Source organism: Hyperolius riggenbachi, chromosome 6 (assembly GCF_040937935.1).
Source record: "Hyperolius riggenbachi isolate aHypRig1 chromosome 6, aHypRig1.pri, whole genome shotgun sequence".
Classification (NCBI taxonomy): domain Eukaryota; kingdom Metazoa; phylum Chordata; class Amphibia; order Anura; family Hyperoliidae; genus Hyperolius; species Hyperolius riggenbachi.
The window spans coordinates 10,061,964-10,127,504 of NC_090651.1; the positions used below are offsets into that span (position 1 = coordinate 10,061,964).

The window sequence follows — 65,541 nt, forward strand, 5'->3', positions numbered from 1 at the left end:
TAGGCTGTGTTTAACCTATTGGGTTCCTGCTTTTGAGATATCTATGCGCTGGGTGTGAAAATCACAAAGCCTGGCATATGTAAAGTTTCTTGAAGTTCTTCTAAGCTGTGTCAATTAGATTGTTTAGAAAGACTAATAGACAGATACAGAGCAGATTCAGGGCAAGCAGAGGCAGTATAACTAAACATGAACATCTAAAGGGAAGCTGGGGATGCCTCTTTTAATTGTAATGCTGTCTCTGCACGGAGAAATGTAATGACTCAGGCAGACTCTTCTCATGTTACCACCAGCTTACTTCTGTAAATCTCCGCACTTCTAAAGATTTTTATGAATTAGCACACATAAGTCTAAAATACCTAATGCAGTATTTTCCTGAGACCAGACTTTTTTTTACCGAACACACTTTTATGAATGATAGTCTATGTGTGCAAAGTATTTCAGCTTCAGCAGTGCTCCTTCCAGTGAATGATCAGGGTTCATCATTTGTTTAGCCAGCTGGGCGGTATGGACGAGCTCAGCTCGTCCATCACCGCTGGAGGCTGCCGCTCCGGCTCAGGCCCTGCTGGGCCGATTTACATGGAATAAAAAGCAGCACACGCAGCCGGCACTTTGCCAGCCGCGTGTGCTGCCTGATAGCCGCCGCGAGCAGCGGCGAAAGAGGGTCCCCCCAGCCGCCTGAGCCCAGCGTAGCCGGAACAAACAGTTCCGGACAGCGCTAAGGGCTGGATCGGAGGCGGCTGACGTCAGGACGTCGGCTGACGTCCATGACGTCACTCCGCTCGTCGCCATGGCGACGAGGTAAGCGAAACAAGGAAGGCTGCTCATTGCAGCCTTCCTTGTTACTTCTGGTCGCCGGAGGCGATCAGAAGAACGCATCCGGAGCGCCCTCTAGTGGGCTTTCATGCAGCCAACTTTCAGTTGGCTGCATGAAATAGTTTTTTTTTAATAAAAAAAAAACCCTCCCGCAGCCTCCCTGGCGATCTTAATAGAACGCCAGGGTGGTTAAAGTGGGATTGTCAGCCATAAAATCAAATTCCATCCCACTGCTCTGTGTTTATTATGCAGTCTACATCCCGACCCTGCATTGCAAGCCTTCCAATTTAAGTCAGCCGGGCTCTATTCTGGTACATTGCCAGGGAGAGGGAAGCTTGTTATCTCTCCTCCCACATTCCTGCTCCTCACTGATGGGCTGAGGGCAGTTCAACGTGACAGGAGACTGAGAAGGGAAATACACCCCACCCCTCTGCAGAAGCTGTTGAAATATGATCTATGCTGTGCTCACACGTGTTTACAGAGCAAGCTGACTGTGAGAAAACGCGGAAAAGCCGCCGCGGGTGCTCAGAGCAAGGCGGCTGATTCCGCGTCCAACGCGGCAGGTTGCACGCATGGGCCTGCATCTGCTGGCATGACTGAACGCAGAGAAACCGCCGCATGTCCTGAGAACAAGGCGGCGGATTCCGCGTCCGACACGGCAGTTTGCACGCATAGGCCTACATCTGACAATATGGCTGAACGCGGGGGAACCGCCGCATGCTCTAATAGCGGTGCGGCTGGTTCCGCGCCCAGCACAGCGGATGGTTTACAGCACAGGTCTGGTGTGGCTGGGACTGATAGTCCACACAGGTTCAGAAGGACGCGCGCGCGCGCTAAGAGGCAGAGCTTTTATGACAGCCAGAAGAGAGTCAGCTGACCAAGTTAATACAACAAGAAAAACCTTACTAAGTGCGCTCCTCAAATTCTTAACAATTTCCTCTAACTGGCCTGGATCGCTCCTGTATTGAGTGTGTGTATCACTCTATCAGTAAATATATGAGGTGTAAACAGGGCGCTCTACAGTTTGAATAATAATAGTGAAATATCGGTACAAATAACACTTATACACTCTGAAAAATTCAGCATATCATATGCTATTAAAAACAAGCAAAAAGTCCCATATATCTTCCTCCAAGTTTTATCAAGGACGACACTTTGCACCTTTCTTGCCACAAGCAGTTATATATACGCTCACCAGAAATGCCAGCTGTCCCTCTCAGGATCAGCCCACAACACTTTTGGCCCAGCCAGTCACTCCTCGATAATCAGGATGTCTTTCACCTAGTCGCTCCGATCATAAGAAGAGAGAAACTCCAATAGTGTGATACTGTATAATGAGGGTATATCACTCCACCAGTGCACCCTATTCACACAGCGGCACCCAGTGCTCCTCCACCAGAGATCAATAAAGCCTCTCACCGTATTGCCTGGCTGACCCAGCACAGACCAGCAGTAATCACTTTGTTGATGACATCAAACTTTCTCCATACAGTAATACTGCCCTAGGACTCAAAGAGGGCCAGAAATAGTGTAAAACCTTCTTTATTTAAAAAGCATAAAAGTAGTGCACTTACAAACAGGTAGATTCAAATGCGCATATCAATAAGTATCCATCGAGCTCTTGTCAGCGTTCCTCGCTCCTTAGGCCACGCCCAACTAGTTTCGTCCTATGACTCATCAGGGGCTTGGGCCAATAGGAGCGAGGGAACGCTTTAATCTCCCTCCCCTACATCACATGACCCGTTACGCACGGGGATTTTGCAAAGTTCATTCGCCGCTTCCTAGATCAGCTTCATTGGCTGATAGTCGCCCTGTCATTGCCGGTTGCGGCCAATAAGAAAGCTTTTCTCTTTTTCCCATAGCGCAAGTTCGCCAGCAAACTACTCTGGTAATCCCTCCCCGAACTACATTACCCACAGTTCCTTTGTTGCTGGCAACACATCGCCAGCCTCCCATCAAGTTGCTAGCAAATATACGGCACGGTTAACGCCGCTTAGGGTTCTTGTGCCTCTCCCCCAGAAACTTAATTAAAACTTGTATATACAACTTATATAATAAAACATACATAAAAGACCCTCCTCCCAGCAACAATACTGTATACAGATCGGGCTACAATTCCCAGAGGTCCCAGTCTATCTTCCTACAAATCCTACGGATACTAAACAGGGCCACAAAATAATAAGGTTATAACCAGAAACAAAACACAGGTGCTCCATATATTGGGCCAAAGACTTTTAATTTGCAAATAAGGTATAATAAACCATTAGCCCCGCCTAATGGACTGCAAACCTACTAATATAATCGCCACCTGGATAAGGAATTAACGGGGGGTCAGCAGTACATACTGCCACCAAGGTTCATCTTTATTATTTATTTTTTTATTTTAGTTTAACAGCTGCTCATAAACTTTGCATGGCCCCCTTACATTGTTAACATAGTATGCATATCCCTCCCCTACTTGCAACATCCCTTCCATAGATGTTATTGTTATGCAACTTCTGTGAATCATTCGCCCCATTATCAGCTTCCTCATGTCAATGCCTGTATAGTCATACTTAATGGTTATGCCCCCTAGTAACCATCCCAACACACATTGCGGACAGTCCGCAGGCAGAACCATAGCATGTGCAGTCATTGAACTACCATCCTAATCATCAGCGATAAAACAGTTGACATCCAGTTCCACATTCAACCCCCTCGGTACCAACGTTTGCAGATCATATATCCACCTGGTTTCCATTTGCGAAATTTCTCTGATTTTATGGCAGCCTCTCCATTTAGTTGTTAGTTTTTGAATTCCACAGAAACTCAACATTCCAGGGTTTCGGTCATGCTTTTCCAGAAAATGCTTCGAGACACTATGTCCCTTGAACCCTCTACTGATGTTGGCAATGTGTTCACCCACACGTTTTTTCAGGGTTCTCTTGGTCCGACCCACGTACTGCAGCCCACATGGGCACCATAAAAGGTATACCACATGTGTGCTGCAGCAGTGAATAAACTCATTAATTTTAAAATTCCTTCCTGTCTGATTGGAGACTACTTCTTTCCGCCTTACACCCAATGCCAACTCACATGTAGTACATTGCTGACAGCGTGAGCGTGAGCGTGCTTGAGCGTGAAACAGATGAAACAGTTCACCACCATTTTTTAGGGGACAGGAGAGGAGAGCTGGATCAGTGGCAACAATTAGAATATCAGATACGGAATACAAGAAAAAGAGAAATAGAAGAGGACACAGAGGGGGCGGATCTGAAAAGAAGGAAGTAAAGAACACAGGTATTTTTAATATCAGTGGGGTCGAGGTGACCCCAGCTGAGTTAAGGATCCTAGATAAAGGCTTGAAATATGCCCCAAAACAAGGGGTAAACAAGTTCAATGTTTATATTGACACTCATAAATTTATCAGAAAAATGAATATAAAAAAATATTTTCTGTCGAAAGAGGGCCCTTCAAACAGAGCCAATATAGGGGGAGCAATACAGCAATATGTCCATACCAACTTAAGGAATCGTTCCACATTCAACCCACCGGATCCAATGAAAGATAGCACTATTAAAAGTTTTAAGAATATGGTATTGAAGGACCTAGAAGCGGTGAGAATTAATACTAATAGAACTGAACTTAAGCAGATCAATGAACTGAGTAGAAGGAAGGAGATTCTCATAAGACCGGCAGATAAAGGTGGGGGGGTGGTTATTATGCACCAATCACAGTATAAGCAAGAGGTATACAACATTCTTGGGGATACTGTTACTTATAAGCAGTTGAGAAGTGACCCAACAGGTGAGTACAAAGAGAAAATGAGGAAAATCCTGAGGGGAGGGCTTGATAAAGGTATATTGAATGATGCCGAGTTCAAATATTTAATGATTGATGCACCACGGATACCAGTGATGTATATCAACCCAAAAATCCATAAAAATCAAACACAACCCCCTGGCAGGCCCATTATAAGTGGGATAGGAGGATTGAATCAAAGATTAGGGGAATATGTGGATCAGTTTCTACAGCCGGTTGTGGGGGCTCTTCCACATTTGTTGAAAGACACGAAACATTTTCTGCAAACTATTAACGGCATTCAGGTTGATGAGAGAAGCATATTGGTCACTGCAGATGTAACGGCCCTTTATACTATAATACCGCATGAGAAGGCACTGGAGGCTGTCGAGAGAGCACTGGGGGAACAGAAATTATTGGACACGGAGCAGATCAAGTTTATTTTGGAGTTATTACAATTTTCGTTGTCACATAATTATTTTTGGTTTGATGGGAAATATTATTTACAGGTGGTTGGCTGTGCAATGGGGGCAAAATATGCCCCCAGCGTTGCCAATATTTTCATGGATCAGTGGGAAAGAGAAGTTTTGGGTATGGCACAGAGTGGAAAGGTTAGGAACTGGCAACGTTTCATAGATGATTTATTTTGGATATGGGAGGGGGATGAACAACAGTTAAGCCAATTTGTACAGTGGCTCAATGATAACCCATTGGGGATTAACCTCACCATGAAATGTAGCAATGAGGAAATTGATTTTCTTGATATTGTGGTTTTGAAAAGGGATGGCACCCTGGGAACCAAAACCTTTTTTAAAAAAACTGATAGGAATTCTTATATCCCCACGCGAAGTTGTCATCATCCAAATTGGATGTCCAACATCCCCAAAGGGCAACTCAGTAGGATTAGGAGGAATTGCTCGAATATAAGTGACTATATCATACAAGCAGAAATGTTAATAGAAAGGTTTGTTGAAAAAGGATACAGTAGACAGTATTTAGAAGCAATATCAGAAGAAGTGATACAGGGGGGAAGGGATAAGCTTTTACAGGTTTCTAGGAACACTAGCACAAAGAATCAGGGCAGAGCCAACCCCTTTGAACATGCGGTATTATTGCAATTCAATTCACAATATAGGGAGGTGGAAAAAATATATAAAAAGCATTGGGGGCTGTTAAGAAATGACCCCATTTTGGGGAGAGTGCTCCCACAGCAACCCAGATTCATTTATAGACGAGCGCAGAATTTGCAACAAAAACTAGTCAAAACTTATGTGGATGGGCCCCGGGTCAACAACAAAACGGATGTTTGGGGTAATGTGGGATTTTATCCCTGTCAGCAATGTACTACATGTGAGTTGGCATTGGGTGTAAGGCGGAAAGAAGTAGTCTCCAATCAGACAGGAAGGAATTTTAAAATTAATGAGTTTATTCACTGCTGCAGCACACATGTGGTATACCTTTTATGGTGCCCATGTGGGCTGCAGTACGTGGGTCGGACCAAGAGAACCCTGAAAAAACGTGTGGGTGAACACATTGCCAACATCAGTAGAGGGTTCAAGGGACATAGTGTCTCGAAGCATTTTCTGGAAAAGCATGACCGAAACCCTGGAATGTTGAGTTTCTGTGGAATTCAAAAACTAACAACTAAATGGAGAGGCTGCCATAAAATCAGAGAAATTTCGCAAATGGAAACCAGGTGGATATATGATCTGCAAACGTTGGTACCGAGGGGGTTGAATGTGGAACTGGATGTCAACTGTTTTATCGCTGATGATTAGGATGGTAGTTCAATGACTGCACATGCTATGGTTCTGCCTGCGGACTGTCCGCAATGTGTGTTGGGATGGTTACTAGGGGGCATAACCATTAAGTATGACTATACAGGCATTGACATGAGGAAGCTGATAATGGGGCGAATGATTCACAGAAGTTGCATAACAATAACATCTATGGAAGGGATGTTGCAAGTAGGGGAGGGATATGCATACTATGTTAACAATGTAAGGGGGCCATGCAAAGTTTATGAGCAGCTGTTAAACTAAAATAAAAAAATAAATAATAAAGATGAACCTTGGTGGCAGTATGTACTGCTGACCCCCGTTAATTCCTTATCCAGGTGGCGATTATATTAGTAGGTTTGCAGTCCATTAGGCGGGGCTAATGGTTTATTATACCTTATTTGCAAATTAAAAGTCTTTGGCCCAATATATGGAGCACCTGTGTTTTGTTTCTGGTTATAACCTTATTATTTTGTGGCCCTGTTTAGTATCCGTAGGATTTGTAGGAAGATAGACTGGGACCTCTGGGAATTGTAGCCCGATCTGTATACAGTATTGTTGCTGGGAGGAGGGTCTTTTATGTATGTTTTATTATATAAGTTGTATATACAAGTTTTAATTAAGTTTCTGGGGGAGAGGCACAAGAACCCTAAGCGGCGTTAACCGTGCCGTATATTTGCTAGCAACTTGATGGGAGGCTGGCGATGTGTTGCCAGCAACAAAGGAACTGTGGGTAATGTAGTTCGGGGAGGGATTACCAGAGTAGTTTGCTGGCGAACTTGCGCTATGGGAAAAAGAGAAAAGCTTTCTTATTGGCCGCAACCGGCAATGACAGGGCGACTATCAGCCAATGAAGCTGATCTAGGAAGCGGCGAATGAACTTTGCAAAATCCCCGTGCGTAACGGGTCATGTGATGTAGGGGAGGGAGATTAAAGCGTTCCCTCGCTCCTATTGGCCCAAGCCCCTGATGAGTCATAGGACGAAACTAGTTGGGCGTGGCCTAAGGAGCGAGGAACGCTGACAAGAGCTCGATGGATACTTATTGATATGCGCATTTGAATCTACCTGTTTGTAAGTGCACTACTTTTATGCTTTTTAAATAAAGATGGTTTTACACTATTTCTGGCCCTCTTTGAGTCCTAGGGCAGTATTACTGTATGGAGAAAGTTTGATGTCATCAACAAAGTGATTACTGCTGGTCTGTGCTGGGTCAGCCAGGCAATACGGTGAGAGGCTTTATTGATCTCTGGTGGAGGAGCACTGGGTGCCGCTGTGTGAATAGGGTGCACTGGTGGAGTGATATACCCTCATTATACAGTATCACACTATTGGAGTTTCTCTCTTCTTATGATCGGAGCGACTAGGTGAAAGACATCCTGATTATCGAGGAGTGACTGGCTGGGCCAAAAGTGTTGTGGGCTGATCCTGAGAGGGACAGCTGGCATTTCTGGTGAACGTATATATAACTGCTTGTGGCAAGAAAGGTGCAAAGTGTCGTCCTTGATAAAACTTGGAGGAAGATATATGGGACTTTTTGCTTGTTTTTAATAGCATATGATATGCTGAATTTTTCAGAGTGTATAAGTGTTATTTGTACCGATATTTCACTATTATTATTCAAACTGTAGAGCGCCCTGTTTACACCTCATATATTCAGCTGACCAAGTTGGTCAGCTGACAATCCAACCAGTTTCCATTGGTCCAGCACTTAGGGGAGGCGCTGGAGAGCGCTGTACTATATATACTGGGTGCTGGTCATTCTCTGGTTGTCTGCCGTTGCGATCACTACGTGGAAGCACTCAGACCTTTTTGTCAGAATTTGTGTTATTCTCTAGACCAGTTCCAGGGTGTTGATGATCACGGACCTCACACCCCAGATTAGGAATATTGTATATTATCTGTGTTATTCTTCAGACTAGTTCCAGGGTGTTGATGACCAAGGAGCTCACACCCCAGATTAGGAATATTGTATATTATCTGTGTTATTTTTCAGACTAGTTCCAGGGTGTTGATGACCAAGGAGCTCACACCCAAGACTAGGAATTAGCTTTACCATCCTGTTATAACTTCAGACTAGTTCCAGGGTGTTGATGATCAAGGAGCTCACACCTTTAGACTAGACAATTGTTGATTATTTGTTATGACCTTCTGCTTTCCTGACCTCTCTTCTGATCTCTGATTTGGTACCACGCTATATCTGATACTCCGTTGCCAAACCTTGCTTGCCTTAGGATTGTGAATCTGTCTCCTTCCTCTGTATCTGATCTGTCTGTCTGTTGCCGACCTAGCTTGTCCGACCTCGAGAGCTATCTCCTCTGTTTAGAGATAGTTCACAGATCTGTCAGTGACACTCCACCATTGGTGTCACTCACACTCTGGTCCTTCCCACTCTCAGCCTGGCTCCTCCCCTAGGGGAGCCTCAGGCCTTTGGAAGGAGCCTGCTCTTTGGGCAGTATCTCTTACTGCCTTGCACCCTCTATACGGGTGCTCTCCTCAAAGTATTACTGTTGCACCAAACACTCATATTACTCAGGTGTCCAGAGGTTAGCAATATATCTGTATTATCTGTGATACTGCAGATCATCAATAATCAGGTATATTCTGTATTCTCGGTGATACTGCAGATCACTGGTAATCAGATCCTCTCTGTGTTACACCGATCGTTACACTGACACTGCAGTTTTTAGTACACAGCTCAGTGGGGAGGAGGGCTGACAATGCATACACCACTGCAGGAGGGAGAAAAAAAGAGTAAGGGAGGAAATGGCATCAGGATGGCTTCACTCAGAGGCAGTATAGATGGAAAATGCCTGGAACTGCACACCTGATCAAGCACTAGCAACCGAGATTTTCCAGCATGCCCGATTAATCCTTTCGACCGATTTCTGCCCTAAATTGATCAAAACATTGGTCCGGTGGACTTTTTGCAGCACAGATTCTCCTTCTGATTCGATTAAATTATGGATTCGGGAGGTCGATCGGCCCACAAGATTGCCTGATGTATGGCCACCTGTACAGCACAGCTCGTGGGTAAGGAGTAGACAATCAGGTTACTAAAACTTTTGACACAAGTTGTTGCCTATTCAGGTAAGGGCACAACAGCGTACAGTACCTCAAGCCAGTGCTGTGTGTCCACCAGGTACACCAAGCCTGCCAGCAACACTACAACGATGGATGAACACCTGAGGAAACATGACATGGGTGAAACCCTGCATGCTCCAAATACAAAGCTTACTGCAGAAGACTTTTAAAGGGAACCTGAAGAGAGAGTGATATGGAAGCTGCCATATTTATTTCCTTTTAAAGTGGATCCGAGGTGAACTTTTACTCTTTGCTTAATTGTGTTCCTTCCCTATTGTTTATAGGGCATTCCTCAAGCCAAATACTTTTTTGTTTTTGTTTTAATACTCGAATTCCCTATAAACTAAACAAGCCACGCCCACAGCTTCTCCAGAGAGCCTTGGCACTTTCAGACAGTAGCAAGGGCTCATGGGAGCTCAGTCTGGGCAGGAGGAGGGGGAGGTGTTACTAGCCAGAGATTTCAGAGGCAGAGGGGAGGAGGGAGGGATTAGGCTGAGTGCTGAAGATGCAGATAAGCTTTTGCTTCTGTGTAATGTTTACAAACAACATGGCTGCTGTCATTGTATCACAGGAATAAATAATCATATTCTATTAAAGCTGTTTGCAGCTAGATTTGCTGTGTAAACTATCTAAACTTTAGATAAGATATATAGACAAGTTACTTGTTATAGTTAGTTTTTAATCTCGGATCCGCTTTAAGCAATACTAATTGCCTGGCAGTCCTGCTGCTCCTCTGCCTCTAATACTTTTAGCCACAGCCCCTGAACAAGCATGCAGCAGATCAGGTGTTTCTGACATCATTGTCAAATCAGACAAGATTAGCTGCATGCTTGTTTCAGGTGTGTTATTAAAGTGGACCTGAACTCTTGCACATGACAGAAGGAAAACAGAGAGAAATGCATCCTGTATGTATTTATAGAGTTTAGCCTGTTTAATCCCCCCTCATTTGTGTCTAATCACAAGTGGTAATTTGATCTCCTCCCTGGTTCACATGACTGCCATGTCAGATAAGGCAGATAACCTCATTTGAAAGCACAGGAGGCATTACAGCTGCCAAATAGACCAGCAGGGCTGCCAGGCAACTGGTATTGTTTAACAGGAAATAAATATGGTAGCCTCCATATTCCTCTAAGTCAGGTTTATTTTAAAGAGACAGTGAAGCAAAAAATAAAAAAGATTATATAATGATTTGTATGTGTAGTACAGCTATAATATTGTTTCCAGTACAGGAAGAGTTAAAAAACTCCAGTTGTTATCTATGCAAAAAAGCCATTGAGCTCCACGACTTTCAAAGTCGCAGAGAGCTCTGTCTTCTGAAGCTTATTATCTTAACTGTCAGTCACTGTATTTTCTTTTTCTTTCCAGAGGACAGTTCAAAAGTTAACTGGCCTGCTCTGTAAAATCATTTAGAATGCTGAGTAGTGTGTAAACTGCAAATATTAGAGAATGATGCAATGTTATAAAAAAAACTATATAAATGAAAATAAAAATATGAGAATATTTTCTTTGCTACTAATGTTCTAGTAATTATCCGTACTACACAACCAATTCATTATATCATATATATTTTTTCACTTCAGGTTCCCTTTAAGGCATGTAATTATTCATTCTTGTTTGGACAGAGACATTAAAACACTTTGAAGCTTGATCCAGATAGTCCCGTCGTTCATCTATCACAAGAAGACCGGAAATAATATTGACTTCAATGCTCTGTTACAGAAATAGAATTACATTCTTAAGAAATGAAATAAAGATGACATTAGAAGATGACAATGCCTGTTAATGAATTAATTTCCTTTGTACAGATGGAGTATAGGAAGCGATTGGATACGGCTTTGATCTCTGTAGCTTAGCAGATAATAATTGCATGATGCTATAACGTCTGGTGTGTCTGCAGCTGCAAGATAAAGAAAGGCCGGCGACAACGCAGGGATCGCATGGGGGAAGGGAACTGACAAAGGCCGCAACTCATTCATCGGGGAGAGGGGGATATTCTGCGCTGTTCTAGAATATCTAGACCAAAACCTACTTATTACAGACGTGGGGGGAGGCCATGGCAATGGTAATGTCCTCGGGAAAGGAATATTCAATAGAATATTAATAACAATCACATATACAGGTCCTTCTAAAAAAATTAGCATATTGTGATAAAGTTCATTATTTTCTGTAATGTACTACAACAACAACAACAACAACAAATAACATTTGTAAAGCGCTTTTCTCCCGTGGGACTCAAAGCGCATAAGCATGGCTCCGACCATCGTGGTACAGAGGAAGAATTTTATAAATCTGGAAATGCCAGGCTAAACAGGTGGCTTTTCAGTCTGGATATGAATAGCTCCAGGGATGGTGCTGTCTTTACTGGGTGTGGTAGGGAGTTCCAAAGAGTAGGGGCAGCATGACAGAAGGCTCTGTCTCCAGATTTTTTGAGGTGCACTCTGGGAGTGACCAAGTTTATAGAACTTGCTGATCTGAGGTTGTGAGAGGTGTGGTGCAGCTTCAGCAAGTCCTTCATGTATCCAGGGCCCAGATTGTGCAGGGATTTGAATGTCAGCAGTCCAATCTTGAAGAGTATTCTCCATTCTACTGGTAGCCAGTGCAGTGAGCGAAGGATCGGTGTAATGTGACAGTGGCGAGGCTGGTTTGTTAGCAATCTGGCAGCAGCATTCTGCACTAATTGCAGGCGACGCAGGTCTTTTTTGGGGAGGCCAGCATAAAGGGCATTGCAGTAGTCCAGCCGTGATGTGATGAAGGCGTGGACTAGGGTTTGAAGATCCTCTGGGGGAATCAGATGTTTAATCTTTGCAATGTTCTTCAGATGAAAGAAGGAAGATTTAACTACAGATGAAATTTGGTTTCTGATAAACATTAGACTTTCATATGTTTTAGATTCATTACACACAACTGAAGTAGCTAAAGCCTTTTTATTGTTTTAATATTGATGATTTTGGCATACAGCTCATGAAAACCTAAAATTCCTATCTCAAAAAATTAGCATATCATGAAAAGGTTCTCTAAAGGAGCTATTAACCTAATCATCTAAATCAACTAATTAACTCTAAACACCTGCAAAAGATTCCTGAGGCTTTTAAAAACTCCCAGCCTGGTTCATTACTCAAAACCGCAATCATGGGTAAGACTGCCGCCCTGACTGCTGTCCAGAAGGCCATCATTTGGGGGGGGGGGGGGGGGGGGAGCAAATCTAGGGACACATATGGGTATAATAGGGGAACTTTTATCCGGCGTTACTGTCTCTCTATACTGGGGGTTGGTACATACAAGGGAAATATCTGACTATACTGGGGGTGCTGATATTGGGGTCACATCTGGCTATACTGGGAAGTTTGGGCTGATACTCGGGACATATCTGACTATATTAGGGGGGACATAAAACTGGTGGAATGTTTTTTATCACTGTGGCACATTTTATTTTTAAACTGGAATTGTTAAAAACTGAGAAATGATGCATTTTTTTATTTTTGTTCCTTTTTTTCCATTAAAATGCCTAGAAAACAAAACTGTTCTTAGGACTAAATACCCCCATTGAAAGCCTGCTTTGTCTTGAAAAACAACGATATATAGATCATTTAGGTGTAGTGAGTAGGGATAAAGTTTTTGCTGATTGAATAGGGACATACAGTGGGTTGCAAAAGTATTCAGCCCCCTTGAAGTTTTCCACATTTTGTCACATTACTGCCACAAACATGAATCAATTTTATTGGAATTATACGTGAAAGACCAACACAAAGTGGTGTACACGTGAGAAGTGAAATGAAAATCATACATCATTCCAAACATTTTTTACAAATAAATAACTGCAAAGTGGGGTGTGCATAATTATTCGGCCCCCTTTGATCTGAGTGCAGTCAGTTGCCTATAGACATTGCCTGATGAGTGCTAATGACTAAATAGAGTGCACCTGTGTGTAATCTAATATCAGTACAAATACAGCTGCTCTGTGAGGGCCTCAGAGGTTGTCTAAGAGAATATTGGGAGCAACAACACCATGAAGTCCAAAGAACACACAAGACAGGTCAGGGATCAAGTTATTGAGAAATTTAAAGCAGGCTTAGGCTACAAAAAGATTTCCAAAGCCTTGAACATCCCACGGAGCACTGTTCAAGCGATCATTCAGAAATGGAAGGAGTATGGCACATCTGTAAACCTACCAAGACAAGGCCATCCACCTAAACTCACAGGCCGAACAAGGAGAGCGCTGATCAGAAATGCAGTCAAGAGGCCCATGGTGACTCTGGACGAGCTGCAGAGATCTACAGCTCAGGTGGGAGACTCTGTCCATAGGACAACTATTAGTCATGCACTGTACAAAGTTGGCCTTAATGGAAGAGTGGCAAGAAGAAAGCCATTGTTAACAGAAAGCATAAGAAGTCCCGTTTACAGTTTGCCACAAGCCATGTGGGGGACACAGCAACCATGTGGAAGAAGGTGCTCTGGTCAGATGAGACCAAAATGGAACTTTTTGGCCAAAATGCAAAACGCTATGTGTGGCGGAAAACTAACACTGCACATCACTCTGAACACACCATCCCCACTGTCAAATATGGTGGTGGCAGCATCATGCTCTGGGGGTGCTTCTCTTCAGCAGGGACAGGGAAGCTGGTCAGAGTTGATGGGAAGATGGATGGAGCCAAATACAGGGCAAACTTGGAAGAAAACCTCTTGGAGACTGCAAAAGACTTGAGACTGGGTCGGAGGTTTACCTTCCAGCAGGACAATGACCCTAAACATAAAGCCAGGGCAACAATTGAATGGTTTAAAACAAAACATATCTATGTGTTAGAATGGCCCAGTCAAAGTCCAGATCTAAATCCAATTGAGAATCTGTGGCAAGATCTGAAAACTGCTGTTCATAAACGCTGTCCATCTAATCTGACTGAGCTGGAGCTGTTTTGCAAAGAAGAATGGGCAAGGATTTCAGTCTCTAGATGTGCAAAGCTGGTAGAGACATACCCTAAAAGACTGGCAGCTGTAATTGCAGCAAAAGGTGGTTCTACAAAGTATTGACTCAGGGGGCTGAATAATTACGCACACCCCACTTTGCAGTTATTTATTTGTAAAAAATGTTTGGAATGATGTATGATTTTCGATCCACTTCTCACATGTACACCACTTTGTATTGGTCTTTTACGTGGAATTCCAATAAAATTGATGCATGTTTGTGGCAGTAATGTGACAAAATGTGGAAAACTTCAAGGGGGCCGAATACTTTTGCAACCCACTGTAGCTAAAACGTCAAAACTGCTCTGGTCCATAAGGGGAAAACAAGGTCTGGATGTGAAGTAATTTAAAAGTTCTAATTCGCTATTAACTAATGAATGAAAATGTGTTTTTTGCGATAATTTGCATTTTCGTACCTACTGTACTGTCCTATATTCCTTTTCAGTGACCAATATATTTTTAAAATCAAAAACAGAATTTTTGTTTGCGAAAATTACTTTGCCGAATATTTCATTTTGAAATTGATCTGGAATTGGCCTTGTGACGCCGCATTTGCAATGTGTGTCCCCCCAATGCCTAGCGCACTAAACATGGGGCAAGTGTATGGACGGAGGACGGCGCCTGGAGCCAGCCCATAGGCCCATAGGCAGTGGTGGGCGCTGACAGGTTATGTATAGAGCACTGGTACTGGGAGGGCACATAGAACATTGGGGAGGACATCTTCGGGGATTTCACTCGCTGTTACCGCCGTGCACCAGACCGACCACAACAGCCCGACATGTTGCAGCATGTCTGACCGATTCCTGCAACCAATTTCGGCCCGAATTTGGTCACTTTGTTGATCGGCCATGCATTTGGAGGCAACAATTTTCTTCTGATTCGATCATAAAAATCAAATTGGTCGATCGGTCGCCAAGTCACCTGACGTATGACCACCTTTATGCCTGGTACACACAATGCAAATCCCTGTCGGATCAATGGGTTGAATCGATAATTTATAGCATGCCCATCCTGCTCCTGATTGAGAATAGGATTGATCTTCAGATCAGTAATGCACAAGATTGTTCTCAATGACTAGCAGATTGGACATGCCGGAAGTGAACAATATCTGCTTCCATGAAAGCAGGAAGTAGACACACTGTAGATTTATTGCAGGATTTGTATCAGCTGTAACAAAGAAATGTTTTTCTTTAAATGTTATGCTGCTGTGTATCTTTTAGAGCAGAGAGCAAGTTCTGAGTTCAGGTCCGCTTGAAAGAGGGACAAATGGGGAAGAAAGAGGGACCAGAGGGATTCGGTTCCCAAAGAGGGACTGTCCCTCTCAGGCCTGGAACCCACTACAAATCGCTAGCGTTTTTAATGATTGTTTTGTTATCGATTTCTTGAGCATTTTCTGGCGGTTTTAAAAAGTGAAAGCTTTTTGCCAGCGATTGTGTTGCGATTTTAATTCTGATTGGTCCTTTCAATTTATTTTACAGTTTTCAGTCATTTAAAATCACACTCAAATTGCTATGTGTAGCAATTCATGAGCGATTACGCCAGTGTTTATACACTTTATATTGCAGAAACACAAATGCCACCAAAATGCTGCATGTCCTGCGATAGCGATTTTGCTAATCGCAATCGCTCCAGTGGAATTTGGCCCATCCATTAACATTAGCTGAGCGTTTAGGGAAATAGCGACCGTTTTGAATCACTCCCTAAGGGCTCATTCACACCTCAAATTGCTAAACGCTAGAGATTTGCGTTAGCGGTTTCCGCGGATGAGTTTTTCGCGATTTAACACAGAAAAATCACTGGACTAATTTGCGGTTTTTGGGGTGATTGCGATTAGTGATTCTATATATGCTAATGGCGATCGCTCCAGAATCCCCTGAAATCTGCTGCAGATAACGCGTTTGCAATAATAGCGAAAAACCCGCGATTGTCGCTAATCCCGGCAGTGAGGACACTGCCATAGGCTAGAATAGCACTAGCGGTTTTTAAAAACGCTACTAGCAAGAATCGCATGTTTCCTGCTTAAAGAGAAACTCCGACAAAGAATTGAACTTTATCCCAATCAGTAGCTGATATCCCCTTTTTCATGAGAAATCTATTCCTTTTCACAAACGGATCATCAGGGGGCGCTGTATGGCTGATATTGTGGTGAAACCCCTCCCACAAGAAACTCTGAGGACCGTGGTACTCCTGGCAGTTTCCTGTCTGTGAACCTTGTTGCATTGTGGGAAATAGCTGTTTACAATTTTTATTGTTGGCAGGTGATGTAGCTGCTGCATGCAGCTACATCACCTGCCAACAGTAAAAATTTCACCATGTAATATATGTCAGAATGTAAATCGGGGATTTAAAGGGAAACTGAAGAGAGAGGTATATGGAGGCTGCCATGTTTATTTCCTTTTAAACAATACCAGTTGCCTGGCAGCCCTGCTGGTCTATTTGGCTGCAGTAGTGTCTGAAAAAACACCAGAAAGAAGCATGCAGCTAATCGTGTCAGATCTGACTTTAAAGAGAACCCGAGGTGGGATTTAATTATGTTATTGGGGCACAGAGGCTGGTTGTGCACACTAACACCAGCCTCTGTTGCCCCATGGTGTGCCTCCATGTCCCCCCTGCGCCGCTATACCCCCCGCAGTGCTGGCGACACGCAGTGTTTACCTAAGCGCTGTATGTTAGCGCCGCTTCCCCGTCTCCTCCGCATCGGCGCTGCCCGCCCGCGTCCCTTCCCTCCCGCTGATTGGAGGGAAGTGACGTGGTGGGGTAGCGCCGATACGGAGGAGGCGGGGGAGCGGCGCTAACAGACAGGCGAGAGGTAAACATTGTGCTGGTGACACGCTGCGTGTCGCCAGCACTGCGGGGGGTATAGCGGCGCACAGGGGGGTCTTGGAGGCACACCATGGGGCAACAGAGGCTGGTGATAGTGTGCACAACCAGCCTCTGTGCCCCACTAACATAATTAAATCCCACCTCGGGTTCTCTTTAAAGTCTGAAACACCTGATCTGCTGCATGCTTGTTCAGGGGCTATGGCTAATAGTATTAGAGGAAGAGGATCAACAGGGATGCCAGGCAACTGGTATTGTTTAAAAGGAAATAAACATGGCAGCCTCCATATACCTCTCTTCAGTTCCCCTTTAAAAGATTTTACATTGGGCAAACACTGACTAAATCATTTATACATAATTATTGTAAAAATGAAGCACTTGTTTATGACATTATTTTCACTGCAGTTCCTCTTTAAGTGTGAATGGGCCCTAAACGCTCAAAAAATCGCTTTAGTGCGTTCCAGCCCTGAAAAGAGGACAGTTGGTAGCTATGGAAACTGCTGTGGCTGCAGTGTTACGAAATTGCGCGCCTGTGTTGTTCTGCAGAAAAAAACCGGGAAACTGAATTACAAGAAACCACGTGACCGGCCGCCTCCTCAGAGCCACTATTCTACCTAGCAACTAAGACCCTGTGCGCGGAGCTCTGCTGTGATTGGCTGCCACTTCGCGGGCTGAGGTAACGCAAGACCTCGGCAGCCAATCAGCCTCCACCTGGCGCCAGCCGGTCGCCATTTTACTTGAGGGCAAATCCTGCTTTCGGCGCCCTGTCATTCAGGAGGTCAGGCCGCCACGCCTTCAGCAAGCATCTCCATCCCCCTCTCCCCATTCAGAAGTGACCTGCTGACGTCAGCACGGCCGAGTCACGTGACTGCGGACAACCTCATGTCACCCGCCCGCCCTGCCTGTTCCGCAGGGAAACCCCGCGCTCTGGGCATGGAGCTGTGTGTGAGATGGCGGCCGGGGTCCTCCTCTCCCTCCCTCCTCCCCCTGGTGAGGGCGTGGCGACCCTCTGCGGATGCTGGAATCTTCCAGAAGCGCCGGGCGCCCCGCGTCACGTGACTGCCTGGCGGCCACGCTGATTGGTCGGGTGGGCGGGGAAAGGCGCGGCGCTCCGCGCTGATTGGTCGGGTGGGCGGGGAAAGGCGTGCAGCGACTTCACGTTGTTCTGGAAGCTTCTCCGGCAGTATAAGAAGGTGCCGGCTCCATTCCTCCTCCTCATTGTAGCGGACTCGCAGCTCGGAGACGGCGAGCAGCTCGTACAGAAACAGGTGAGGGGGATCATGGGACTCGGCTATAGGGTGTGATTGTGCAATCAGATCTGATAGTGTGTGTGGGTGCCTGTGTTATAATTAGCGCCTGTCCATTGTTCAGCAGTAATATCTGTACAATCAGATCTGATAGTGTGTGTGGGTGCCTGTGTTATAATTAGCGCCTGTCCATTGTTCAGCAGTAATATCTGTACAATCAGATCTGATAGTGTGTGGGGGTGCCTGTGTTATAAATAGCGCCTGTCCCTTTGTTCAGCAGTAATATCTGTACAATCAGATCTGATGTGTGGGGAGAAGACTTGTCCTATAAATAGCTCCTGTCCTTTGTTTAGTAGTCTGTACAATCAGATCTGATAGTGTGTGTGGGGGCTGAGCTCTGCTGGGAAGACAATTATAGGATTGGAGGTTATGCTTGTTCAGCAGTAATGCTGGCTGCACTTTCACTAGGAGACAAGATTGTACAATCTGATCTGATGGTGTAGGGAGACTTATCCTATGACTAGCTCATGTCCTTTGTTCAGTAGTCTGTACAATCAGATCTGATAGTGTGTGTGGGGGCTGAGCTCTGCTGGGAAGACAATTATAGGATTGAAGGTTATGCTTGTTCAGCAGTAATGCTGGCTGCACTTTCACTAGGAGACAAGATTGTACGATCTGATGGTGTAGGGAGACTTATCCTATGACTAGCTCATGTCCTTTGTTCAGTAGTCTGTACAATCAGATCTGATAGTGTGTGTGGGGGCTGATCTCTGCTGGGAGGCTTTATTACATTGGCTCGCGTGCTTTGTTCTGTAGTGCAGTATTTCTGGTTCTACAATCGGATCTTATGGGTGTGTGGGCTGATCACTGCTGGGGAGACCATCAATATAGGTTGGTGGTTATGCTTGTTCAGCAGTAATGCTGGCTGCAAAATTGTACTGATCTGATTGTGTAGGGAGACTTATTACGTAAGTGGTTTATTTGCTTTGTTTAGCAGTACAGTAATTCAGATATCTGAGTGTGTATTTCTGCTGTGGGAGGAATCGGATTGGTGGATGTGCTTGTTCAGCAGTGATGCTAGCTGTACAATTGGGTCTGCTGGTGTGTGGGTGACTTCTGCTGGGGGAGGAATCATCTAGGATTGGTGGATGTGCTTGTTCAGCAGTGATGCCGGCTGTACAATTGGGTCTGCTGGTGTGTGGGTGACTTCTGCTGGGGGAGGAATCATCTAGGATTGGTGGATGTGCTTGCTCAGCAGTGATGCCAGCTGTACAGTCAGATGATGGGAGACTCCCCACATGAATGACTCATTTGCTTTGTTCAGCATTAATACCTGCTGCACAATCTGCCATGATGTAAGATTGCCCAATGGGGGGGGGGTCAAAGCTGAGGGAGGCCATTGTTACAGGAATGGTGGATCTGCTTGTTTGGCTGCACCATTTGTCCGTTAAGGTGGGATTGTACAATCAGATCTTATGGTGTAGGGATACTTGTATAAATGGCTCTTATCTTTTGTTCAGTAGTAATGCTGGCTGAAGGTGCTTCAGTCATTGAGACAATCTTGTACAATCAGATCTGATGGTGTAGGGAGAATAGAGAGATCTATCATGCTTTGTTCAGTAGTGATGCTGGCTGCATACTCCAGTCAGTTCTGATGGCTGCTGGGCTGATCACTGCCCTTGGTTTGCTGGAACTTGTAGTTCTGTGGCTGTAGACTAATCATTGGCTGAGCAGTGCTTATGGGGCAGGACTGGCAGTTTGATGAGCCGGATTGCATGTGGTCTCAGATCGCTGGATAGTGCATGCAATCTGCAGGACACATGGAGGATGTATGCGGTTTTTAATTAAATAGCCCAGCTGGTCACCGGATGGCGGTTTCTTGTTGTAGCGCCCCATAAGCTGTAATGGTGGGTGGCTGATTGTTGCAGATGGCTGCAGTATAAGCAGCAGCATCTGTCTGCAGTGTGAGTTAATGGACTGCCTGTTATACTGCAGCATTGTGTAACATCGGGGGAGAGGAAGGAGCTACAGAAAGTATGGTGGCCTCATCGCTAAAATATCATCTTTAGAAATGTGGTTGATACCCACTGCTATCTTGTTTGCTGCTCTAGAATAGCGGCCTTTACATGACTTTTAGGGGATTTTTTTTGCCTCCAGCATGTTCACCATTTAATACCGTTGTAGCCCCTGGCTGACTGCTTGGTAGACCCTGTTCATGGAGGAGGTCCTTCTGGGTTCCCCCTCCCATTTCAGTAGGATGTTCTCTGCAGTAATTCTATGAGGCAGACTTGTCAGTGTGACGATTAGGGTTTTTTTATGCTATTGACTGATCACACAATCGTATGTGCTTCCGGTCTGAGTGATTTTGATAGTGAGTTTTAAGGGAATTTCTTGTTTCATGTCTCACTGTGTATATGTAACCGAGTGATGCCTTATGCTGGGAAAATAATCCTGTTTGACCTCTGGTTGGGAGTCGATAGGAATGATTAAGCGGTTGGCCACATGTATGGCCATGTGCTGTGACTTGTAGTTCCATAGATCTTGTTCACGTTCCCAGATCTGTCCTTGTGTTCCATGGTTGGTTTCCCGTTGGGAGCAGAAGTGGGGGTCAAAGCTTGCTTATGGGCTGTGTTCCCTGGCATGGCCTTGTGAGAGATCACTTCTTGGTGTCCCAGTCTCCTCCCTCATCTCTGCCCCTCCATAAGGTAGTCCTGGTGTGAGGTGGGACTGGAAATCTAGGTGGCCTTGGACAGTGGTGGGTGTAGAGCTTAAAGTGAACCAGAGACGAAGCACCCTTATGTATTTTACCATAGAAATCAGTGGGAACATTAGAGAAAACATTTACCATGCTCTCTGTTCCATCCTCACTGCTAAAAGTGTCTGTTATCTAGCTGAGATAAGAATCCCGGACTGAGCATTGATTCTGGCTTTGCTATAATGACTCAGCTATAATGATTCCTGAGCAAAGCCAGCAGCGGGCAGGCTTGGACTTGAAGACAGCAAAGAACACAGTCTCAGCTATAATTATTCTGTAGCAAAGCCAGACCGACTGGATTCTTATCTTAGAGGTGATAACAGGCAAATTAAACAGAGAACAATGTAACAAAGAGCAGATTAGGTGTTTACTGTCATGTTCCCACTGATTTATAAGGTAAAATACATGAGGTTGCTTCATCTCTGGTTCTCTTTAAATCTCCGGCTTTTCCGGAGAGCCCTGCTGCTGCCGCTCATTGCATTTGGGTGTGGATTCTGAGGGAGTGTTCTGTACTCTCCATTCCAGTACACCACCTCCGCACCCCTTAATTTGTGACTCACCACATGAAACTTCTAAAGATTTTTTTAGGTATGAGAGGAAAGTTGTAGTTTCCTTTTCTGCCCTGGGGGCGGGGAAGGGATGTTGGTCAGAAGTCACATGGCTGCACGATAGTAAAATGTCTGCCAAGTATAAAATGGCCACTCACGTCAGATAATAGCAAGCTTTACTGATACTTTGGCTATGTAATGGGATGTGGATATCGTAATTTAAAATCTGCAAATTTAACTTTAGTTACTATTTATTACTACTGTATGGCCCTTTATAATTATGGCTGTAGTTTCCTTTTCAGACAGAAGCTGGAACACTGTGCTCTTGGTTAAGCCCCATCTACACGATACGATTCTTTGTACGATCCGATTAAATCCGACATGTCCGATCAGGATTCAATTCGTTTTGCTATTGCAAAACAATGGCAAATCAAATTGCATTGAATCGAATCCTAATCGGGCATGTCGGATTTAATCGGATCGTAAATAGAATCGTAATTGTATCGTGTAGATGGGGCTTAATGCTTTGTTCTCAGCAGGCTGCTTGGTATATTGATTAGTCAGCTGTATGTAGAGGGCATCCTGTGCCAGATGGTTTGCCAGCATTTCCTGCACTGAAATGATTGGTCTGCCAGCACTTACTGAAAACTCATAGACAATCAAGTCCTTAGGCATTGGCAACAGTATGCTAATGATTCTGAGTTGATGCAAAGTTATGCAGCTTGGCATAGACAATTTCTGAGATTAAATAATTTTGCATTTACTTCTAACTGGTGTATCATTGACTTTTAATAAGCATCTTGGCACTTGATCTGTTTCCACAAATGTGAGATTCTTGCAGTCTCCTGCTTCCCCAAGCACATGGCACCCGGACTATGCTCTCATAGCCCTACTCCATAGAGCCAAATTAATCCATGCCATGCACTGATGAGGATCAAACAATCCGAAACAGTCTGTATGCATGTTGGATTATTATGGCTCTGTACAATTTAACAAGCTGACACATCATTGCATTCCAGCGGTTCTGGAGGTGTGTTTAGCTTCTAAGGGTACAATGGTTAATTTGCATATATTCAGCAGTGGTGCTCTGGGAGACATCTCGAGCTCACTCCAACCTGAATTATCGCAAATTCTTTCTGTTTTAGGAAAGCAATTTTTTGTTTTTCATAGGAGGAATAAAGGGGAGTGTTGAGTGGGAGGTGGCATGACCCGCAAACCAATACAACCCCTGACTACAGTATATTGTTCAGCGCTGTGTAATATGTTATATATCTAAATAATGCTGTACATTTTTAAGAGTTGGGATTTTACTCATAATGGTAATGTTTGTGCCTTGCAGTAACCATGTCTAAGGGACCAGCAGTCGGTATTGATCTTGGCACCACCTACTCTTGTGTGGGAGTCTTCCAGCATGGAAAGGTGGAAATCATTGCCAATGACCAGGGCAACCGAACAACGCCCAGCTACGTGGCCTTCACAGATACCGAAAGGTTAATCGGAGATGCTGCCAAGAACCAAGTAGCCATGAATCCAACCAACACAGTCTTTGGTAAGTTGGTGGTTTTTGTATCTGGTTTGTGCTGAAAATGCCTTAATCTGCTAAGAAGTCTAAAACAAAAGAATGCTCTGGGTTTCCTACAGAACCTTCCTGTTCCTCAGTCCCCACATTCCCATTGCATGTGCGAGGATGTGTGCTCGCGCATGCACAATATGGAGCGGCCACCTTAAGCAGCACTCTTATCTCCTGAGACAGAGGAGCCATCATGGAGACTGAGGAACAGGAAGGTTCTATACAAATCAAAGCCTTCCCTTCAGGTGACTATAATGCAAGCCCTCTGTTAAATGGCTGCCTCTTCTTCCAGATGCCAAGCGTCTGATTGGGCGCAGGTTTGAAGACGCCGTTGTACAGTCTGACATGAAGCATTGGCCCTTTACTGTCATCAGTGATGGAGGAAGACCAAAAGTCCAAGTAGAGTACAAAGGAGAAACAAAGTCCTTCTATCCAGAGGAAATCTCATCCATGGTTCTGACCAAGATGAAGGAAATCGCAGAAGCTTATCTTGGCAAGGTAACTAGACGTCTTCTCTGAATTGCTCCCTGACCACCACAAAACCAATCCTGTTCAAGTAAATTCGCTACACCTAGATTTATTATAAAGCTGCTGCATGGTGGTCAGGCTGTTACATGTTCCCTGGAGAAGTATAGATGGCAGGTGCCTGACCTGCAACTCTTATGCAGTGGATGGGAGGTGAGGGTCAGGTGGTTAGTACCCTTGTGTGGCATTTGTTTTCATCCTATAGACTGCTGAAGAATAAAGTACAGGTAGTGTTCTGCTTGGAGCTGATCCTGGGATCCCCCATGTGACTCTACCCTCAGTGAAGTAGACTTGTAGCTTCTGAGGCCCACTGGTAGTGCTTTTTGGAATTTGCAAAACATTCACAATTTCTGAATTGCAGAAGTCCTGCAATCTTCCCAGAGCGATCGTGATATTGCTCAGCAGCAATTGAATGAAATGGATCCTGAAATGCTGCATGCAGGGATTTGTGATCTCTCTATAACTGCAGCATTGTAAGTGCTACCATCTCTAGAGTTCCAAAAAGTGCTGTCAGCAGGCCTTGCTCTGAATGTATACTTATTTAAAGCTTGTGTAAAACAGTTGCCTATGAGCCCACATAATGTCCTATGCAAATAGATTACATTGATTTATATGGTACTCAGAAGTGTAATTAATAACAATATTATTCAGCTACTATGAGATTTGAGCACAGGGTAAAACTATAAAAAGGCTCACCCTGCTCCTGCGTAAGTTCTGGCAGCATTAATTACTATTCCCCCTCCAGGCCATGATGGAGGGGGGAGGGGGGGGGAATTATGTAGTTTGTGCTCCTTCTTTTGACTGCGCCTTAATTACTTAGTGCTGCTATAGCCATAGTCGTGGCTGTAATATAACAGATGACCTTTTTTTAGTACTGATGTATATTCTGATGGTTTTATTGCTTTTCTAGACTGTCACCAACGCAGTGATCACTGTCCCCGCCTACTTCAATGACTCCCAGCGACAGGCCACAAAGGATGCCGGAACCATCTCTGGTCTCAACGTATTGCGTATCATCAATGAGCCAACTGCTGCAGCCATTGCCTATGGATTGGACAAGAAGGTATTTATCAAGGAGTTTCCTTGCTGCCAAGCTAGATCGCGATGATGATCATGGTTCCAAAGCCATTCGTAGTTTCCACCAGACCAGAGTCGCAAGGCTCATGATGGCTAAACCTTCCTTGGATGTCTGAGCGATCTTGGCCTAAATTACCTGGGGGTAGCCTAACAGAATGTATCTGGGAGAAGTGCACTGTTGTAGACTAAGTTGCAGACTGTTAATTGTTTTTGTTTTGTGCATGGAAATAAAGGGATTAATCTTTTAATGTAGCTTAAATTGCAATCAAACGACACTAGCATAAGTCCATTTTTCTTCCACACCCTACCTGGAGAATATGGCCCATTATCAGATCTCCTGGCTGTAAAGTCATCTGATGGCTGCAAATAAGGCAGGTCCACACAAGTCTCTATTTCAGTGTCTGGCAACTATTCCCCAGTTGCAGAAAGCTTGTGCTAGATTAATTCTGCCTTAACTACTTACCAACCGCTCCACACGGCATTGGCATGAACATAGCAGCTCCCCCCCACCCCGTACTGCTCAATGACATTGGTGTGAAGTCCTGGGGCGTGTTCTGCAAGAGAACCTGCCATCTATTTACATTGTACATTACTGCGATCTAAGGCAGCGCTGTACTGGGGACAGCTGTCACTCAGCTCTCCCTTACAGAGAGGACCAGGAGTGATTGGCTGTCCTAGGCTTATGTCTATGACAGCTGGTCATTGGCTGACAGAGGAGAAAAAAATAGGTTTTTTTTTTTTGTTAAAAAAAATGGGAGTGATTAGAGCCCACCAACACAAACAAATCTCTGGTGAGCAGAAAGGGGGGGGGGGGGTGTTGGGGGAGGAGGGAATAACTTGTGTGCTCAAAAGCGAGTTTGCTAAAACTGGGTGGAGGGCCTGGGGTGTCGTGAGGTTGCTGCTTCTCTGGACTCTCTTCCATGCATGGGTTTCATAATCTTCCCCAGGAACTGCTGGTATCACTCTTTTTTTTTTTGTGCCTACAGCAGTGCATCCTGGGAGAAGTAGTGAGTGTAGGTCCAAAGATGTTCTTAAAGCGAGGGTCCACGGAGTTGTAAAGGGGTGGGTGGGACTAATCCACTTGGGTCCTCCTCCAGCCCATGGCAGAAGGTGCCCTCGACGCCACTCCGGAGGCTCCCGGTCTTCTCCGGTGACTCATCCGACCTGGCCAGGCTCTTGTGTAGTCACGCGGTTGCACTGATGTGGTCAGACGTCCTACAGACTGTACTGCCCTCACAGTACAGTCTGTAGGACGTCTGATGACAGCGTGACCGCATGAGATGCTCGTTGGAGTGCAAGGAGAAGCCAGGTCGGATGAGTCACCGGAAAAGACCGGGAGGCTCTGGAGCGGCTTCGAGGGCACCTTCTGCCACGGGCTGGAGGAGGCCCCAGGTAAGTGCATTTCTCTCTCCCTCCTCCTCCCTTTAAATCCAAACTACATGTCTTGCAATGCATTGCATCAGGCTTGTAACTTCATGTAGAATATATGGGGGGGGGGAGGGGTTCTTTATGATGTACTTGAGTTTTGAATTTCTCTAGATTAGATGTGAAGACTGTTAGTATAGTATCTCCTTTCCCAATAGTATCTCCTTTCCCAGTAATATTCATCTGGGCTTCTCTCTTCAGGTTGGAGCAGAAAGGAACGTCTTGATCTTCGATCTTGGTGGTGGTACATTCGATGTGTCCATCTTGACCATTGAGGATGGCATCTTTGAAGTAAAGTCTACAGCTGGTGATACTCATTTGGGTGGAGAGGACTTTGACAACAGAATGGTGAACCACTTTGTGGCAGAGTTCAAGAGAAAGCACAAAAAGGACATCATTGACAATAAGAGAGCTGTTCGCCGTCTCCGCACCGCCTGCGAGCGTGCAAAGCGTACGCTTTCTTCCAGCACGCAGGCAAGCATTGAAATCGACTCCCTCTATGAAGGAATCGACTTCTATACCTCAATCACCAGAGCCCGCTTTGAAGAACTGAACGCCGATCTCTTCAGAGGCACCCTGGATCCAGTAGAGAAGGCCCTCCGTGACGCTAAGCTCGACAAGTCCCAGATCCATGACATCGTCTTGGTCGGAGGGTCCACACGTATCCCCAAAATCCAGAAGCTGCTTCAAGATTTCTTTAACGGCAAGGAACTCAACAAGAGCATCAACCCAGACGAGGCTGTAGCCTATGGTGCAGGTATGTCCAGACTTCTTGTCATAAATCAGGATGTCATACAACATAGAGAATTTAACCTGCCCTGCAAAAAATGAAAGCAAGCCAGTAGTTAAAGGGAACCAGAGAGGAAGCACCCTTGTGTATTTTACCATGTATATCAGTAAGAACATTAGAGAAAACACTTACCATGCTCTCTGTTTCACCCTCACTGCTAAAAGTGTCTTATCAGCAGTCACAAGAATCCCAGACTGAGCAATTAACTCTGGCTTTGCTGGGAATGATTATTGCTGAGTCATTATAGCAAAGCCACAAGGGGGCAGGCTTGGGCTTGAAATAACACCACAGAAGACAGACTTAAGGTCCGTACACACGCCGGACTTTAGGCAACGACGGGTCCGTCGTTGCCTCCCACTGGGTGGGCGTGCCAGCGACAGTCCGGCGTGTGTACGCTCTGTCGTCAGACTGATACGGCTGTTTCTGAGCGATCCGCCGGGCGGATCGCTCAGAAACAGCCGTATCAGTCTGACGACAGAGCGTACACACGCCGGACTGTCGCTGGCACGCCCACCCAGCGGGAGGCAACGACGGACCCGTCGTTGCCTAAAGTCCGGCGTGTGTACGGACCTTTAGCTATAATCTTTCTGTAGCAAAGCTAGACGGAGCAGCCTGACTTCTCAGTCAGGGATTCTTATCAGGGGTGATAACAGTCAGATTACACAGAGAACAATGAAACAAAGGGCAGATTAGGTGTTTACTGTCATGTTCCCACTGATTTATAAGGTAAAATACAAGAGGGTGCTTCATCTCTGGTTCTCTTTAAATGTCATGATGGTTCCCTGCCTCTAATGCTGGGAAAAACGCTGAGATTTTCTGTCAGATCAATTGTTTTCAACAGGCATATCTGATTCATATCGTTCTGATCTTTTCATAGATATTCGCTTGGACCTGTTGGAAAACAATCTGACCGTAAATCTCATGTATTCCCTGCATAACACAGAAGGGTAACTGGTGCTTTAAACCAGAACTCCAATAAAAGAGCTTAAAGTGGACCCAAATTAAAAACACAAGATTTCAGAAATAAAATCCTATTTTCTAAATTATAATAGCAGCCTTTTTTCAGCTGCACAGTAGCGTGGATCGAGGGGGTAGGCCCTAGAGCTGCACAGACGCACTAACGTGTATGCAGACTGCACAGCCGTGGCCATCTTAGGAGAGGAAGGGGAGCCCAACCCCCGTCTGTGGGGTTGGGAGCGGCACGGGGGGCTATTACACTGCAGGGACCCAGCGGAACTGCGCGGAGGGTGCGGACAGCGTCCTCCGTGCATTTAAAAGTGATTAAGGTGGTTTTTTTTTTTAATTATTTGCACTGAAGTCCTTTAAGGAGTTTGGTTTGGGTCCACTTTAATGATTGGGGCAGGTTTTGTGCCAGGCTACATTAGAGTAGAACAGGTGTCCACTTTTACAGAAGATGCACTGAGCTATTGTAACTGCTCAGTCTGTCAGAATTCTGAGGCTCACAATTGGTTGTCTGCATATTCCACTAATTCAAAAACAAAAAACTGTTTTGTTGGTTGAGAGCGTCGCTGTCTCCATATGTTTCCATGCCTTCCCATTTAACCAGTCCCCACACTAGCCTCGTACCTGCAGATGGCACCCTTACCTGTGTATTGTGCCTGCATTAGTTTCAGTAAAGGTCTTCACTACAGCATTGAGATGGTTGGCATATCTGCTCTTTGGGTCACGGTCTTGAATATTCTGTCCCTTCCTGATCCAGTCTATCTTGGAATTACCTTAGGCCATGGAGTATTATGTGACACCTTGACTGCAACCTCTTAAAAGTGACTTCCTCATTTGAATGTCTGTCCTAATATGTGACTCCTGGCACCAGAAAGTAACTCTCTCATTCCCCCAATATTCTGTCAAATGGCAATTTTTTAAAATCATTCCAAGCCTCAAACTGTGTTAGGTTTTAGGCTAAACGCAATACGTACAGGGTGCATTTCTCTAGCTACTTTACAGTGCAAGATTTCAGGTCCACTTTAAGGCACAACCCTTCAAGAGACTCTAAAGTCTTAAGGTTTTTTTTGTTTACATAATTGCCCCTCTTAAAACTCCACATCCCCACGGCTGAAAACTTCATAAATCACCAACTCCTTGGCAAAATCCACTACTTTCTTGGCTGTGGATTTTTCTGCCCAGGGAGGCAGAGCTTTCGGCTGTAGCTCTGCCTCCATGTGTCGGTCGCTGCCTCTTACCGCCCCTCTCAGTAAAGACTGGGAGAGGCGACGATCTGCACTGATGGACGCTTCTAGAGGCAAACCTGCAGCCAAAAGCTCTGCTTCTGAGGGAGACCTGTGATTTGCATCAGGGAGTTTGGGGTGACTTATGGTGTTTTAGAAGGGGCAATTATGTTAGAGGCTTATTTTTAAAGTAAAAACCTCTTTTGGAGATTTTGGAGTCTTTCAGTGCCATGTGTTGAGAACCTAGATGATGGGAGGGCACTGAGATCCGCTATGATGATCATGGTTCCAAAGCCATTCGTAGTTTCCACCAGACCAGAGTCGAGAGACTCATGATGGTTCATTCCTTCCTTGGATGTCTGAGCGGCCCTCTTTGCCTACCTCTGCAGATTGTGAAATGAAGGCTTTCGATTTAGACGCTTTACATTTTTTGCCTTTACTCTTCCAGCTGTCCAAGCAGCCATCCTGTCGGGAGACAAGTCAGAAAACGTCCAGGACCTTCTGCTGCTCGATGTTACTCCTCTATCTCTGGGTATCGAAACTGCTGGTGGCGTCATGACAACCCTGATTAAGCGTAACACAACCATTCCCACAAAGCAGACTCAGACCTTCACAACCTACTCTGACAACCAGCCAGGAGTCTTGATTCAGGTAGCTATTCCTAGACTTCTCCACACACAACTCCAGGGATCCTCTTCTCTCATAAATCCGGGGATGTGATATGGACTTGTGACACTAAGACCTTTTCACTTCACTCTCTAGGTGTATGAAGGTGAGAGAGCCATGACAAAGGACAATAACCTGCTCGGCAAGTTTGAGCTGACTGGAATCCCACCAGCTCCCCGTGGTGTGCCTCAGATTGAGGTGACGTTCGATATTGATGCCAACGGTATTCTGAACGTGTCTGCTGTGGACAAGAGCACCGGCAAAGAGAACAAGATCACCATCACAAACGATAAAGGTAAGGGTGACCCTATTGTGACCTCACTTCCCGCTATGATGATCATGGTTCCAAAGCCATTCGTAGTTTCCACCAGACCAGAGTCGAGAGACTCATGATGGTTCATTCCTTCCTTGGATGTCTGAGCGGCCAAATTTACCTCCTTCCTCCTTCTGACTCTTGTCTTCTACTGTTAAATCTGTTCTGACCAAGACACGTTTGTTCCGCAGGTCGTCTTAGCAAGGAGGACATTGAGCGTATGGTACAGGAAGCTGAGAAATACAAGGCTGAGGATGAGAAGCAGAGGGATAAGGTCTCCTCAAAGAACTCCCTGGAATCTTACGCATTTAACATGAAGGCTACAGTTGAGGATGAGAAACTTCAGGGCAAGATCAGTGATGAGGACAAACAGAAGATCCTGGACAAATGCAATGAGGTTATCGCTTGGCTGGACAAGAACCAGGTATGTTGTAGGAATGTTTCAACACCCCTGAAGTGACAATAAGATGGAGGCTGCCATATTAAATGCCAGTTTCCTGGCTGTCCTGCTGATCTTTGGCTGCAGTAGTGTTTGAATCACACACCTGTAACAAGCATGTGGCAGTCAGTCACACTTCAGTCAGAGCACTTGATATGCTTGTTCGGGGTGTATGTTGTACTAAAGGCAGAGAATCGGCATGACAGCCAGGCAATGTGCATTGTTAAAGCTGTCAGTCTCCATATTACTCTATTCAGGTGTGCTTTTAAACAAGACTTGTTGCGATGATGATCATGGTTCCAAAGCCATTCGTAGTTTCCACCAGACCAGAGTCGCAAGGCTCATGATGGCTAAACCTTCCTTGGATGTCTGAGCGACAATCTCTCCTTTGAAACTGAGTTTGAATAATGTTGGGTTGTAGGTGTATAATGGTCATGTAGAGGCTATGGTTACATCACGTCAAACATTATACTACCATAGAGTTAGTAGTGGCTAGTGTACTTCTAGCTCTGAGATGCATGGTGTCCACCTGGCCTTACTAATTCCCAGACAAGCCCAGTTAGGCCACTGTGTGGTCCTGTCCATGTGCCATCCTATTGCACTGTTGTGAACTGTGGGGTATTCTGTGCATGTGCAGTTTTCAAGAGTGAAATACACTCAGTGACGAGTGATCAGATGGGGTTCATGGCTTCTCAGTGGCACAACATAGTGGAGACCTGAAAGAATCAAAGACTTACTACAGGGGCTGCAGGAAGCCCCAGGTTGATACACCCAACCCCCTCAGGATTTATATCCGGTCCTCTTAAAGTGTAACTGTTGGGCATAAAATCAATTCTTTCTGGTAGGCAAGTAATAAGGATGCTAATCAGGCAATCTAAAAGTTAAGATCTCTATTACGTTGTTAATAAATGATCATTCCCCAGTTTACCTGACTCTTATTTGGTACGTTGCCGCATAAAGGAAGTTGCAGGGCATGCTGGGTTGTCCTTTTTTGCTTCTGTACATTAGTTAAGTCTGCGGGGAAATAAAAAAGCAAAAGACAACCCAGCATGCCCTGCAACTTCCTTTGTGTGGCAATGTACCACATAAGAGTCAGGTAAACTGGGAATGATTTATGTTTCAATAATTTTTATTGGTTTTAACATAGTACCAGAGTGACATTACATTTACAGTAATGAACCATGACATATATTGCTGTTTACAACATAAGGTGCTGTGAATACGGTGCAAATTAAATTAAAAACATGACACCATGAGTCTTGAAACTGGTAGCCTGTGAGGATTGTAAAACAAGAATTGGAGGGTTGGAGTATAAAAAGCAACCCCTAACCGAGTAGATCAGTCTTTGGAAAGGCTGAGTGGTGGTATGTTTAACCACTTAGTTAGGAAAGATGGCGAGCGCCCATTCACAGACCAAAATGGCTGGGCAGGGCCACCCTCCCCTAGATGTAGCAAAACGCTTATGAGGTCCTGAGATTTTATAAACAAGAAAATGGAGATCTTAACTTTTGGATTGCCTTGTTAGCATCCATATTTACCAGATAAAAATAAAGAATTGATTTTATGCCTGACAGTTACACTTTAAAGAACCTCTGAGGTGAAAAATGAACTGAGAAACCTATCAATCTCCCAAAAAGTGAATATCCCAGTTTTATATTTAAATCCTAGTTACATTTTGACTATTCGTTGTCTCAGCTAAATGACTCCTTCATTGATGTATGCTAGAGCTCAAATCTATGAATTGACACTACTTTTTCTGCTCTCAGAAGCAATTTACTTACAGGAAAGTGTGTTATGGCAGTAATTCCTTATCAGTGAGTCTCTGCTATAGTCTGACCCAGACAAACTGTCACTTGCATACCTGATTAACTTTCAGAGGCGGAAAAACAGCCTAGTCATGTGTGCTTGGCACTGTACATGTAATGTCACCTTGGTTGTCCTTTAAAGCCACCAACACATTCTGTACTGAAGTTGGCAATACATTTTGCTTTCCTAGTCTACCATCTTAAACCATTCTTGTTAGATCAGATTCGCAATTTATAGCAGGCAGCTTTTTTTCTTTATAGAGGTGATTGGTAAAATGCTATTTCTGGGGGGAGGGAAATCTGATTCCGTTTCAGATCTCCAGCTGACTGTATGGTTCATTTATACACAACTGCAGTCTAACCACTGACCTCTCCTCCCTCTTTCAGACCGCAGAGAAGGACGAGTTTGAGCACCAGCAGAAGGAGTTGGAGAAGGTGTGTAACCCCATCATTACCAAGCTGTACCAGAGTGCTGGCGGCATGCCCGGAGGAATGCCCGGTGGGTTCCCAGGCGCAGGCAGTGCCCCTAGTGGTGGAGGCGGCTCATCTGGGCCAACCATTGAAGAGGTGGATTAAACGACTGGATCTGACCTGCATTCCGTTTCTGTAACTCCGAGGACACACGTTTCTATAGATGGTGGTTCCGCACTTAATTCCCACAAAAGCTGCTGTAAAGTTTATTTTGGGGCATTAAATACTTGAATCCACTCCATCTGCCTGATAAAAAAAGGAACACCATTGCACTTTACTGTACTGTAACAAATGTTGGTCCAACCGAATAAAAGTTATTTAATTGGCTTTCTGTCTCCTGGCAATTCCCTGAAATGTGGATTCTGAGATGAAAAACTAACAAGTACAGTGTTCTCCCCAGGCTCTTAGCTGGGTGCTCCACCTGGCTAGTTTTGATAAACCATCAGCTCACCTCCTCTGCTGTAAGCAGTTGTGCAGAGAAGCGCCAGCCCTGCAGTCTCTCATATCGCCCCACCCGGCTACATTTTCATGCCACCCAGCTGGAAAAAATTCTGGGGAGAACACTAAAGTAACTTGTCTATATATAATGTTTTAGTTTGCACTGCAAACCGCTTCAACAGTTTATCTTCCTGTGAAACAATGAGAGCAGCCATATTCTGCTTGTCACATTACACAGGCAAGCTGCTCTGCATCTCGTACCCTCAGCCTGTGAAAACTTCACTCCCCTCTCCACCTCCCTCCTCCCCTCTGCCTCTGAAATCTCTGGCTAGTAACACCTCCTCCTGCCCAGACTGAGCTCCCATAAGCCCTCGCTACATGTGTCTCAGGGTGCCAAGTCGCTGGAGAAGCTGTGGGCGTGGATTATTTAGTTTATAGGGAATTGGAGTACTAATACAAAGTATTTGGCTTGAGGAATGCTCTATAAACAATAGGAAAGGAACACAATTATGCAATGAGTAAAAGTTTCTCTAATTCACTTTGAAGGAAGCAATCCAGCCCTACCTATGAATCGCATGGATTTGTTTCCACATTTGCATGTTGTGTGCAGAGACTGTCATTGGGATGTTTCTTATGAGTATGGGGGTTATTGTGTGACTATCTTGGGGCCTACTAATGTTGGGGTGCCAAGCTTTAAACATAAACATTAGATGCAAAGATCAGCAGATGCTGGGGTTGGCTGCTTGCTCACAAATTGTTACATCTGAAGCTGGTACACCCCTCTGCAAAACTGCTATGGTGGGTTTAGGCTGTGCTGTTCTAAGGCTCTGGCCACCCCACCTGTGATGCAGAGTAATGGGTGGCCCCTATGGCTTCAGTGATGCTTCAACTAGCTGAGTGGGTGGAGTAACTCTGGCACCTGCTGGTCCTTGTGTCCATAAAGACTGAAGCCGTATAAATTACCATTTGTATTGCCCAGTTATATTAAGATCCAAGCTGATTCACTGCACCCCTGTGGCAGAACGAGGTATTTCTTGCCGCAAAAATCTGCAATTGCTTCCTGGAAAATGCAGAGCTTTGCATAGTAGCTCTAACTCTGCTCCAGTAAATCCCCGCCCCTCTGTCTGTCTTAGGGGTGGAGAGATGGCCTGGACACAGAGCTACAGAGCAAAGCTCTGCCTTCCCAGGCAGCAAGATCCATGCCCTGAGATTTCAAGGGGATAAGCGGTAAACTTCCAGAAGAACTCACAGCTCGATGTGGTGGTCTCATAGAATCTTCATCCTGGTAGTGGAAATGGGTTCTCAATGCTGCAGGTGTCAGCAGCAATAACTTGCCTGGAAATTAAGGTTGAACTCCACCCCTTCATTGGCAAAACTGCAGTGGTTAGTCCTACCAAGCTGTGCCCATCACCTTGGCCTGTTCCAGACTCCTTCCAATGTGGCAGGGGGTGGGCTGCAGCTTTGGAAGGTTTCATGTAAATATGCACTGTCCTTGCTGGTGGAAAGGGGGCAGAGGTTCATGTATAACTTGTGGATGAGTTACTGCTGTAACACTGATCCTTGTGGCTAATAGCGATTTTATAATTTTGCCCTTTATCTATTTGAGATAAAAATTTTAGGTACAGTATAGAGAATCTGTCCCAAGTGTACAATTGGAAATCAAAGGACAACTGATGTGAGAAACGTGGAGGCTGCCATATTTCATTATAACAATACCAGTTCCTTGGCTGTCCTGCTGGTCTATTTTGCTGCAGGAGTGAGTCACACTTGCAACAAGCATGCAGCTAATCTTGTCAGATCTGGCAATGTCATTAAAGGGTAACTGTCAGGCTGCAGAAGCTAATTTAAACCTCTATTCTCCTGTGTTAAACAGTTTAGACGGAAGACAAAAAGGCAATAGTGAAGATAAAAATCTCTCTTCCATTTGAGTGCTTATCGGCAAAGCTGTTAGACCCAAGCTCTTTAAGAGGACGCAAGCCGTATACCATACTGCAAAGCATTCTGGGGCCCTCCCCTCGGCTGCTTAGAAGTTACAGGATCAAGTTTCAGCAGCTTGTAACTCAGTCCAGCGCGTAGCACTGATAAATCTCCAGGCAGAGTACACTGCAGGAGTCAGCTATTGTTCCTAGCCACATGGCTCATTAATATTCACTGCACACTGTGTTATTCAGTACGAGCTTTTCTGTGATCAGGAAGCAGGCAGGACATGACGACACATTTGACAGAAAAACATGGAGCCTGCCATGAGCTGTCAGGAGCATCTATCTCTGCATATACTATATACAAATTCTGAGTAGTACAAACGTGGACAGTGAAATGCATATGTAATGTAAGTACAGCCTATATTTAGCTACTGATGTATGTGTTTTCGGAGACCTTATACCTAACAGCTCCTCTTTAACACCTGATATGCTGCATGCTTGATTGGGGGTCTGTGGTTAAAAGTATTAGAGGCAAAGGGTCAGCTGGACAGCCAGGTAACTGGTATTGGTTAATGGCAATATGGCGGCCTCCATATACCTCTCACTACGTTGTCCTTTAAAGTGAACCAGAGACTAAGCGCCCTCATGTATTTGACCATATATCCATGGGAACATGACAGTAAACGCCTACTCTGCTCCTGGCTTAATTCATCTCTGCTAAATCAGCCTGTTATTAGCCCTGATGAGAATCCCGACTGAGCATTCAGTTTAGCTTTTCCTGGAATGATTATAGCTGAGTCAGTCTTCTGTGATGTCTTTTCAAGCCCAAGTCTGCCCCCTTGTGGTTCTGCTTTGCTGCTTCCAGGATAAATGGCAGGAAAGCAGAGCCACGAGGGGGCAGACTTGGGCTTGAAAAGACATCACAGAAGACTGACTCTGCTATAATCCTTCTAGGAAAAGCTAGACAGATGCTCAGTCGGGGATTCTTATTAGAGCAGATTTAGCAGAGCAGAATGAAACAGAGTAGGGTGGGTGTCTACTGTCATGTTCCCATACATAGTTCTATAAATACATGTGCTTTGTCTCTGGTTCCCTTTAACGTGGACCTGAACTCAGAGCTTCCTCTTTGCTCTAAAGTATAAGCAACCGCATAACATTTAACCTTAGCAGTAATCACACGTTCAGAGTGGAAAAACATGCCATGAGCAGCATACCAGAGCTCATGCTAGCTACCATGAGGCTACTGCAGAGTATTGCACGCAGCAGGAGTTTTAACTCCTCTTGAGGGATCCTGACGTCAGTCACCATTCTAATTCCTCTCCTGAGGCTCAGCTTCTCCCTGGTAAGATTTCAGTCTGTCATGACAACAGCTGGCAATCTCACTATAGTGTTACAGCACCACCTGGAGGATGGAGGGAAAACTGCAGCATTGGATCTGTTGAAGGTAATTTGGTATCCTTCCTTGTAAAAGAACTCAAGGATTCAACTTCACCAAACTGCAATGTTATCTTTATTGACGCACATGGACTTCTGGCATCAGATCACACAAGTGGCTCTGTATCCAAACTCGGACACCAGAAGTGAAACCTATGCTCTGTTCTCTCATTCTAGTCCTTTGCAACGCTTCCTCCTCTCAGTTAGCATCTTCCAATCATTGATTCATGCTACTTTAATTTTCTGTGTAGGTGGGCCTGCTGTGTAAGTTATTTCCTAGCCATATTTCTCAAGAAATCCGTTCTCCTGGGTTTTGGAATCAGCACCAGAAATACTGCTATAGACCGGTTCTGTGTCTCCTCCAGAAGGCCTTGAATAACAATGATTTGCTGTCAATATCCTAATATACTGAAAAGCTTTTAGTATAAAGAATATAAACACAATTCAATTATAATGGCTATATTTCCACAGATCCCATGTAGGAGAGTGCGCTGCTGCAGATCTCCCTAGCAGCAGGGTTTTTATTTTCTTCCTGGTTTTAGGGTCTGAAGGGGTGTAAAAAAAACTACGACTTTTAGACTCAAATCCTGAAAGAATACAGCCAATGGGGGTTAAAGAGCCCAAGGTGGGCTCACTTAAATTTAACAAAAAAGGCTACCCGATCTGCAGGACTGAGTGGATAAGGTAGCTGCAAAAACTGCCACTCCCATGGGCTGCAATGGTCCACTTTCACTTGCAGGACCTCTGGGTCACAATGCTACACTGAGACTGTCTCTCATAGCATGCAGGAAGGTGGGTGAGAGCTGCCCAATAGCATCGTTGTAGAACACTTTCTCCATTACAGATTGCGGTGATACATCTCCAAAATCGTTCAGGCCTCATGTAGTTGCATGAGAAGTTCAAATCTCTGTAAATGTAAGAAACTGAGCAATACAAATCCGTGTCTGTTCTTGATTACATGAAAATAAAACCCTAGGAGGTCCCTGGGATTGCAAGATTGCTGTAATCTTTTTGACGAGTGAAAGTACCCTGTTGTGAATCTAGTAAATAGGAAGTTTCTAGATACCAGCTGGCTCTGCTGAGGTGACTTTTAGAGACCTTTGTCAGTATTGGAGGGCAGGAAGGCCCATACAGCAACTTTTTTTTTGGAGGGGGGTTGTAGGCTCTAAACCTCATAGGGTACCTGAAGGCAGTGGTCCTCAAACTAAGGCCCCCGGGCCGAATGCAGCCCTGAGGCATATATTTTTTTTTTACTGCCCTCCAAGCAGAAAAAGGTATAACTTATAGATGTGGCCCATATATAGAATAGAATAGCAGTGCTGACTCCTTCCCCCCCCCCCCACCTATATCCACATACTGTAGAAGCCAGCAAGCAGTCATTCGCTGGCTTCCAGCAGTCATTCGCTCACCTGGGTATGCTTCACTTTCTGGTGCACAAACCCGTTCTTTGGGTGCTGAATGGCTGCTGCTGGGAGTTCTCCTCAGGGCAGGATTCTGGGAAATCAATACCTAGATTCAATGTAATGTGTTTCATCAACATTTCATGTATACTCCGGCCCCCCAACAGTCTGAAGTATGTTGACCCGGCCCTTGCCTGAAAAAGTTTGGGGACCCCTGCCCTAAGGGGTCACACAACGTGGTTGAAATACACAATGGCATTTGGGCACAGCTTTTGGTGTCCATTAATAGTGATGGGCTCACAAGTAGATAACTACTCTTTGTGATTCTAATGAGGTTTAATTGCCTTAGGTGTGTGCATGGGAGACTGGGGGTTAATTAACAAGATTCCTGCCGTGTCTATGGGTATCACACTCGCTTATGTCCAATGGTGACCGCGCACTTCCACATAAGACAATTACGTCTCATTAGAATCACAAATTCGAGTAGCTATCTACTCATGAGCCTATTGCTACCCATTCAAATGATCATCTGTTAAGGGCCCGTTTCCACTATCTGGATGTGAGCTCATCCAGCCATGGGTGTCTTCCGGATACGGCTAACTCTGAGTGCTTAGGGGACTCGGATGTGTGCTGTGAGAATCTGCACCATGCCGGCCATAATTTCCCTGGATCGCATCACGAATGAAAATATGCATGCAATGGAAACTACTCTATTGATATGCACTGACTTCAGTTTTGATGCAATGCAAATTCAACAGGGAAGCCATATGGAGGAGGGAGGTGGAAAGTACTAGACACCAGGGAACTGTGTAAGAGGGGGGGGGGGCACAAGACACCAGGGAACTGGACAGGGGAGAGAGGAGGCATTTAGACACAGGAAAGTGTATAGGAGAGGGAGGGGGCCACAAGACACCAGGGAACTGGATAAGGGAGGGAGAAGGGCCACTAACTAGGGAACTGTATAATTGAGGGGGGCTATTAGAAACCAGGGAGCTTTATAAGGGAGGGAGGTGGCCAATAGACAGATAATGGCCCACAATTTGGTCCCAATTTTTCAATTTCGTCCCACTTTGAGTAGATTAGGGGGTGTCAAACTCAAAATACACTCTAGGTAAGTACCTATGTAATTTCTTTATTAATAGCGTTTAATTGTAGAGATTAGGGTTAGGCATCAGGAAGGGGTTAACAGATGGGTGCACCAGGGGTCAAGAAGATTAACAATGGGGGGAGGTTAAGAGATTTAAAAATAGAATCAGTCAGGCTTGGGTAATTGAAGGAGAAGAATCTCTGAAACTATACTACAGTAGAATCTTGTTATAGTAAACGCTGATCTAGTAAACATCTGGCTATAGTAATCTCAGTCCCCAGGTCCTGGCCATGCACCTTGATGACTATACAATGCATGACCAATCCTGATATCAGAATATTTTGCCAAGTACAACGAGAGTTGTACCCGGAATTATTTTTGGGACATACATGTTGGTGATGCTTCGGTACAGTATCATATGTGCAGTAGATATACACTTGTGGCATAACACATACAGCGTAGTATACAAGAGTAGGCATATACATGGCAACAAAAACTAGAGGGGTCCTAGTGCTGTGTGAGCGGAGCTGCCACCCCCATTGCCAGCGCTTAACTACTCTGCATCAACTTGGATGCCAGCGTAATGTCTGACCGTAAAGAGAAGGAGAAAGATAGTTAAAGCGGACCCAAACCAAACATTTTTCCAATTCAGAATATTTAGTTGCACCACTCTGACACATACAAAGATAAATAAACACTCCTTCAAGCCTATGAGCATTTCAGTGTATGCTTTTCACCCTTCTCTTTGCATAACTAGGTTTATACAGGTGGCAGCCATTAGCAATTCCTCCATTGCCGGACGCCACCTACTCCACAAGTCTGCCGGATTCTGTCCCGGCAATATGGAAGGGAGGGGTTCCTCCAATAAATGTAAAATATTTTATATTTGTCATCATGCAGCTGAAAAAAGCTGCTATTATAATTTAGAAAATAGATTTTATTTCTGAAATCTTGTATTTTTAATTTGGGTCCCCTTTAAGCCAGAGAGAGACGGAGTTCAGTAAATTACTTGGCCAGGTCCCTTGCAGTTAACTATAAAGGCATTCTACTGTACTGAAAAGCCATCATAGTAAGCTTATCAATATCTGTTTATTTTATTGAAACTCTTATCTATGGACTTCACTGAACCAAACACATGATTGAGGTACTGTATACAATTGCTGGTAACGTTATTTAGGTACGCTTCGCTAGTACCACATTGGACCCCCTTTTGCTTTCAGAACTGTACGGGCTGGTTCAGATGGGCGTCTGCGGAGCGTTTACCGCCAGCGTTCGGGACTTGGCGTTAAACGCTCCCATTCAAGTGAATGAGAGTGTTTGTACCAGGCTTTTACCGGCGTTTACGTGAACGCGGCGTTTGGGCCCCGATTTTCCCTGGCGTTCAAGGCGACACTGGACGCTACAGGTAGCGTCCTGGGGCAGTTAACTGCCACGGGTAATGTTCCCCTAGGGCAGGGGTCTGCAACCTTTAAGACATAAAGAGCCACTTGGACCCGTTTCCGAAAAAAGAAAAAAACTGGGAACCGCAAAACCATTATAAAACAAATCGTTAGCAGATATGACCCCCATATGCACAAATCGTTAGCAGATATGACCCCCATATGCACAATCCTTCAGCAGATATGACCCCCATATGCACAAATCCTTATCAGATATGACCCCAATATGCACAAATCGTTAGCAGATATGACCCCCATATGCACAAATCGTTAGCAGATATGACCCCCATATGCACAAATCGTTAGCAGATCTGACCCCCATATGCACAAATCCTTATCAGATATGACCCCAATATGCACAAATCCTTATCAGATATGACCCCAATATGCACAAATCGTTAGCAGATATGACCCCCATATGCACAAATCGTTAGCAGATATGACCCCCATATGCACAATCCTTCAGCAGATATGACCCCCATATGCACAAATCCTTATCAGATATGACCCCCATATGCACAAATCGTTAGCAGATATGACCCCCATATGCACAATCCTTCAGCAGATATGACCCCCATATGCACAAATCCTTATCAGATATGACCCCAATATGCACAAATCCTTAGCAGATATGACCCCCATATGCACAAATCGTTAGCAGATATGACCCCCATATGCACAAATCGTTAGCAGATATGACCCCCATATGCACAAATCGTTAGCAGATATGACCCCCATATGCACAAATCCTTATCAGATATGACCCCCATATGCACAAATCGTTAGCAGACATGACCCCCATATGCACAAATCGTTAGCAGACATGACCCCCATATGCACAAATCGTTAGCAGATATGACCCCCATATGCACAAATCGTTAGCAGATATGACCCCCATATGCACAAATCGTTAGCAGATATGACCCCCATATGCACAAATCGTTAGCAGATATGACCACCATATGCACAAATCGTTAGCAGATATGACCCCCATATGCACAATCCTTCAGCAGATATGACCCCCATATGCACAAATCGTTAGCAGATATGACCCCCATATGCACAAATCGTTAGCAGATATGACCCCCATATGCACAATCCTTCAGCAGATATGACCCCCATATGCACAATCCTTCAGCAGATATGACCCCCATATGCACAAATCGTTAACAGATATGACCCCTATATGCACAATCCTTCAGCAGATCTGAAAAGAAAAACCCATTTACTCACCTAGTCAGAAGACCTCCTGTCACGATCTCCTCCGGTCCCGACCTTGTGGCGCGCAACTCCCACGATCCTCTTCCTACGTCACGTCCTGCCTGCATTACACTGCAGGGCTACGGGAAAATGGCCGCCCGAAGCCTTGCACTGCACTGGTCCGGCGGCCTCTCTGATAGGCTGCTGGCCAGCGACAGCACATGTCACATGTGCGCCGCAGCCACTGACGCAGGAGCCGCGGCGAAGGTGAAAAAGAGCCGCGGGTTGCCGACCCCTGCCCTTAGGGGAAGAAAAACACAGACCGCATCCGAAAGCTACGTGAAGGCTACTGAAAGCTTGAACGCATAGCCAACGCGACGCCACAGAAAGCCGGGCAGATGCCTGTGTGAACCAGTGCCTCCAAGGCAAAAGATAAATTGAAAAAAAAAAAAAGATACAGAAGCGGGAAGCCTCTGGATCCTGAAAAACCTTCCCATGTCCTCCTGGCCACCACTGTTTGCGTGCATTGTGGACCCCCAGAAGATATCTGCCAAGTACTTGTTACGTGGCCAAGCTCTTCACTTATGAGCTGCGTCCGTGCAAGTATGGCCACCCCTGTTCAGTATGCAGGAGCAGCTTGTCCAAGTGTGGTTATTGTGCAGGCGTTGCCAGGCTCGTGTGGGTGCAGCACGGCCAGGTGTGCAAGAAGTGCGCAGCCACGATTTTCAAAAGGACAGCAGGGGTAGGGAAACTATGGCTCAGGAGCCAGATGTGGCTCTTCTGATGGCTGCATCTGGCTCACAGACAAATCAGTACGAGTTGATTCACTAAGCTACACGGCTCAAGCAGCGCAGCTTAGTGTGGCAGCGCAAGTAAAATGTTGAAAGTAGACACGCTACTGCTGTAGCACTACTAACTTACTCACGCTCGCTCCCCCCAAAACTAACAGCTGCTCCAATTGTTCCACTCTGGACCCTGTCAGGTCCAGTGACTTTGTAGGACGAGATCCCCACACTTTGATTGGCCCAATAGGCTGTCTGTCACTTGACAGGCAGCCAATTGGGCCAAAGTGCGGGGATCTCGTCCTACAAAGTGAATTATCCCCCAAGTCAGCTAGCTAATTGTACAAGCTGTTAGTCGGTATTTCTCCTGTCTGGCTCTCGGGGAAATTGCTGATGTTGCTGAAACCCAAGAGAAACTGAAGACGTGTCTGACACTTTCGCAGCCCGGCGGATTAACTGTATGCACATCACCATGGCAACAGGGACAGCCCTCTGCCGCGCACGCGCACTGTCCCAGTTTGGAACATATTGTATGGCTCTCACAGAAAGCCAAAAAGGTTCCAGACCCCTGCTCAACAGGATCCAGAGACTTCCCTCTTAGGTATGCATGTTTTATTTTTTTTTTGGGGGGGGGGGGGAATTTATGCTTGCCTTGGGTTCTCTTTAAAGTGAAACTCCGGACTAAAAATCTCCTCAGCAGCACTGAAAAGGCTTGGTGTTTCTTTAACAGTTTCACAGCATCACGACTTTGTTTTTCTTACCAGAGCATCATTTTTAGCTGTATTTTTAGCTAAGCTCCACCCATCAAAGAAAACTGCCTGGGCTTTTTCCCCCTGATGCTGTGCAAAGCATGATAAGATTTCCTATGTTGTTATTCACGTTGCCTAGCAACTGGGAGGGGTGATCAGCACACAGGACGGTTGAAACTGTGTCCCATGCTCCCTGTCACCTCCTTTCAACCAAAAAGATGGCTGCCCTCATGAAATCAAACATTTGCCTGTTCTTTTAAGACAGGGTGGGTAAGAGATTATATTACCTATCTATTTTAATTAACATAACTAATGTAACTTAATGACAGTATGTTTGTTTAGGCTGGAGTTCCTCTTTAATTCTTTCAGGGCTGTGGAGTCGGAGCAATATTTGGGTACCTGGAGTTGGAGGATTTTTGTACCGACTCCACAGCCCTTGATATCTTTGTGGCATTGGTTTTGGAAAAATTCCTCAGAGAATAAGGTCCATACTGACATGAAGGTATCACACAGTTGCTGCAGATATGTTGACTGCACATCTATGATGCGAGTCTCCCATTCCAATTGATTAGCTGTCATAAGCTTCAGCCTATGACAGCCGAAGTCAACAAAAGAAACAATCCCTGCGCTGTCTTTGGTAGATGATGAGGAAGTTATTGAGCGGGTGCTGCTCCAGCGGCTGGATGGTGCCAGCAATTCTAACAAAGGAAACAAGAAGGAAACAAGAGCGCACCTCTGGTGCAATAACGTTTTGTATTTTTCTCAATCAATCACGCTGTTACAGGTTACACTTACAGTGTGTAAGAAAACAATGCGCCTGTCAAGCCTGCCGTCTATCCTCTCCGGTGTCCCGCGCTTGGCCAGAGCGGCGGGGTGCGTTGGAAACTGCGTGGGAGTCGGAGGCGGTGCCAGGACGCGGGGATGCCGTCTGACGTCACAACGTTTCGGCGTAGACCACGCCTTCATCAGGTCCTGATGAAGGCGTGGTCTACGCCGAAACGTTGTGACGTCAGACGGCATCCCCGCGTCCTGGCTCCGCCCACCGCCTCCCACGCAGTTTCCAACGCACCCCGCCGCTCTGGCCAAGCGCGGGACACCGGAGAGGATAGACGGCAGGCTTGACAGGCGCATTGTTTTCTTACACACTGTAAGTGTAACCTGTAACAGCGTGATTGATTGAGAAAAATACAAAACGTTATTGCACCAGAGGTGCGCTCTTGTTTCCTTCTTGTTTCCTATGACAGCCGAAGTCCCTGCCTACAGAGGGGACAGCTGTGTCACTTTCCTGTCGCCAGTACAGTGCTGCCTTAGATCGCAGAGCTGTAGTACCCTAATAGACGGTGGTTTCGCCATCCAACAGTCTCCTAGTGGCGATCGCCACTAGGAGGCTGAAGGAGCAGAGCTTTTGTGCTACTCCGCATGTCAAGCACTGACAGCCGTTAGGACAGGACGTAGGGTGACAGGCATCCAGCCGACTGAGCGGGTGAGAAGAGAGCGTGCGACCGGCGGGTGTGCGAACACGCAGCAATTACAGACAAAGAGCCCGTTTTCAAACAGGCTTAGGTCACTAGTATCTTTATAAAGAATAACAGCCATGCTGAGAATCCCCTATGCAGAGATGGACTAGTCCAAAACCTGTCACTTCTGTCAGATTTCTACTACCTACTGTAAGTGACAGCAACATAGGAGAAAAGTGATTTATGGCTCATTTTATTCTATTTGTTTATGTTTGCACATATTTTAAATTTTACAAATTTTCACCATAGGGCCCTTTTAACCTCTGTTGTAGATGAAATCAAGATTCATTAGACCAACCTGTTTTGGTGAACCTGCGCAAATTGCTCTTAGCTAACAGGATTGGCACCCAGGGTTGTCTTCTGCTGCTGCTGCCCATCTGCTTCAAGGTTTGGAGCATCATGGAAACATACAGCAACTCAAAGAATCTACATGAAGAATCTATAGTATAATCCCTGCCTTGCTTGGCAGCCACTTACCTTTGCAGTGACTTCACCTTCTCTACAACCTTCCATTTAGTCCACTCGATACAGGTCTTCAGCCGTCAACAGGTCCCAGGTGTTTGCCTGTGTTGCCTCGCCATTTAACAATCCCTTGTGTGCCCTGATGACAAAATTATGTCCTTTCAATGTAATATTCTAAAATTGAACACTAGGTGGCAGTATAATCCACAGTGAAAACTTTGAAAGTTTAGTCTACTGTTATTCTGTGTGATGTGTAGAGCTCAGGAAACGCTGTATTCTGAGCGGTAGAAGGCCACAGTCTGAGACCTGGGACTCACTGTTGGCTCTCTGCCATGGATCACAAATTGCGATTGGGCTCTGCAGCCACCGATGCGTTTGATCTGGGAGCGCTCCCAAAATGGCCAAAACAGCCTTGAACCACAGAAGTTTCTAATACTATTATTATTATGACAAACATACAGTGGAGGAAATAATTATTTGACCCCTCACTGATTTTGTAAGTTTGTCCAATGACAAAGAAATGAAAAGTCTCAGAACAGTATAATTTCAATGGTAGGTTTATTTTAACAGTGGCAGATAGCACATCAAAAGGAAAATCGAAAAAATAACCTTAAATAAAAGATAGCAACTGATTTGCATTTCATTGAGTGGAATAAGTTTTTGAACCCCTACCAACCATTAAGAGTTCTGGCTCCCACAGAGTGGTTAGACACTTCTACTCAATTAGTCACCCTCATTAAGGACACCTGTCTTAACTAGTCACCTGTATAAAAGACACCTGTCCACAGAATCAATCAATCAATCAAGCAGACTCCAAACTCTCCAACATGGGAAAGACCAAAGAGCTGTCCAAGGATGTCAGAGACAAAATTGTAGACCTGCACAAGGCTGGAATGGGCTACAAAACCATTAGCAAGAAGCTGGGAGAGAAGGTGACAACTGTTGGTGCGATTGTTCGAAAATGGAAGGAGCACAAAATGACCATCAATCGACCTCGCTCTGGGGCTCCACGCAAGATCTCACCTCGTGGGGTGTCAATGGTTCTGAGAAAGGTGAAAAAGCATCCTAGAACTACACGGGAGGAGTTAGTGAATGACCTCAAATTAGCAGGGACCACAGTCACCAAGAAAACCATTGGAAACACATTACACCGCAATGGATTAAAATCCTGCAGGGCTCGCAAGGTCCCCCTGCTCAAGAAGGCACATGTGCAGGCCCGTCTGAAGTTTGCCAATGAACACCTGAATGATTCTGTGAGTGACTGGGAGAAGGTGCTGTGGTCTGATGAGACCAAAATAGAGCTCTTTGGCATTAACTCAACTCGCTGTGTTTGGAGGAAGAAAAATGCTGCCTATGACCCCCAAAACACCATCCCCACCGTCAAGCATGGGGGTGGAAACATTTTGCTTTGGGGGTGTGTCACAGACGGTTGCGGGGCCGCAGGCGCGTCCTGGAACCGCCCGTGAAGAAAAAGCAATCGCACTCGATTCCCTGCATCGATTGCGCTTCAAATCGGTACAATCTGGGTTGAGTGTGTAGGGACAGCTAAAGTCCTTTTCTTAGCAAAGAGAGCACCATCCTAAACGCTGGATGGCTCTTTTGATATGCTAATGAGCCTGAGCCTAATCTGCCCCAGAGAGTCCCTGGCTTCAAGCTGTGCTGATGGCCCATCCATCAGGTATAAGGTGACAAGCACCATGGCAGAAGCAATCTAGTTGGGCTAAAAGCCAGACCCACTGGCTCATTCCCAGCAGGGGAGGCGACACCTCGCTGGCTGCTCCAAACTTCAAAGAGCCTTTGCCTGGGAATAACCTGAGTCTCATAGCAAATCCATAACTTCCCAGATCTGTCATATTTCTGGGGTTCCTGAGATGGCAGCTTCGCCAAACGTGGGGGAAGTGTAGCATGAGCCCCGGTGCTGGTTCTGAGGAAGTTTCAGAACATTCTGAGGTAAGGACTGCCAGTTAGGCAGTTTGAAAGTGCCTGATGATACCACAGGGGTCCCACCCCTCATGTCTGGTATCAGGGCGCTGGGTAAATCGAGACAGACCTGAAAATGTTAACAAATCTGCCCTGACCTGTACGGTTCTGTGAGATAGAGCCCATATATGGGTAGATATGATTTCTAGCCCCCAGTACAAGGGGAGGGCTCATCTCATCTTCTAAGGGGGTGTATGGCTCCCCGCCCTCACTCCCTCCTACTGAAGCAGGGGCATAAGAATGGCAGAGGACCCAAACTCAGTGTCCTCCACACTGAAACATCTTGAATTCATCAGATGCCAGCTTGAGGATATGCTGGCATCCACCTGGTCTGAACTCTGAACTTTGATTGAAATCCAGAACTGATTTTTCCCACAAAAAGGACATCTTTCCAGGAACTAAGTATTTTTCTCCCTTCTTTTATTTTTTATACTGGCTATTACTGTTTTAATAATTGTTGATTTTAATAATTGTCTGTATATATTAATTATTTATATTGCTGTGAATAAAAGACTTCCTCCAAGTCATTCACTGTCTGCTACCCTGCTTATCAGCACACACAGAACTGATCCCGGGTCTCTGAAGATACGCTACTGTTTGTTGTTGTTGGCTAGACAGAATATCGTGTGTTTAACCGTTTTATTCGCAGGATTAGTCAGTTAATGGGCTCCACGGTCCCATGGTAACCGCGGTGGTGGCAGTTTACTCTGAACCAGTGGGTGAAGTTGTAATCACCCGTGTCTCACAGGCTCCCTTCTGAGTTGTCTGCGGCTAATTCTTAACGGTTCCTGCGCATTGACTGCGACCAGAGTTCGCACGATCTGTGCGCTGGCACCGTTTAGAAGGCTAAGGGCGGTCAGCCACTAGGGCTCCTGTGACAGGGTGTTTTTCTGCTAAGGGCATAGGACAACTTAATCGCATTAACGGGAAAATGGACGGAGCCATGTATCGTGAAATCCTGAACGACAACCTCCTTCCCTCTGCCAGGAATCTGAAAATGGGTCGTGGATGGGTGTTCCAGCACGACAATGACCCAAAACATACAGCAAAGGCAACAAAGGAGTGGCTCAAGAAGAAGCACATTAAGGTCATGGAGTGGCCTAGTCAGTCTCCGGACCTTAATCCAATAGAAAACCTATGGAGGGAGCTCAAGCTCAGAGTTGCACAGAGACAGCCTCGAAACCTTAGGGATTTAGAGATGATCTGCAAAGAGGAGTGGACCAACATTCCTCCTAAAATGTGTGCAAACTTGGTCATTAATTACAAGAAACGTTTGACCTCTGTGCTTGCAAACAAGGGTTTTTCCACTAAGTATTAAGTCTTTTATTGTTAGAGGGTTCAAAAACTTATTTCACTCAATGAAATGCAAATCAGTTGCTATCTTTTATTTAAGGTTATTTTTTCGATTTTCCTTTTGATGTACTATCTGCCACTGTTAAAATAAACCTACCATTGAAATGATACTGTTCTGAGACTTTTCATTTCTTTGTCATTGGACAAACTTACAAAATCAGTGAGGGGTCAAATAATTATTTCCTCCACTGTATATGGTATGGTTATGTTGGAACCTGGTAATCAGCAGGATCACCCACTTCTTCCCCACTGATAACCTCGTTTGACACAGAATAGATTCTTTGTTACCATAGTCTAATGCACACAAATGGGATGGGGAGCTCTGAGCATCACGTAATCAAAAGGCTTTATTTTTAAATATCAAATAACAAAAATTTCCAATTACCCAAAAATAGTAAAACAATCCCTCATTAAAAACCAAAGAAGCACCTATGAGTAATGGCCATGAATTAGTCCGTATTGGAGTGCACTCCTATTAAAGGGAACCAGAGACGAAGCACCCTCATGCATTTTACCATACATATCAGTGGGCACATGAGAGAAAACACCTACCCTGCTTTCTGTTTCATTCTGCACTGGACAGCTTGCTTAATCAGCCCTGATAAAATCCCTGACTGAGCATTCAGTCTGGCTTTGCACAGGAATCATTATAGCGGAGTCTGTCTTCTCTGATGTCTTTTCAAGCCCAAGCTTGCCCCCTACTGGCTCTGCCCAGGAATCATAGCTGAGTCATTATAGCAGAGCCAGACTGAATGCTCAGTCGGAATGAAACAGAAAGCATGGTAGGCGTTTTCTCTAATGTTCCCAATGATCTATATGATAAAATACATGAGGGCGCTTTGTCTCTGGTTCACTTTAAACAGAACATTATTCATCTTCGGGCCCATAAGTTAGTATGCTTCTGTAAGTAACCACCAAGAGTCCAGTAAAAAGCAGCTATGTATCCTTGTCACCCCGTATGCTACAATCTAGCATGCGTCTATGCATTCAGCATATACGCAGGCATTACAGACCCATATAGGTCAAACCTTAATCGGTATACCGGGTTAGGCGCTTTAATTTTGAAAAGCAATCAACTCACGTGTCTTTGAATAGCTTCAACAGAGCAGACTGATGTATTTTCCTCCAGCGGGATAACTCAAAGAGAAGCAACTCAACTGCTTGTTCTTACCATAGTCATAGTGTAATGTCCTACCATATTATTATTATGTATTTATATAGCACTGACACCTTCTGCAGCACATTACAGAGTACATAGTCATGTCACTGACTGTCCTCAGAGGAGCTCACACTCGAATCCTACCATAGTCATAGTCTAATGTCCTACCATATTATTATTATGTATTTATATAGCACTGACATCTCCTGCAGCACATTACAGAGTACATAGTCATGTCACTGACTGTCCTCAGAGGAGCTCACACTCTATTCCTACCATAGTCATAGTCTAATGTCCTACCATATTATTATTATGTATTTATATAGCACTGACATCTCCTGCAGCACATTACAGAGTACATAGTCATGTCACTGACTGTCCTCAGAGGAGCTCACACTCTATTCCTACCATAGTCATAGTCTAATGTCCTACCATATTATTATTATGTATTTATATAGCACTGACATCTCCCGCAGCACATTACAGAGTACATAGTCATGTCACTGACTGTCCTCAGAGGAGCTCACACTCTAATCCTACCATAGTCATAGTCTAATGTCGTACCATATTATTATTATTATGTATTTATATAGCACTGACATCTTCTGCAGCACTTCAGACTACATAGTCATGTCACTGGCTGTCCTCAGAGGAGCTCACAATCTAATCCTACCATAGTCACAGTCTAATGTCCTACCATATTATTATTATGTATTTATATAGCACTGACATCTCCTGCAGCACATTACAGAGTACATAGTCATGTCACTGACTGTCCTCAGAGGAGCTCACACCCTAATCCTACCATAGTCATAGTCTGTCACTACCATATTATTATTATGTATTTATATAGCACTGACATCTCCCGCAGCACATTACAGAGTACATAGTCATGTTACTGACTGTCCTCAGAGGAGCTCACACTCTAATCCTACCATAGTCATAGTGTAATGTCCTACCATATTATTATTATGTATTTATATAGCACTGACATCTCCTGCAGCACATTACAGAGTACATAGTCATGTCACTGACTGTCCTGAGAGGAGCTCACAATCTTATCCTACCATAGCCATAGTCTAATGTCCTACCATATTATTATTATGTATTTATATAGCACTGACATCTCCTGCAGCACATTACAGAGTACATAGTCATGTCACTGACTGTCCTCAGAGGAGCTCACACTCTAATCCTACCATAGTCATAGTATAATGTCCTGCCATATTATTATTATGTATTTATATAGCACTGACATCTTCTGCAGCACATTACAGAGTACATAGTCATGTCACTGACTGTCCTCAGAGGAGCTCACACTCTAATCCTACCATAGTCATAGTCTAATGTCCTACCATATAATTATTATGTATTTATATAGCACTGACATCTTCTGCAGCACATTACAGAGCACATAGTCATGTCACTGACTGTCCTCAGAGGAGCTCACACTCTAATCCTACCATAGTCATAGTGTAATGTCCTACCATATTATTATTATGTATTTATATAGCACTGACATCTCCTGCAGCACATTACAGAGTACATAGTCATGTCACTGACTGTCCTGAGAGGAGCTCACACTCTAATCCTACCATAGTCATTGTGTAATGTCCTACCATATTATTATTATGTATTTATATAGCACTGACATCTCCTGCAGCACATTACAGAGTACATAGTCATGTCACTGACTGTCCTCAGAGGAGCTCACAATCTTATCCTACCATAGCCATAGTCTAATGACCTACCATATAATTATTATGTATTTATATAGCACTGACATCTTCTGCAGCACATTACAGAGTACATAGCCATGTCACTGACTGTCCTGAGAGGAGCTCACACTCGAATCCTACCATAGTCATAGTGTAATATATCCTACCATATTATTATTATGTATTTGTAAAGTGTTGCAAAAGATGTCAGTGCTATATAAATACACAATAATAATATGGTAGGACATTAGGCTATGACTATGGTAGGATTAGATTGTGAGCTCTTCCTCTGAGGACAGTCAGTGACATGGCTATGTACTCTGTACAGTGCTGCAGAAGATGTCAGTGCTATATAAATACATAATAATAATAATATGGTAGGACATTAGACTATGACTATGGTAGGATTAGATTGTGAGCTTCTCTGAAGACAGTCAGTGACATGACTATGTACTCTGTACAGTGCTGCATAAGATGTCAGTGCTATGTAAATACATAATAATAATAATATGGTAGGACATTAGACTATGACTATGGTAGGATTAGATTGTGAGCTCCTCTGAGGACAGTCAGTGACATGACTATGTACTCTGTAATGTGCTGCAGAAGATGTCAGTGCTATATAAATACATAATAATAATAATATGGTAGAACATTAGACTATGACTATGGTAGGATTAGATTGTGAGCTTCTCTGAGGACAGTCAGTGACATGACTATGTACTCTGTACAGTGCTGCAGAGGATGTCAGTGCTATATAAATACATAGTAATAATATGGTAGGACATTAGACTAGGACTATGGTAGGATTAGAGTGTAAGCTCCTCTGAGGACAGTCAGTGACATGACTATGTACCCTGTAATGTGCTGCAGGAGATGTCAGTGCTATATAAATACATAATAATAATATGGGAGGACATTAGACTATGACTATGGTAGGATTAGAGTGTGAGCTCCTCTGAGGACAGTTAGTGACATGACTATGTACTCTGTAATGTGCTGCAGGAGATGTCAGTGCTATATAAATACATAATAATAATATGGTAGGACATTAGACTATGACTATGGCAGGATTAGATTGTGAGCTCCTCTGAGGACAGTCAGTGACATGACTATGTACTATGACTATGTACTCTAATGTACTGAAGAAGATGTCAGTGCTATATAAATACATAATATTAATATATGGTAGGACATTAGACTATGACTATGGTGGGATTAGGATGTGAGCTTCTTTGAGGACAGTCAGTAACATGACTATGTACTCTGTAAAGTGCTGCAGAAGATGTCAGTGCTATATAAATACATAATAATTATATGGTAGGACATTGTCCTCAGAGGAGCTCACAATCTAATCCTACCATAGCCATAGTCCAATGTCCTACCATATAATTATTAGGTATTTATATAGCACTGACATCTCCTGCAGCACATTACAGAGTACATAGTCATGTCACTGACTGTCCTCAGAGGAGCTCACAATCTAATCCTACCATAGCCATAGTCCAGTCAGTGACATGACTATGTACTCTGTACAGTGCTGTACGAGATGTCAGTGCTATATAATTACATAATAATAATATGGTAGGACATTAGACTATGGTAGGATTAGGAAGTGAGCTTCTTTGAGGACAGTCAGTAACATGACTATGTACTCTGTAAAGTGTTGCAAAAGATGTCAGTGCTATATAGAGTACATAGTCATGTTACTGACTGTCCTCAAAGAAGCTCACATCCTAATCCTACCATAGTCTAATGTCCTACCATATTATTATTATGTATTTATATAGCACTGACATCTTCTGCAGCACTTTACAGAGTACATAGTCATGTTACTGACTGTCCTCAAAGAAGCTCACATCCTAATCCCACCATAGTCATAGTCTAATGTCCTACCATATTATTATTATGTATTTATATAGCACTGACATCTTCTTCAGTACATTACAGAGTACATAGTCATGTCACTGACTGTCCTCAGAGGAGCTCACACTCTAATCCTACCATAGTCATAGTCTAATGTCCTACCATATTATTATTATTATGTATTTATATAGCACTGACATCTCCTGCAGCACATTACAGAGTACATAGTCATGTCACTGACTGTCCTCAGAGGAGCTCACAATCTAATCCTACCATAGTCATAGTCTAATGTCCTACCATATAATTATTATTATGTATTTATATAGCACTGACATCTCCTGCAGCACATTACAGAGTACATAGTCATGTCACTGACTGTCCTCAGAGGAGCTCACACTCTAATCCTACCATAGTCATAGTCTAATGTCCTACCATATTATTATGTATTTATATAGCACTGACATCTTCTGCAGCACATTACAGAGTACATAGTCATGTCACTAACTGTCCTCAGAGGAGCTCACACTCTAATCCTACCATAGTCATAGTGTATTGTCCTACCATATTATTATTATGTATTTATATAGCACTGACATCCTCTGCAGCACATTACAGAGTACATAGTCATGTCACTGACTGTCCTCAGAGGAGCTCGCAATCTAATCCTACCATAGCCAGTCATTATCTTATGTTCCTATCTGTATGTTTTTGGGATGTGGGAGGAAACAGGAGTGCCCCGAGGAAACCCACACAGACATGGGGAGAACATACAAACTCAATACAGAGAGTGTCTTGGCCCAGGTTTGAACCAGGGTCCCCAGGAATGCAAGACAAGATTGTTAAAACCAGATGTGATTATTTTTATATTAATTATTTGCTGGTCTTACTCTGCCAGTGAGTAATGATAAAACAAATATGTTTCCTGGGTTCAGCATCAGAAACACTTTTTATACCTACATACCGCTATGTAACCTATGGAACCTCTCAGTGATGTTCAGCCTGGGCTGTTTAGGCATGTGGAATTCTCCCAGAGCGTTCTGGGAGACCAGATATATTTTCTACTGGCTTTAGATCTCTCAATAAACAATTCCGCAGAGCTGCACCTGACAGGACTATAAAGATGTCACTCACCACCCGTGATACATTTTAGAATGTAAAGCAGGGTTATTGTACAATACAAACACTGTCTAAATAATTTATGAATAAAAAACATTTAAAAAAGTAATTTTATTGGATAGGTTATTAACAGTGCAGTTCCTTTAATAATGACTTCATTTCCATCTTCTGGCCATGCCTATAGCCTCAGCTCTGCAGGAGATGAAGTCATTATAAAGGCAATTTCAGTAACTTCACAGCTTCAACATTCTATAGTGCAGAGAATAGGTTCACATTGATACAAAGTTGTGTGGATGCCAATATAACCTGTCTGTACTGAGTAGTGCAGTGTGTAGAGGTAGCATACTGAGGGGTTGATTCACTGTAACAAATAGCGTGCCTTATCAGAGTTAACATGCCTTACCAGAGTAGCATAGCGAGCGCTACAAACTTATACCTACTAATTGGCAATGACAAGAGCTCCACTCATCCTGCCCTGAGCCCCTGCGGGTCCAATCACTTCAAAGGACATTATCCCCGCACTTTGATTGGCCCAATAAGCTGCCTGTCACTTGACAGGAAACTTGACAGGCAGCCTATTGGACTAGTCAATGTGCGGCGATAATGTCCTTTGCGTGCGCTACTTGTTATAGTGAATCAGCCCCAATGATGGAGAGAGCAGTGATGGCTGTGTGTAGGGAGACAGGACTGGAGCACCGCAGAACATTACTATGACGCTAGCAACACCATCAGGTTATCCCCCTTGTGGAACAAAGGTTATACAAAACCTAACAATATTAAGCTGTAAGATTCAATAAATCTCAGGTGATCAGAGTTAGTTCTGTAGTATCACTTTATCCACCCAGCCCTCTTGTGCGCACAATTATCACTTTATCCACCCAGCCCTCTTGTGCACACAATTATAACTTTATATGAGCAGTCCTCTGGTGCGCACACAGTATCACTTTATCAAAGAAGTTCTCTGGTGCGCACAAATCAGTTTATCTGAGCAGTTCTCTGGTGCGCACACAGTAGCACTTTATCTGAGCACTCCTCTTGTGCGCACACAGGGCTTGATTCACAAAAGAGTGTTAACTGATAGCACGGCCATTTTGCTGCGAATGTTTGCGTTTCGAGCGATCGCAAATTTTCACGCCCAACGACAATGGTTCTGCGCTCAAACACAAATTTTTGCACGCAAATGATATCGGGTTCGTGTGAACATTCACATTTGCGCACTAAAACGTTATCGTTTTGCGTGAAAATTCACGCAAAAACGGCCGTGCTATCAGTTAGCACTCTTGTGAATCAAGCCTAAAGTATCACTTTATCCACACCGTCCTCTAATGCGTACACAGTATCAGTTTATCAGCCCTCTGGTGCACACAGTATCACTTTATCTGACTGAGCAGTCCTCTGGTGCGCACAGTATCACTTTTTCTGAGCAGGCCTTTGGTGCGCACACAGTATCACTTTATCTGACTCTGAGCAGTCCTCTGGTGCGCACAGTATCAGTTTATCTGAGCAGTCCTCTTGTGCGCACACTGTATCACTTTATCCACACAGTCCTCTGATGCACACACAGTATCAGTTTATCTGAGCAGTCCTCTTGTGCACACTGTATCACTTTACATGGTTGGTCCTCTGGTGCGTACACAGTATCACTTTATCCACACAGTCCTCTGGTGCGCACAGTATCAGTTTATCTGAGCAGTCCTCTTGTGCGCACACTGTATCACTTTATCCACACAGTCCTCTGATGCACACACAGTATCAGTTTATCTGAGCAGTTCTCTTGTGCACACTGTATCACTTTACATGGTTGGTCCTCTGGTGCGCACACAGTATCAATTTACATGGTTGGTCCTCTGGTGCGTACACAGTATCAATTTATCCACACAGTCCTCTGGTGCGCACACTATCACTTTTTCTGAGCAGTCCTCTGGTGCGCACACAGTATCAATTTACATGGTTGGTCCTCTGGTGCGCACAGTATCAATTTACATGGTTGGTCCTCTGGTGCGCACACAGTATCAATTTACATGGTTGGTCCTCTGGTGCGTACACAGTATCACTTTATCCACACAGTCCTCTGGTGCGCACACTATCACTTTATCTGAGCAGTCTTCTGGTGCGCACACAGTATCACTACATGGTTGGTCCTCTGGTGTGCACACAGTATCACTACATGGTTGGCCCTCTGGTGCGCACACAGTATCACTACATGGTTTGTCCTCTGGTGCGCACACAGTATCACTACATGGTTGGTCCTCTGGTGTGCACACAGTATCACTACATGGTTGGTCCTCTGGTGCGCACACAGTATCACTACATGGTTGGTCCTCTGGTGTGCACACAGTATCACTACATGGTTGGCCCTCTGGTGCGCACACAGTATCACTACATGGTTTGTCCTCTGGTGCACACACAGTATCACTACATGGTTGGTCCTCTAGTGCGCATACAGTATCACTACATGGTTAGTCCTCTGGTGCGTACACAGTATCACTACATGGTTTTTCCTCTGGTGCACACACAGTATCACTACATGGTTGGCCCTCTGGTGCGCACACAGTATCACTACATGGTTTGTCCTCTGGTGCACACACAGCATCACTACATGGTTGGTCATATACATGCAATATCACTTTGCTGTGTAGGCTTCTGATGCACTACTTAAGGACGTGTGCAGAATATGGACATACCGGTGACTTTGATCACAATGTGCAGGAGTTTAATTACACAATAATAAAAGATTCTCCACATTTGGATGTTTGCACTGAATTCCTCTTCTCCTCATCCCTCTCCATTCCACACAACCTCACATGAAAGACCCCTTCAGACTTGTAGTGTGTCTTTGGCTGTGTAGTCCTCTCTTTCTTCCTCTTCCACCGAAAGCATGAGGTCACTTCCTGTCACCTTGGAGGATTCTTGCTCTGGGTACCGCGATGGTAAAGCCGAGCTGCCCCTACGTTCACCGTCCACCGCCACCGGCCTCAGTGGTCTGTTAGGAGCCTCCGATATGGAGCCCACGAAAACGGTGTCTGCATTCATTATGTAGATCTTTTCTGAGGATACAGGAAAAAGAACAATAATCATGGTTGATGGATTGAGCAAATAAATAAACATGCAAAAAAAATGGCACTGCTACCCAAAAAGCACAGCAATTACCCCCAGACCAGTGAACCCCCTGATTGTCAAAAGAATCGCACACCACAACTCCTGCAGAACCCCCAAAGTATATGCACACAGCAGTATATCTACGACCCACGAAAGTAGTCTTCCAGTCCCGGGGTGTAGACAATCGGCTCCGGTTTTTAATGTACGCTGCGCACGCCCCGTGACCGGCAATTACAGGACAGATTGGTGAATGAGAACATGATTTATGAAAAACCTCTGCTCTAACAAACAGCAGAAATTATTCATTGAAAAACTAAAAAGAAAAAAACACTACTTTCACATTTGTTATAGTATAGAAAGCTGTGATTTAAATATAATAGTGCACTTCATTATTATTTTTATTCACAAAAAAACAAAGCAAAAAAAACATATAAATAAAAACCCTTTCTATCCCCACATTTACTATAATAAGAAAATAACTTGTAAAAAAAGACAAAGTGACAGAATACATAAATTGTTACACAGTGGCGTAGCTAAGGAGCTGTGGGCCCTGATGCAAGTTTTACAATGGGGCCCCCAAGCACTCTATACATAACAATTGATACGGCGCACCAAAACCTGCCAATGGCAACCACAGTGTCAGAGGTGCAAGAAACGGATGGGGAACAGCTTGTTACTGATTACCACTGTTTAAAGTATCTATAGAAGTGATTATTATGAGCACAGGACCAGTAGAGAGCTAATACTGAAGTTGAAGGAAGGCCCTTCAGGGGCCCCTCTGACTCAAGGGCCCCAATGCAGTCGCTACCTCTGCACCCCCTATTGCTACGCCCCTGTTGTTACATTATAAACTTACCTATTTAAATATGTATGTCATGAGGGTATATTATTGTTTTTTGTTTGTGAGGGTCTGAGCCCACTAACGCAGTTGTGCGCAGTTGTGTCCGCTTTTCAGCAACACATCAATGTTACAGATGCTGAAAAGCGGACAGAAGCGGACACAACTGCGTTAGTGGACTCAGGCCCTAAATAAGGGATTATAAATTAGAAAAAAATATTTCCCCCATAAATATTGGCGCCATACATTGTGATAGGGACATAATTTAAATGTTGTAATAACCGGGACAAATGGGCAAATACAATGTGTGGGTTTTATTTACAGTCACATATTTTATTTTAAAACTATAATGTCTGAAAACTCCTATAGGAGGAGTTTTGTATATAATGGTTTGTTATTAATGCCTGCAAAACAAATTAACGTCGGCTGTGATCTTCCAATTCACAACATGTGGAAAGGGGGAGAGAGAGAGAGACAAGAGAAGGTGCCTTGCCTGGGGCGACAAAATGGCCAGAAACATCCTGCTACCAGTTAGAGGTTGTGCAGGTTCTTATCTCGAAGGTCACCTCCAACCTCAGCACTCAATAGACTGCCACACACATAGTGAAACCAGAGATAGATTAAAATATAATAGGGCCCTATTCGAGGTAGCAGATTTGGTGCTCCTTTTTGGTAAGCTGCAATGGAGAGAGGTCAGAGAAGGTGGCAGGTGTGCCCCTTGACACCCGCTAGGCCCCAGGCATGTGCCTAGGTTGGTGAATGATCTTGCCCTGAATGAAACTCACCGATTCTGTTATTGAGCTGATCTCTTCCTTGCTGAGTCTCAGGCCTCCCATCTGCCTCCTGCTGGTTCTGGGCCTCTTCTGACTTGTGGCAGGACTCCAGGAAGACCATGTGGGACTCTGCAGAATTTTGTCGTTGCAGTAGCACCGATTCGTTACTCTCTTCCTCGTATGTGATCAGCATGTTGCTCTGTGAAGGAAACAGTTACCAGATTGTAGACCTTGTTATTCTAGAGCACGTCAGAAAGTCAAAAAGTCTCCTATTTAAAGGGAACTAAGCACCTTTCCCCCCCCTGAAATTTCTCCTGGTTTCTAATATCTATAGGAGCTGCCATGTCCCCACCTCCCCTTCTAGCTGGGAAGGTGTGAATATAGAATCTGTGACTTCTGTAAACTCTTTGAAGCAGTTGTCCTAATTACCCACCCCCCTCTGTTGATGAAAGGTATTGTCTACTCTCTGCTAATGTGTGCAATAAAACAATTACAATAGTTCTTAGCTGCCTGAAATTTCTGCAGCTGGGCAGGCCTCGGAAGTAGGCTAAGGATCTGTTCACATTAGCGGTAAAAAACGGTGTGTTCCCGGATTGGAAGGGAATGGATGGGAACGGATCCAATGTTAACCTATGAATCTGTTCATACCCGTCCGTTCTGCACGATCTGCTGAAGTTTCCTGCAGTACCACTTTCTCCGGACCACTGAGCCCAGCTCTGCATTGGGGGCAATGAGGAGCGGAACGGAAACGGAGTGGCAACAGAGTGAAAATGGATCCAACCGACCTATGATCAAATCTGTTTTCACAGATCCGTTTGCCGCTGAAGTGCCCCTGCTCCTCTCCCTCTGCAGAGGAGTGCAGAAGCGTTACAAGCAGCAGAACAAGGGGGGCACATCTGGCTATTTATAGGGGGGCAAATCTGGCTATCTAAACGGGTGAAGGGGGCACAACTGGCTATCTATATCTATTCGTACATTTGTCTCCACCCATGACCACGACCACATTCTGATGCCTGGCCATGCCAATTTTGTCCAGGAGGGGGGGGAGGGGAACTGTTTTTGTCCCCGAGCGGCGAAAAAACTTGCTACGCCTCTGGTGTAGGTGACACAAGGGGTTAAAAAAAGACCCAGATAAGATGAGCATTTCTTGCTCCTATTTGATAAACAGGAAAACAAAAGGCAGAGGAAGTGACGGAGCTGGGAAAAAAGGGCGCAGGCAGCTAGTGGACAAAAAGGGCGCCGCCATTCATTCCCATAATAAATAACGTTTAATGGGCGCCGAGCAGGAAAAAAGGGCGCCGGAGCTAAATAAAGTTTACAAATGGTGCCCGGAGATGTTTAATGATTTATAAGTGTGCTTGTGATGATTTACGTTTATAAAATGCACCCGTGCCGAATAACATTTATAAAAATACTAAACATATTTATCCTATTTAACTAATTAAAACATTATTTAAAGTTTTATACCTTACTGTTTGTAAAACATTATTATTCACAAAATAAAGCGATCAGTACGTAACGTAAATTGTAATATATTTTTTGGAGTCACAATTTGTAAAACATTATTATCCACATAATAAAGCGATGACTAAGGGGGGTGGTTAGGGTTAGGCATCACCAGGGGGGTCTTAGGGTTAGGCACCACCAGGGGAGTCTTAGGTTTAGGCACCACCAGGGGGGTCTTAGGTTTAGGCACCACCAGGGGGGTCTTAGGTTTAGGCACCACCAGGGGGGTCTAGGGGTTAGGGATAGGTACAGGGAGGGTTCTGTGTGAGAGTAAGGTTAGATATAGTAACATTACAATATAAATCACCAGGGGGGTGGTAAGGGTTAGGCACCACCAGGGGGGTCTTAGGTTTAGGCATCACCAGGGGGGTCTTAGGTTTAGGCACCACCAGGGGAGTCTTAGGTTTAGGCACCACCAGGGGAGTCTTAGGTTTAGGCACCACCAGGGGAGTCTTAGGTTTAGGCACCACCAGGGGAGTCTTAGGTTTAGGCACCACCAGGGGAGTCTTAGGTTTAGGCACCACCAGGGGAGTCTTAGGTTTAGGCACCACCAGGGGAGTCTTAGGTTTAGGCACCACCAGGGGAGTCTTAGGTTTAGGCACCACCAGGGGAGTCTTAGGTTTAGGCACCACCAGGGGGGGTCTTAGGTTTAGGCACCACCAGGGGAGTCTTAGGTTTAGGCACCAACAGGGGGGTCTTAGGTTTAGACACCACCAGGGGGGTCTTAGGTTTAGGCACCACCAGGAGGGTCTTAGGTTTAGGCACCAACAGGGGGGTCTTAGGTTTAGGCACCACCAGGGGGGTCTTAGGGTTAGGCACCACCAGGGGGGTCTAGGGGTTAGGGATAGGTACAGGGAGGGTTCTGTGTGAGAGTAAGGTTAGATATAGTAACATTACAATATAAATCACCAGGGGGGTGGTAAGGGTTAGGCACCACCAGGGGGGTCTTAGGTTTAGGCATCACCAGGGGGGTCTTAGGTTTAGGCACCACCAGGGGAGTCTTAGGTTTAGGCACCACCAGGGGAGTCTTAGGTTTAGGCACCACCAGGGGAGTCTTAGGTTTAGGCACCACCAGGGGAGTCTTAGGTTTAGGCACCACCAGGGGAGTCTTAGGTTTAGGCACCACCAGGGGAGTCTTAGGTTTAGGCACCACCAGGGGAGTCTTAGGTTTAGGCACCACCAGGGGAGTCTTAGGTTTAGGCACCACCAGGGGAGTCTTAGGTTTAGGCACCACCAGGGGGGGTCTTAGGTTTAGGCACCACCAGGGGAGTCTTAGGTTTAGGCACCAACAGGGGGGTCTTAGGTTTAGACACCACCAGGGGGGTCTTAGGTTTAGGCACCACCAGGAGGGTCTTAGGTTTAGGCACCAACAGGGGGGTCTTAGGTTTAGGCACCACCAGGGGGGTCTTAGGGTTAGGCACCACCAGAGGGAGTCTAGGGGTTAGGGATAGGTACAGGGAGGGTTCTGTGTGAGAGTAGGGTTAGGTATAGCTTTACTACAATTTTAGTAATATTTACTAATGTTTTACAACACTTATTACGAACGTAGTTATATTTATATCATCGTTATAAAGAATATTTTCAGATTTTATTATAAGAACAAACCATAAATGAAGGTTATTCACAATAATATACAATTATAACAATTAATCATATATTATCGTTATTTTAATAAACGTAATTCTAAGTTTCACTTTTGAAACAGGGAAGATTAACGTTTCACAATTGCCGATTTCATAAAAATTATTTAATGATTTATAAATTTGTTAAACATTATTTGTAAACGAAATATAGCACACTATTTTTATAAACGCTATTAATGATTAATTGTTAATTAGCGTTTACACCCCGCGCCCTTTTTGTCCGGGCGCCCTTTTTGTACGTACGCGGAAGTGACTTTATGTAATCCATAATAAACCTAAAAAATGACTTACTGTTTTGGGCTCTTGTGGGGCAAAATCTAGGATAAAGAAAAACAACATTAATACAAAGTATTGTCCGAGCATCCCAAACTATCCTCAGGTTCTGTCCGCTACTGCTAATAACTCTGCTGGGTGTCACTGGTCTATTTCCCATCTGCATAACATTTGCATCAACTTATAACTGTTAGCATCTTATTGTCTGTCCCTAATTACAGTGGTTAGTGTCATAGTGTCTGTGTGCCAACGCTCACTCAAGAATGGCCGTTTTTCATAAATACAGGAGTTCTGTTTCGATAGAAAACGCGATCGCACCTCTCTGGAGATACTTCAGTAAACCAGGTGTAAAACAAAGACCTACATCACATCAGTTCATCAAGACAGCTATACACAGATTAAAAACCAGCTGTGACAATGCTTGGGGAAATTTCTGCCCAGAGGTGGGTTACATAGTTATTTGCAGGGGCGTAACAATAACCCTTGCAAGGGAAGCAGCCGCGGGGGGCCCTTAGGGGGAGCAGCCTGAGGGGGCAATAGGACCCTCCAAGGCTATTTTTAGGGGCAGGAGGGGGCGCAGTACAGAAAGGGGGAGCAGCAGGCACACACAGCACCGGGGAGGGAGGCCCGACTCACCCCCTCCCTCATATCGGGCTTCCCTTCAGCACTCCCCCCTCCAGCAAAGACAGCAGTGGAAGTGGGCAGGAAATTCAGACTTAACTCTTCTGTGTTCCATGTGACTGAGCTAATCAATGGCTATCCTATACTAGGGAAACGTATAGCTGGATACCTATACCGGGGGCACCTATAACTGGCTATCTATACTGGGGGCATCTACTCCTGGCTATCTATACTGGGGGCACCTATAGCTAGCTATCTATACTGGGGGCACCTATAGCTGGCTATCTATACTGGGGCACCTATAGCTGGCTATCTATACTGGGTGCACCTATAGCTAGCTATCTATACTCGGTACACCTATAGCTGGCTATCTACACTGGGGCACCTATACCTGGCTACCTATACTGGGGACACCTATACCTGGCTACCTATACTGGGGGCACCTATACCTGGCTATCTATACTGGGGCACCTATAGCTGGCTATCTATACTGGGGCACCTATAGCTGGCTATCTATACTGGGTGCACCTATAGCTAGCTATCTATACTCGGTACACCTATAGCTGGCTATCTACACTGGGGCACCTATAGCTGGCTATACTGGAGGCAACTATACCTGGCTACCTATACTTCAGGCAACTATACCTGGCTACCTATACTGGGGGCAACTATACCTGGCTATCTATACTGGGGCACCTACAGCTGGCTATCTATACTGGGGCACCTATAGCTGGCTATCTATACTGGGGCACCTATAGCTGGCTATCTATACTGGGGGCACCTATAGCTGGCTATCTATACTGGGGCACCTATACCTGGCTACCTATACTGGGGGCACCTATAGCTGGCTATCTATACTGGGGGCACCTATAGCTGGCTATCTATACTGGGGGCACCTATAGCTGGCTATCTATACTGGGGGCACCTATAGCTGGCTATCTATACTGGGGGCACTTATAGCTAGCTATCTATACTGGGGGCACCTATAGCTGGCTATCTATACTGGGGCACCTATAGCTGGCTATCTATACTGGGGCACCCATAGCTGGCTATCTATACTGGGGGCACCTATAGCTGGCTATCTCTATACTGGGGCACCCATAGCTGGCTATCTATACTGGGGCACCTATAGCTGGCTATCTATACTGGGGCACCTATAGCTGGCTATCTATACTCGGTACACCTATAGCTGGCTATCTACACTAGGGCACCTATAGCTGGCTATACTGGAGGCAACTATACCTGGCTACCTATACTGGAGGCAACTATACCTGGCTACCTATACTGGGGGCAACTATACCTGGCTATCTATACTGGGGGCACCTACAGCTGGCTATCTATACTGGGGTACCTATAGCTGTCTATCTATACTGGGGCACCTATAGCTGGCTATCTATACTGGGGCACCTATAGCTGGCTATCTATACTGGGGCACATATAGCTGGCTATCTCTATACTGGGGCACCTATAGCTGGCTATCTATACTGGGGGCACCTATAGCTGGCTATCTATACTGGGGGCACCTATAGCTGGCTATCTATACTGGGGGCACCTATAGCTGGCTATCTATACTGGGGGCACCTATAGCTGGCTATCTATACTGGGGGCACCTATAGCTGGCTATCTATACTGGGGCACCCATAGCTGGCTATCTAGACTGGGGCACCTATAGCTGGCTATCTATACTGGGGCACCTATAGCTGGCTATCTATACTCGGTACACCTATAGCTGGCTATCTACACTAGGGCACCTATAGCTGACTATACTGGAGGCAACTATACCTGGCTACCTATACTGGAGGCAACTATACCTGGCTACCTATACTGGGGGCAACTATACCTGGCTATCTATACTGGGGGCACCTACAGCTGGCTATCTATACTGGGGCACCTATAGCTGGCTATCTATACTGGGGCACCTATAGCTGGCTATCTATACTGGGGCACCTATAGCTGGCTATCTATACTGGGGCACATATAGCTGGCTATCTCTATACTGGGGCACCTATAGCTGGCTATCTATACTGGGGGCACCTATAGCTGGCTATCTATACTGGGGGCACCTATAGCTGGCTATCTATACTGGGGGCACCTATAGCTGGCTATCTATACTGGGG

At 44.9% G+C, this 65,541-nt stretch overlaps 2 protein-coding genes and 4 non-coding genes across 6 annotated transcripts in view; 5 read left to right on the plus strand and 1 right to left on the minus strand.

The window, feature by feature from the left end:
* The first annotated feature begins 18,392 nt into the window (after nt 1–18,392).
* On the plus strand, nt 18,393–33,376 carry HSPA8 (heat shock protein family A (Hsp70) member 8). Its single transcript, XM_068238831.1, has 9 exons — nt 18,393–18,500; nt 23,122–23,331; nt 23,645–23,850; nt 24,788–24,940; nt 26,581–27,136; nt 29,804–30,006; nt 30,118–30,316; nt 30,526–30,758; nt 32,966–33,376. Exons 2-9 carry the CDS (start codon nt 23,127–23,129, stop codon nt 33,152–33,154), a joined length of 1,944 nt encoding a protein of 647 aa, XP_068094932.1. The 5' UTR covers nt 18,393–18,500; nt 23,122–23,126; the 3' UTR covers nt 33,155–33,376.
* Nucleotides 24,977–25,074, plus strand: LOC137523231 (small nucleolar RNA SNORD14). The gene has a single exon (XR_011022573.1). It is a non-coding gene; the product is annotated as a small nucleolar RNA SNORD14 (small nucleolar RNA).
* On the plus strand, nt 29,624–29,722 carry LOC137523233 (small nucleolar RNA SNORD14). The gene has a single exon (XR_011022575.1). It is a non-coding gene; the product is annotated as a small nucleolar RNA SNORD14 (small nucleolar RNA).
* LOC137523234 (small nucleolar RNA SNORD14) lies at nt 30,347–30,445 on the plus strand. The gene has a single exon (XR_011022576.1). It is a non-coding gene; the product is annotated as a small nucleolar RNA SNORD14 (small nucleolar RNA).
* Nucleotides 31,053–31,150, plus strand: LOC137523232 (small nucleolar RNA SNORD14). Its single transcript, XR_011022574.1, has one exon. It is a non-coding gene; the product is annotated as a small nucleolar RNA SNORD14 (small nucleolar RNA).
* Nucleotides 33,377–54,763: 21,387 nt separating the features above from the next.
* Nucleotides 54,764–65,541, minus strand: part of LOC137522343 (tumor necrosis factor receptor superfamily member 8-like) — a 126,602-nt gene continuing 115,824 nt past the window's right edge. Inside the window, exons 11-13 of the mRNA XM_068242383.1 lie at nt 62,822–62,847; nt 59,394–59,580; nt 54,764–57,718 (exon numbers count right to left, since the gene is read on the minus strand). Of these exons, the coding sequence (XP_068098484.1) occupies nt 57,489–57,718; nt 59,394–59,580; nt 62,822–62,847 (443 nt within the window). The 3' untranslated portion in view covers nt 54,764–57,488. The remainder of the gene's footprint in view (nt 57,719–59,393; nt 59,581–62,821; nt 62,848–65,541) is intronic.

Excerpts from the sequence above, each read along its gene's own strand:
- HSPA8 (XM_068238831.1), top strand. The coding sequence starts at position 23,127 with ATGTCTAAGGGACCAGCAGTCGGTATTGATCTTGGCACCACCTACTCT. Across the intron at positions 30,007-30,117 it reads AGCCAGGAGTCTTGATTCAG|GTGTATGAAGGTGAGAGAGC; the intron begins GTAGCTATTCCT and ends TTCACTCTCTAG. Across the intron at positions 30,317-30,525 it reads CACCATCACAAACGATAAAG|GTCGTCTTAGCAAGGAGGAC; the intron begins GTAAGGGTGACC and ends TTTGTTCCGCAG.